The sequence below is a fragment of the Pinus tabuliformis genome, chromosome 2_2 (assembly GCF_031772625.1).
Source record: "Pinus tabuliformis cultivar Carrire ecotype Pingquan chromosome 2_2, CPIR1, whole genome shotgun sequence".
Classification (NCBI taxonomy): Eukaryota; Viridiplantae; Streptophyta; class Pinopsida; order Pinales; family Pinaceae; genus Pinus; species Pinus tabuliformis.
In genome coordinates this window covers 598691720-598763808 of record NC_142300.1, presented here as the reverse complement: position 1 = coordinate 598763808, position 72089 = coordinate 598691720, and the positions used below count along the sequence as shown (strand labels likewise).

At 40.5% G+C, this 72089-nt stretch overlaps 1 pseudogene; it reads left to right on the top strand.

The window, feature by feature from the left end:
* The first annotated feature begins 14793 nt into the window (after positions 1-14793).
* Positions 14794-67998, top strand: LOC149194074 (beta-1,6-galactosyltransferase GALT29A-like; annotated as a pseudogene).
* The last annotated feature ends 4091 nt before the right edge of the window (positions 67999-72089 follow it).

The following is a 72089-nucleotide window of genomic DNA, read 5'->3' as shown; positions in this document are numbered from 1 at the left end:
CGTCAAGTCCTTGGTCAATTTATTGGCTAAGGTGTATATTGCATTTCACGGTTACTTGGTACTCATTTTACCTAGATTGACCTGAGCAGTCATTTAATCTTTTCTTACTCTTTAAATTTGAAGAGACCATCGAGCAAATTGTCCTTTCACGCTCCCAAAACTATTGAAAGCGACTAGAGTCACCTTTTTGCCGTTTTCTCGACTCTTAAAAAATGAAAAGGTAGTTTTTTTGTTTCTAAAAATTAACTGCCCACAGTAAACATGTCAATCCCAAGCAGTTGCTTCTTAGACCAAATTGAGTAATTCCCTGTTAATTTCAAGATTTTTAAAGCCTTAATCAAATTGTTTCCTTTCCTTTTTGCTATTGAGGGGAAGCCATTGTGGTTGAACCATTGAGTCCATCTCATAGTTCTCCTTCGTTGTCTAATACTAAAGGGTCCTCCTAAGGAGTTCATTCGGAATTTCCTCAATCACTTGAGGATCAAGGTGTTGAACTTGGAATTGTTCTGAGTATCCAACCCTTGTCTTCTCGCCCGCCTCCTTCAGATTCTTGGTCACCACAAGAATCCGATCCAGATTCCTCTGAGAATCCTATTCAGACACTTGAGAGTCTGCAGACTCCAGAAAGTCCACAAAGACTAGTTGTTAACCCCCAAACCAATTATTTGATCCTATTGTGATATCTCTGTTATCATTCAGACATTTCTCTAGAAGTTATTAGAAGAAAGAAAATGACCAAGGTAACCACAAACTGACTTTCAGGCATAGGCTCTAGCCAACCTAGGCTCAGAGAGGGTTCTCTCTATATGATTTAGCTTTGTTTGTTGGGATTTTCAAGCTAGTTATGAATGTTCATGGGAATTTGGATTGGATTTCAAGATTGGATGGTGGAATCCTTAAAACAGATGGATAGAATGATGTCTTTAGACCATTGGGCTATGGGGTCAACAGAAGGGCAACAGAACTGGATCAACTCACTAAAGGGAATGTTCAAAGGGCAAGCTAGCAGAGTAAAGCACAGGTCTTTGGAACAAGGGGGTGAAATGGTTTTAATCAGGGTGAGAGAGAAATTAAGGGTTCTTAAACTGGGATATAAACGAGGAATAGAGGGTAATCAAAAGCAAAGGTAACTTAAGAATCCTTTGGTCTAGATTAGCAAGAAAACAACCTAAACCAACCAAGGAGCAATTAAGAATTCCTTAACTTAGATATTAGTTGAAAACACTTATATGCCTAACTGTTAAAACAAAGTGTAATTAAACAAATTCTAAGATATTGTTCCAGTTATAGCATTCAGATTCATAAATACATTAAAGATTGTGGAAAAACTTTAAGAAAGATAACAATAACATGAGAAAATACTTGTCTGCACTTTGCTTAACACATGAATCCTGTGAAATATCTTGTCTTTATTCATCAATCCAGCTTGCTGGCTTAGTCAATGATACAATAGCTTTACTGTATTTTGATCAAGAAGTCTATAGAAATGTCTAAGAATCCACCCTATATACTTCGAATTGTGAAGTATTTATATAGAAATTATTACAAAATATCTCAAACTAACTTGAGATTTAATCTAGGAAATACAATATCTTCTTGCTAGAAGATAGAGACAGCTACTGAACTGCTTTCATGTTGTCCCATTTATTGTGGTACTGCTAGCGTTTATAGTTTGGTTTTAGCCCTTTATGTTGCTTTGTTGTTTGATCATTTACACTGGAAGCTTCATTTACTTTTGGCTTTCATCTGATACTCTTCGACACTTATACTCTTTGACCCTGATGGCCTATCCTTATCTTTTCACCTGGGTGTTTTGCTTTTACTTTTTTACTGCAATTTTCTTACAGTAAATCAGTCAATTTTTTCCACCATTCAGTATTAGGTAGTGTTATTTTCAACATCCTTTTATATATTTCATCTACCTCGGTGTACTTAGCAAAAGTAATCTTAGTGATGAATAAGTGTTTTACCTCATGCCAAAGGAAAAACAAGTTTTCAAACATTTGGTAAAGAACCTTGCTTATTGGCAATGCCTTTATTGATGATGTATTGGCAATTTTCTTTACCTAGCTCCCTGATTTTGCTGTCATAATCCTGTTGTGTCATGAGCTTGTCATTTATGACCAAGAGACTAGGTAACCCTTTCTCTCTCAAAATTTGAAACTTGGGCATAAATCTATCAACTATTACCTGGATATTTTGACACTTGTCCTCCAAGTTTAACATTAAGTTTCTCTTGGAAAGGACCTTTCTCACCTCCAAAATGGTTTCTGTCCTGTCTTCTATTTCCAATTCCTGAAGTTCATACTTGTTTTTACTATTGAGGAAGTTGATAAGTCTGGTTGCATCTTCAGGCATGTCTCCTAATTCTTCCTTGACTCTTTGGATAACTTCTGTAACTATCTTTATTAGATCTATCTGTTCAAAAATTACTTGAATGGATGGCCAAATATCATTAACAGAGTCAATGATATTGGCCCATAATAGTTCCTTGGCTTTCCCAAGAGGTTCCTTTAGTGTCAGGTCCTTCTCCATGGCTTTTAAGCTTTCATTCATTCTAGTAGCTTTCTGCACTTCTTCCTTGTGCATGATCTTGGCAAGCATGTAATCTGTTTCCAAGCTTGTCATCTTTTCCTTCATCGTATTCATCTCTGTAGCCTGTATGGACATTTCCTCCATGGCTCTGACCAATTTTGCTACCTCTTCCCTTGATGTACCTGCTGCTGATGTAGACTGTGATGAAACCTGTTCTGTTCTGGCCATAGGAGCTGTTGGAGTCAATGAGGTTGCTAATGTAGAAGGAACGACTGTTGAGACTGTTGTGATGGCATCCACTGATGATCCAGGTGGATATTGGTGGCCACCTGCCAAGTCCACCTGGACCCCCACCATTGTCTTTCTCAGCATTTTCAGTTTCCTTAATTGTAGCACAACTTACTATTTTTAGCAGTTTTTCGGGTCCTGAACTTCCGGAGCCGTTTTGAGGCCCTAAACGACGTTTTTGGGGAATTCGGGGGCAACATGGGTCCATGGAATGGACTGATGTTGCCCGTTCCAACAATGATAGTGCTCGGATAGATCTTTCTAATGAGCTATTGTAAGCGTCAAACGGAGATCATATGCCAAAGTTATGACCCCGGGAAGTTGATGTACCAATTTACCCCAAACGGGGCCCACAGTTTGGTGTTTCATCTCCTAGGGTTAGGTTTTGGAATGTTAAGGGTTTTCCATTGTTTCTCAACAATAAATAGGCCTTCGAGCCTCATTGTAACACAGTTCAGAGGCATGTAGCCATCACATCTCTTCTCAGAGATAAGCTACCATCGCCCTAGTTGGTTTATTTCCATTTCTGGTTGTAAGCATATTTCAGTATTTTCCATTAATGAAATGAAGTATTATTTCCGCTGCATCTTTGTGTATATGGTTATCTCTGTAATTTTTTGCGTTCCTATTTAAATCCGGATTAGTGGTATCAGAGCAGTCTGCTTTTTCTCTGTTTTTCTTTGCATGTCCCCAACAAGGTCGGGATATAAGGAGTTAGGGCTTGAACTGGTTGAACCTTTGCAAGACCAGCCTCGCAAATCCCGACGGCCTCCCATGGCGGACGAGAAGAAAGACGAGGGGGCAGGAGATCCCATCAAAATCTTGCTCAAAGAAGCCCTCGAGCGACAACGGAATGCGATGATGGACAGCTTTGCCCAGATCCTTCAGCGGCTACCCAGAAGCAATGCATCGGCTTCCAGCAACTACTCTGGAAACGCCACACCCTTTAAGGTACAAGTTAATTTTGAAATCCCCATATTCGAGGGTCAGATAGACACAGATGCCGTAGATAAATGGTTAAATCTGCTAGAGGGTTATTTTTTTGTTCATGAATTTTCGAGTCGGGAAAAGATTGTTTTTTCTCTTCTCAAAGCAGCCCCCCACGTCAAGGACTGGTGGGAAACCTACTGCGAGCAGAAGGATGAAAGTACTGGCTCACTATTTTCAGCCGCACCCACCTGGGATTCGTTCTGGGATGCCATCAAGGAGCAGTACTACCCTGTCAGAAGCTATGAGGATGAATACATAAAGTGGACCACGCTGTGGCAGGGAAGGGACAAAGACGTGCCGGAGTTCACCAATATTTTCCATACCTTTCGCACAAAGTTGGGTATCAAGGATTCGGAGCAACATTTGATACTCAAATACCGTGGTTGCCTGCACAAACATCCAGGAAGAAATAAAATTCCTAAACATCCCCTCGCTCGGCACAGCATACCGATATGCCGTCAAGGTCGAGCAGAAGTTTAAACAAAAGAAGCGAGACTTTGGATCTGCGAATCCAAAGCAGGGGAAAGGTGCCCCTAAACCACAGAACAAAGGACAAAGCCAAGGCGAGACAGCCCAAGACAACTAGCCGAAGCTGCAAGCAAAGAACAACGCCGCGAAGCCGAGAAAGGACACTGGAAAATGGTGCGAGTTCCATAAGAGCTCCACTCACAACACAAGTGAGTGTCGGGCCAAGCAGTCACTGGTGGCTGAGCTAAAGGTTTCAGAATCAAATGCATGTTCCGACTCTGAGTCAGAACCCGATAAGGGGTATGAAAAAGGGAAGCAGATCATTGATGCAGATCCCAGCGCCATTGTTGCTACCGCAAAGATCCAGAAAAATGAACCCGAAGATCCAGAGGAGGAAGAGCGTCTCTTCCACTCCCAGATGTGGGTAAAGGGCTCCCCGATACAGTTCATTGTTGATAGCGGGAGTCAAAAGAACCTCATTTTGGCAGAGGTCGTGAAGCGGTTGGGCTTACCGACCACAGCACATCCACAACCATACACCATTGGGTGGCTTCACCAAGGACGAGATCTTCGCGTGAGCCAGCAGTGTCGCCTTCCATACAACATCAAGCCCTTCACGGATGAGGTATTGTGTGACATTTCTCCCCTTGAAGTTTGTGATGTATTACTAGGACAACCATACTTGTGGAAGCGAGATGTTGTGTATGAATCAAGGCCCCGTGCTATTATTATTACATTGGGAAATAAGTTGTTCAGGATACCAGAGGTAGCACCACCTACCGCCATCTCTTTGATTACTGCAAAACAATGCAGTAAGATCATTTCCAAAACCAAGAAATTTGTTTTCCTGATGATACGCCCTCAAGGAAAGAAGAAGACAGTGGCTGTGGCCTCCAAACGAGGACCCTCTGCACGACAACTACAGATGGACAAGGTTGTGGAGGAGTACGAGGACATCTTCACCTCCCCGGCAGGGGTTCCTCTGCACTGTCAAGTCAAGCACTCCATCGATCTGACCCCAGGTGCGCCGCTACCCAATGGACCAATTTATCGGCGCTCCGTTCTGGAGAACAATGAAATCAAGAGGCAGATTCAGGAGCTCCTGCAGAAAGGTCACATCCGTCCGATTTCATCGCCCTGTGGGAGCCCGATCGTGTTGGTACAGAAGAAGGATGGGACGTGGAGACTCTGTATTGACTATCGGGCGCTGAACAAGATCACTGTCTGTAATAGGTACCCAATCCCGCGGATTGATGACCTCCTAGACCAACTAAAGGGGGCGAAATATTTCAGCAAGATTGATCTGAAGTCAGGATATCACCAGGTACCAATCGAACCCTCCGATGTGTGGAAGACTGCCTTCAAATCCAAGGAGGGCCTCTTCGAATGGTTGGTCATGCCTTTCGGATTGACGAATGCTCCTGCAACCTTTATGAGGCTAATGGATGACATCTTGCGGCCATTCACCAACTCCTTTGTAGTAGTATACTTGGATGACATTCTGATCTTCAGCTAGAGTTGGGAAGAGCACCTCCACCACATCCGACAGGTTCTCCAAACACTGCGGCAACACAAGCTATGTGCCAACTTGGAGAAATGCACTTTTGGCATGACCCAGGTTCAGTATTTGGGATACATCATTGATGAACAGGGGGTGCATGTTGATCCAGCCATGATCCAAGTAATTCGGGATTGGCCCTCTCCAACCACTCTAACAGAGCTCCACAACTTTCTAGGTCTTACCAACTTCTACCGCAGGTTTGTGTTGGGGTTTTCTCATATTTCTTGGCCCTTGAGTCAAGTCACCAAGGGCGGGGCGAAAGCAAAATTCTTTTGGTCTGAATCTCAACAGAAGGCATTCAGGGAGTTGAAGGATCGCCTCTGCACGGCACCAATGCTCGCGTTACCAGATTTACAACAACCATTTGAGGTCGAGACAGATGCCTCTGACTATGCTATTGGGGCAGTCCTTACTCAACATGGACATCCAGTGGCATATCACAGTGAAACACTTTCAGACACAGTACGGAAGTACCCCACTTATGATAAAGAGATGTATTCCATTGTACAGGCCTGCCGACAATGGAAGCATTACATTTTAGGGAAGGAAACGGTCATCCACACAGACCACTGACCTTTGCAGTTCATACAAACCCAAGGGAAATTGCAGAATGATCGCCATCAGAAGTGGTCTACATGCCTGCAACAGTTTCACTTGAATATCAAGTATAAAAAGGGCAGCACTAATAATGTTGCAGATTGCCTCAGTCGGCCACCGATCATGGCGCTAACCACCGTGCTCAACTCTTGTGGGCACGAGAGTTCTGATTGGCCACTTCTCTACAAAAACGACCCAGAATTCGGCCACACATACCAGGCACTCTTGGAGGGTTGGCATGTTGCAGATTTTCACCTCCAGGATGCCTTATTATGCCACCTCGGTCACCTTTGTGTTCCTTCAAGCGAGCGTGCCAAGATGATTTGGGAAGCACACTACAGTCGGGCTGCTGGGCATTTCGGGGTCGAGAAAACAGTGGCAGTACTGCAAAATTATTTCTATTGGCCGAATCTTCGACAGGATGTTGGGAAGTACATCCGATCATGTACTGCCTGTGCCATTGCCAAACCGACCATTAAGAAGCACGGCCTCTATACCCCGTTGCCTACCCCTAGTCGACCTTGGGAATCCATCTCCATGGATTACATGTCAGGCCTTCCTTCCACTAAGCATGGAAATGACTGTGTTTTTGTGGTCGTCGACAGGTTCTCGAAGATGGCCATTATGGTGGCCTGCAAGAAGAATATCACAGCAGAAGCCACTGCTAAACTCTTCTTTGAACGAGTGTGGGTGCACTTTGGGATCCCACAGTCTATCATCTCAGATTGGGACAGTCGGTTTCTCAGCACATTTTGGTCCAGTCTCTAGTCAATGCTGGACACCAAACTCACGAAGTCCACAGCCTTCCATCCTCAAACTGATGGCCAGACAGAGGTTGTCAACAGGATGATTGTGCACATTCTGCGCATGTATAACTCAAAGAATCCACGCACATGGGATGAGAGCCTCCCCTATGTTCAGCACAACTACAACCGAGCTCTTCACAGCTCCACTGGCCATAGCCCTTTTCAGGTGGGTTTGGGATTCCAGCCACTATGCCCCATTGATGTGGCCATGCCACTTGCAGCTACTCACATGAATTCAGCTCATGTCCAGTCCGAAACAGATAAGGCCACCAGCTTCATTGAGCGCATCCAACATATTCGCCAGCAGGTCCATGACATTCTTGAGAAATCAAATGCCAAGTACAAGCAGCGACATGATCAACACCGGGTGCCACAGAAGTTTCAGGTGGGCGACAAAGTCTGGTTGCATTTGCAAAAGGAACGCCTTACTGGAGCCTATCGGAAATTGAGACCACTCCGATATGGTCCTTACACCATTACTAAGGCTATGGGAGACAATGCATTTGAGCTCAGCATTCCCCCATTCCTTGGCCTGCACCCAGTGTTCAATGTGGAACGCCTTCGGCCATACTTTCCACCATTGCTAGACACATCCGACATTGTAGAACAGCTCAAACCCACATAATTAAATCCAGATTGCATGGAACAAGCTGCAACTGATCGGATCATGGACACACAGATCAAGAACACTCGCCAACAGAATATCCAACTGTATCGAGTTGTCAAAGCAGGCCAACTCCTTCAGCAGGGCAAGTGGCTCACTAGGGAACAAGTTCAGCAGAAGTTTCCTCATCTCATGGAGGATCTCAACGCAATGGGGACCATTGCTTCCTAAGGGGGGAGGAATGATCCAGGTGGATATTGGTGGCCACCTGCCAAGTCCACCTGGACCCCCACCATTGTCTTTCTTAGCATTTTCAGTTTCCTTAATTGTAGCACAACTTACTATTTTTAGTAGTTTTTCGGGTCCTGAACTTCCGGAGCCGTTTTGAGGCCCTAAACGACGTTTTTTGGGGAATCCGAGGACAACATGGGTCCATGGAATGGACCGATGTTGCCCGTTCCAACAATGATAGTGCTCGGATAGATCTTTCTAATGAGCTATTGTACGCGTCAAATGGAGATCATATGCCAAAGATACGACCCCGGGAAGTTGATGTACCAATTTACACCAAACGGGGCCCACAGTTTGGCGTTTCATCTCCTAGGGTTAGGTTTTGGAATGTTAAGGATTTTCCATTGTTTCTCAACAATAAATAGGCCTTTGAGCCTCATTGTAACACAGTTCAGAGGCATGTATCCATCACATCTTTTCTCAGAGATAAGCTACCATCGCCCTAGCTGGTTTATTTCCATTTCTGGTTGTAAGCATATTTCAGTATTTTCCATTAATGAAATGAAGTATTATTTCCGCTGCATCTTTTTGTATATGGTTATCTCTGTAATTTGTTGCGTTCCTGTTTAAATCCGGATCAACTGAGGTAGTGGCAATATCAGTCTGCTTCAATTGGATGGAAGTGTGCAATTCCTTCTCTATTTCTCTTAAATGATCATTTAATTGTAGGACTAAGTCCATCAACTCTTCATGCCTGGCTTGGGTCTCCAAGATTCCTTGTGTCTGGGGACGTTGTAGTTGGGGTATTTTCAACTGTTTTTTAAGAGCAGCAATGTCATCATTTTTATTTTTAATTAATTTCTCTATTGCCTTGATGTCTTTGGGATCATGTCCCAACTCAATTTCCAAGTCTTCCAACGACTTGATTATGGTGTCCTTGGCTTGTGAGGAGGCCTTCTCCAACTGATACTGGGCTGTTATGTTTTTTAGTGAACTCTGCAATTGATGTGCAGCCATAGCCTTCCTAGTGAGGGTGGAGTAAATCATCTATCCAGCCTGCTTGTGTAGCTAAATTTGGTCAATGTGATGAATATCCCTTGCCAATACTTCAAAATCAATCTTCTTAAAGTCAATGGTTGTCCTCGGTTTTTGTGCAGTCGACTGTATGAAGGACATCTGCAACTTTCCTTCCTTTATGTCAAAATCTTACATCAACCTATTTTGATTAGGTGGTGTGAGCCTGAGGTATTGAGCATAAGATTCTTCTTTTAGTTGCTCATTTCTCTGCTTAATCTCCTTAAACCTGTCTTTGATGCCCCTTTCCCTATCAGTAGGTTTGGAAAATGAGGAGACTTCCACACTGAACTGTCTTTCCAAAATCTGAGTTTCAGAAGTAAATGGCCCCTGTGTTTCCCCAGATGGAGTTGTGCCTTTGCTCTAATCTGGCTCAGCATAAATTATTTCTACTGAGCCTTCTATGTTTTCCTGTTCTGAAATAGGATTGGGCCTAGGTTTCTTACTCTTGCTGGCTTAACATTGCACATTGGAGGTGTCCCTACCTGAGTTGGAGGCTTCTTTTCTATTTCTTTTAGGGTTCTTCTACTCATTCTGTGGAGTATACAAGATATGAGATGTACTCATAGTTCCTTCTAGTTCTGGTACATGCAGGAATGGGCTTTCATCAAGCTGCTTTTCTAGATCAAATAAGGTGTTTTCTACATCAACCTTTGCATTATCATTGTCTATGAGAGTGTTTTCCAACCACTCAGATTGGTTGGAATACATCTCAATTTGTGGTATAGGGTGATGGATGAAAGGTCCCAATTTGACCTTTTGTCTCTTTTTGGTTATAATTTCTTGGGGGTCATACCTCCACATGAAACTTTTCCCAAACTTCATTTGTTGCAAAATTTCATCTGCTTCCTTTCCTGCCTCCCTAGAATTACAATTGAAAGGGCCTAACTGGTCTTTGATTTTGAACTGAGCCTTTTTCTTTGCTGAAACAAAGTTGACCTCATCTGAATTTAATATATGTTTGTAATATTCTAGGGAAAATAACCTCATGGCAAGGTATTTGGGCAGTTTGTATGGGGCAAGATGGCACCCATAGATCCTTATTTCAGTGTGATTTTGGTAGAGATACCAATCCCCCACTTTGCTTTGCTTGGATAGTTAGAGTACTCTTTTCATCTCTGGGCTTATTCTTGGGGGAGGGCTCCCTGTCAACATGGTTACAACTGGATGGACAAAAGAGTCAGTGAACTCTATGTAAGGGTATGGGGAACAATATTTATGGAATAATGGGGTCCAGAAAATGACTGATCTAGGCTAGCCTTTGGTATCTAGCTTCTTGATAGTGAAGGGGAATTTCTCTAAATGATAATACAAAAATAAGTGGTAAAGTACTGAGGAGTATTTAAACACCCTTTCATTTTTCATCCTAGTGAATTGTTCATGCTTTCTTTTAGCAATGAACTGGGCATAATTCTACATAATGGCAGGAGGTTGTCCTTGGGTGAAAATGGAAAAAAAGGCAAGTATAATCTCATCAATGAATTCATTTGTAGTGTAGCCAAGGACACAGGATATCATAGCTATAACTTGTCTGCCCCTCTCAGAGAAAATGGCAGCAACATATGGAGGGGTATCTATAGGAATGTACTTCTCCTCTCTAATGAAGGTTTGGAAAACTTGGGCTAACGTAGCAGAGTTCAGTTTAGAATACTGGTCTAGAAAATCCCCAATGGAGAGTGGGGTGAGGTTAGGACCTAGTTGAACTTGGATCATTTCGTTAATTGACTTAGTTGTAATGTAAAATAGGATTTGTCGATCTGGGGACCTTACAAATTTTTCACTAGGACTGTAATGGGCATGGTACAGGTGCACAATTTCAGGGAAAACATGCACTTCTGGGAACTGGTATTTAGGTAAATTGGACTCCCAGAGACCAATATCGTTAGTGTGGTTGAGGTATTTGTCCTTTCTTAAGCAATGGATTTTGAGCAAGGGTTGGAATGTCACTGTATCTTTGATTTGGAAATCTAGGTCTGCCAGGGTGGTCAAGGTCTAAATGGGTAGTTGATACTGGCCTGACATCCATGGAGACTGGGGCAGCCATAATTCAGTTCTTGTGGATTTATATTAGGCTTTGGGGGTTTATACCAAAACGTCTATGGTAAATCTAGAAGTTTTCACGAGGGTTCCAGGGATTTTTAGCCTGGTGAAGTGATTCTAATTAAACTTACTTACTTATAATGCTTTAAAGACAAAATATTTTGAACTGGAAGGGGTGTTTGGTGGTCTATCTCTAAATACCTGGAGTTTAGGTGAAAGCGTGGAATTGGTGTTCAGGGAGACTTTGGCAGGTTAAAGGGGATCTGATATCCTTGAATGTGGTCTTTGTAGCTTCTTTGAGGGCAAAATTGAGGTTAATTGGTGGTCTTCATGGTGGCAGGTATAACTCTGGTTTGCACAGGTTTTCAAAGAGCTCAAGTGAAAAAAGACGGAAAAGGGATTCTCAACCTTTTTTATTGCCAACAGTCACTTTTTGGCGGGTGATTTCAAATGAACAGTGAGCAGTTATCGAGTTGGCAGGGAGGTGGTTTTCCCAAGCCATCGCACCACTTTTCTGAGGAGGCGGTATTTGGGTGAGGTCGCCCGATCTGCTTCTACGCTTGACACGTAGCAAAGGAGGGGTCGCGAAAAACTGCTTTATCAAGCAGGTAATGATCAGTCATCGGGTGAAGCCGATATGGCTGTGGACTGTCGGATGAGGGCGCGGTTGATCAAATGGTAGTTGGGTGGCAAACTCGCACAGAGGAAATGAACAAGAGTTTAGGGGGGGCCTAGGGGCCTTAATCACAGTGGTTTGTGATTAACATGGGGTTAAACATGAGGTTAGGGGATCGGGTGGAACTTAATGACGGGATTAACATAGGTTTACCGAGATTTGGTAAATTAAGTGAGTTTTGTCAGGATTGGGGTATATTATATAGTTTATATTAAAACTAATGGTGGGAATATTTATATAGGGGATTTTATTAATATACAGGAAAAATTATTTTGGGATTTATATAATTAAGTTAAAAATTAATATGAAATTGGTAGAGTGAATATACCCTTAAGCATAAAATTAAATGCAATTTTTGCACATTTTATTTACATACACTTAATACTCAGGATAAATTGTTTTTTATGGGTTTTTTGAGTGAAAGGGAATTTAACATGGGGTTATTTACTTTTTCCTAGGTAAATGAAGTTTAACCTTAGGAAAAGGGGTTTTGTTAGGATAATGAGGGGAAATGAAGGGAGATGAATTTTATGAAGGGGATTATAACACTTGAGGTCCATAAGTCATTAAGCTGAGGGTCTGGTCCCTCCAAAAGCCAGATAAATGCTCTGAGCCTTTATGACTTGAAGGATTTAAGTACTAGAACTTACTTCTGAATGGGGAAATCAGTAAGTAAAGGGGTGAAATGATTGAGGGGGAGTTAATTAAATCAAGCTATAAACCATTGTTCCTACTTTCTTTACTGCTCATGCACATTGAAGCATATAGTCAAGCATGATAAATGTGCTTTTATCCAATCAACTTTATATTTCAGCAACCTTTCTTCTACTTAACCATTACTTACCGTAACATTTTTTCTTCATTTATATAGGTGCATTTAGGCTAGCAAACCCTTATTCTACCTTTTCTTTTATAAAACAAGCTATCTACTTCTAACCTTATGTCTTCCAAGGGCTCAGATTAAACTGATGAGCTCCTTTTATTTCTCTACCTATCTACTGATCTACCAAGATTAAGTTGTTTGGTCAGATTTTATTCTCTAACTATAAACATAAAATTCAAAGCATGATATAATCAAGATTAAACAGTTTGATTACCATGGATTGTGGCATGAATAACAAGCTGCACAAAATCATTATTATTCATAAAAGTAAATAGTAGTGGCATTTAGACTTTCACACTTTCATGGTCTCTTTTTGTTTTTTGGGGTTCATATATTTTCATTTTTTGACCTTCTCTTTTTCTTTTTGTCCTTTGATTTTCTTTTAGGACATACCCTCTTTACATTTTTAATTTTTAAATAATATGGAAAACATTTGTAGAAAGCAAAGGTATGTACAATATTACAAGGCTTAACCTTAGTCATTCAAAATTATGACTCCTATTGGTATAGGAACCTAACATTCTCCACAACGTCCGAACAATCCATACGATCGGTGTGGTGTTCCTTTGGAGTTATCTCCTCATACATCTTTGGTTCCTCGTCGCCAGTTGTTTCCATCTAGGAGTCAGAAGGCGAGATCCCAGTGTCCTCTCCAAGTCATTTGGAAGTTTCCACTACCCACACTCCTCACGTAGATGATGAGCAGGGATATGAGTTCCCTCGAGAAGGCTTCCCTTTTATGGGAAGAGTCTCGTCTCTCTCCTATCCTGAGTTTAGTGAGCCCATATTTCTGCATGGTTATACCTCTCTAGCTCAGTTGGTTTCAAGCACTCCTAGTGCCTCATCATTGTATCAGAGTGCCATCTAGTCTTCTGACGCCATGCCTACGTCAGGTCTGTTCATTCAAAACAGGACCTCTCAGCCGATTGTGCAAACTGCGTCACTTCAACTTTGATTCAACCTACCATTTCGTCTCAACCTGTTTCGTCGTTTTGACCGCTCTTCTAGTTCAACTAATAGTCTCAGGTCAGGTCTCGGAAAGTTCTTCTATCCCTCTAGCAAGTGGACAAACTGTGCCACGCATGGGGGGCAAGATCCAAATATCCCCGTTATGACTGGCAAAACCAGTGTGAGTGGATTACAAACTCACATGGTTGGAATGAATCAACCCTTTTATGGCGTTATTCCTAACCCTGCTAGTCCATCTGGGTCATTTAACATCCAATACCAGCAGCAATATATGGCTCAGGTCCCATTCCAATCGGCTTATGTCCCATATAGTTTGCAAGTTATGGTAAATCTACCTTACATTCCTCGAGTTGGGCCTTATGTTCAACCTAGCCAATCCGTTGTGCCTGGTGGATATGGTCAGATCTTATTCAGGAACTATCAATACCCTTAGGGTATAACCCCAGGAACTGTCTAGATACCCTTGCAGCAACAAGGAAAACCTTTGCAACAGTAAGGGAAGCCTTCCTTGCAGCAAGGAAAATCTTTGTAGCAGCAAGGGTAGGCATTTTAGCAGCAAGTACAACTGCTACAATCACAAGGGAAAACTTTGCAATAGTCGCAGCAAACTTTGCAGATGCAGATGCAGTTTGTTCAGCAGTCCTCCCAAACTTTGTCCTTGCAAGGTCAACCTCTGCAGCCACAGGGACAACCTTTACAGCAGCAAAGCCAACCTTTTTGGCAAAAAGGTTAGCCTTCGTAGCAGCAAGCCTTATATGTGTATCATCAAGTTCAACCTTTGCAAGGTCAAGGTCAACCCCTGTAGCAGCAAGTTCAAAATCCTTATGTCCAGGGTCAGTAGGTTCAACAACCTTATAACCTGTATGTTGTGTACAATGCTCATCAGCAGCCTATGGCAGGGTAGTATGAAACCTACCCAGGACGGAATCCTCCTTATGGGTAAGGTAACACTCAGTGGGGACAAAATCAGATCCATATGGACAAAATCCGCCACTATGGGGGCAAAACCCTTACCAACAAGGATGGGCTTCGTAGTTTGGGTCTCCTCAAAGGCCTTATATGCCATTTAACATGAAATTTCCTTTCTTGGCTACATTGGAGTTGCCTGATGTTTTGAGGCTTACAAATGATACCATTCTTCATTCGTCATATTGGCCTCCAGATCCATCAAAGATTCCAAGCGATTGCCCCAAATTCGAGGGAGAAGCGAAGGAGGATCCACAAGCCCAAAGAAATCTCACAGTTGTTGCTACCAAAGTGGTACATCGAATTTCCTCGAGGTACCTACGATGACTTCAACTCTATCGATATGGCTTTCCTCACTCATTTCAAGTTGTCAGTTCACTATCAAACTAGAACCCATTTTCTTACGTCACTTAAGCAAGACACTGCGACCCGCATTTCTGATCATATCCATGAATGGAGATGTCGGCATCGCCTCATCAAGTTTGAGATTGTTGATTACTTGCTAACAGAATGGTTCACAAAATCCTTCGTCCGCAAAATTGCTAAGGACATAGCCATGGGTACAGAAGAGAAAGCTATCGCCTGTGCCCAGTATTTAGACTTGGTCTATTCGCAATCTGGCACATTGTATGAGATTTTACCTGATGCTCTGAGACCATCATTGGATCTGACAACATCGAAGTCTCCAGATACACCACTTGTTGACGGTGTGATTGGTTCCATGTCTCAAACTCCTGCAAAAGCTTCTTCGAAGCGGAAATCGGTCTCGAACGTTGGTCCCAATAATCCCTCTAAGAATTCATCCAATCCTGGTAAAACCTCTAAGGTTCATGTTGTCCAATCTACTGTAGTAGATAAGTCCTCTAAAGGTAAGAATAAGGGCAAAGGTAAGGCCAAATCCGATGCCCAAAATAGGACCCTCTTAAGTCTTATGTTGATGACGCTTCTCGAAGAAAGCCCAAGTATCCTTGCCTCATATGTGAGGAGGATCATTACACTAAGGATTGTCCTTGAAGATCTGAAGTTAGTCACATACTAAAAGGGACTCCAGAAGTCTTAAACGAACCCTTTTCGTCACAACATACCCAATTGGTAGACCAACCTCACTCTTCTGCTTCATCAGGTTCCCAAGTGTTCATGATGCAATGTTCATCACCTATCTCGATCGCTACTCAAACCAAGGACTATCAAGCTACATCTAAGCAGACCATGGAGAAAGAAGTTGTTGATACTCCTTCTACTTCTAATCCATCCTCTTCTGGTCTTCTCCATATCAAGTGCCCTAACAGTGAATCCGTCATCTGGCCACCCCCTAAAAGTGTTCTTTGGAAGTCATCTTTCAATCTAAATGCTAGAGTTGTGCAACATTAAAATATTGTTGAGGATTTATCTCAAGCACCTTCGGTGATGTCTTCCTTGGAGGTTCTTCAATCCTGTCCAATGTAGCAGAAGTCACTGATGTATGCTATAGGTGCTATCGATCCTTCTGATTTGATTCTGATTACTTTCGATCTAGAGGATCATGTACCTCGTCTTCCTCATCAGATCACATTTTTAATCCAGGTCCTTATCAAAGGAAAGATGATTCATCGAATGTTTATTGATGAAAGTGCCTCTACCTACATCATGTTAGTTTCGTGTTGGGAAGCCATTTGCTCTCCTCCTCTTAACCAATCATTGAACACCTTGGAAGCCTTTGATGGTAGAGGTTCGCGACTATATGGTATTCTCATGGACTTACCGATTACATTAGAAGGAAAGACTGTTGAATTAGAAGTAGAAGTTGTAGATGTCAATCTCAACTACAACCTTCTTCTCGGGCGAAGCTAGACTCACGCCATTTTTTGTGTGGTGTCTTATTTGTTATGCATACTTCGTTTTCCTCATGAAGGAAAAATAGTCACGGTTGATCAATTGTCTTTCTTTTCTTCTGGTTCGTCCAACGGTAACGTTCCTTATGTGGGTAATATTGAGATTCCTTATGAGAGCGTGGGATAAGGTCTCTTCAAAGACTCTGCTTTAATGGGTACTTTTACTCTCCCACCTCCAAATGTTCATTCAACCAATATGATCTCGAGTTCTTCGAATCCTTGGATTATCCCTACCGAAGATCAAATTGACTCATTTGGTGATGTTATGCCTTTAAGTCCATTGGAGATAAATTATCAAGAAATTGTTTTAGCTTCGATGGCCACTTCAGAAAGTCATATTATCTTCAATATGAACTTGGACACTTATGCCACATCCCCTTGGCTTGGTTCTTGGGATTCTCCTGATCCCTTGAACGAGACGTTCCCCACTAACAAGAGTATCATGGAGGTCATGTCTCTAGATGAAGTTCCATGGAACAGTCTGCATCATCGTTCTTCCTTCCTCTCTAGCCTCGATGGGATGCCTTCCTGTATTAAAGTGTCTATTTCTCATTCTCATATACCTCCAATTTAGACACTCATCTGAGTGCGTGAAGTCTTGTCGGAGGGTAATATGGGAAACATCACTGGTATGATGCCTCTTGACATTTCCATTAAACCGGGCATTGTCGAGAACATCCATATTGGGGTTTCTTGTTCTCCAGATGAGATCAATATTTATACTCAACTTTTCAAAGAATTCTGAGACGTTTTCACTTGGTCATATGAGGAGATGCCCGGTATCGATCCAACCATAGTGGTGCATGAGATTCTGACTTATCCTAGTGCTAAGCCTGTCTGACAACGGCTTCACCCTGTGCACCCTCGAAAGGCTGTTGCAATCAAAGCAGAATTAAAAAAGCTTTTGAAAGCAGGTTTCATTTATCCTATTCCATTGATGGATTGGGTATTTAATATTGTCCCTGTTTCCAAAAAGGATGGTACGATACGTGTTTGTGTTGATTACCGCGATATCAATCGCGCATGTCCTAAGGACAATTATCCTACTCCCTTTATCGATCAGATCATCGATGAGTGCACAGGGAGTGATATTTTTTCTTTCATGGATGGATTTTCTGGCTATAATAAGATTAACATTTCACTCGCCGATTAGCATAAAATGGCCTTTATCTGTGCCTAGGGTACTTTTGCTTAAAAAAATCTTCCTTTCGGTCTAAAGAATGATGGCGCTACCTTTCAGCGACCAATGTCCTATGCATTCCATGACATTTGACACATTACTCAACCATACCTCGACAACCTACCTGCTCATTCAGCTAAACGTTGTGACCATCCGGATCACTTAAGAGCTATTTTTTTACGATGTCGTCATTACAATATCCGTCTCAATCCACACAATTTTGTGTTTTGTGTCGATTCTAGCTAGCTCTTAGGTTTGGTGGTGTCTCGTGAAGGAATTAGGATTGATCCTTTAAAATTTGAGGCCATAATCACTCTACTCCCTCCTTCATCACTGTTGCAATTGCAGAGTTTGCAGGGAAAAGCCAATTTTCTGCATCGATTTGTCTTGAATTACACTGAACTTTCCAAAGGTTATACTTTCTTACTTAAAAAGGGGATCCCTTTTATTTGGGATGAAGTTTCCCAAGAATCCTTCAATGCTTTAAAGAAAGCCCTAATTAGTACTCCTTTATTGCATCCCCTCAATTACCGCTACGATTATTTCCTGTATTTAGTTGTAACTAATAACACTATTGCTATGGTGTTAATTTAGGATGACGATGATGGAAACGAGCATGTGATTTTTATCTGAGCTGAAATCTTCTTGATATTGTGTCTCGCTATGCTCATGTCGAGAAGCTTGCTTTGGCGGCGGTTCATGTCATCCAAAGGCTTCGACACTATATCCTTATACAGAAAACCACCGTAATTTTTTATTGCAACCCCATGACATATATACTAACTCGTCAGTTGTTGGGGGGAAAATACTCCAAATGGATCGTCATCCTACAGGAGTTTGATTTGGAATTCGTTGCTTCCAAACAAGGATAATTTTAGGGGCGAATGTTCGCCCTTTGGCGAAATTAAGGGGTTTTAAATTTTTAGTGGGCGAATATTTTGTATCACAGTACATTTTTACAAATCACCTCAAATAGCCCACCTTATTTTAAGGGAGAGGGTAAAAAAGGTAAATTTAGCCCTTGAAATTAGGACTTACAACCTTCCATTCGCCCATTTTCAAGAATAGGTTTTATTTAAGTGAATCCATTGGCCCATTTTCAAGAATAGGTTTTATTTAAGTGAATCCTATGGGCCAAATACCATATTTATAAAAGAGGTATGGTAAATTAATAAAAATATAAATAAATGAGAGGTATGGTAAATAAATAAAACATTTTTTATATTTACTCCATAAGTCACCTTATATACATGTAAGGGTGTAAACAAATAAAAATACAAGTAAAGTGGAGGTATGGTAAATAAATAAAACGTCTTTTTATACTTACTCAAAAGGTATGGTAAATAAATAAAAATATAAATAAACTAGACGTATCGTAAATAAATAAAACCTCTTTTTATATTTAGTCCATAATCCTCATTCTATTTATGAAGGCTCAAGAAAGAGGTTTTATTTAAGTGAATCCTATGGGCCAAATACCATATTTGTAAAAGAGGTATGGTAAATTAATAAAAATATAAATAAATGAGAGGTATGGTAAACAAATAAAATATTTTTTATATTTACTCCATAAGTCACTTTATATTTACGAACACTCAAAAAATGGGTTATATTTAGGTGAAACCTATGGCCAAAATACTATGGGACAAATACCATGGACTAGATTGTTATTAATACCATGCAAAAAAACTATTATTAACCCTAATATTAGAATTAATAAAAATAAAAATGGCACGTGGTATTGACCCATGGTATTCACCAAAATGGCACATGGTATTGACCCATGGTATTCACCTAGAATGTAGCCTATTTAAATGGGGGAATTAAACCAGCATGTAGCCTATGCTAAGATTCACTAGGACTTTACAAAGTTTTATTATTTAGTGAAAGACTCGCCAAGATCTTACAAAATTTTATAATTGAGTAAAATATTCGCCATGCCTGGTGAGAGATTCGCCAAAAAATTATATATACATATTATATTATAGATAAAATCGCCTTCCATTTTTCCTATATACCATGGAGACTCGCCCATTTATTATATTTATAAATTTAGGGGGGGTTCTTAAAATTTTCCCTGCTTCCAAATCAAAGAAATCACTCATGTTTGTCGAGTTAATATGTGCTCTTCCATCTGCAAGCACCCCAATCGATTTCACTGAGTAGATACGAATGAAACTTTGTTTCTGATCAGCACTCTTGACCCCTGGTATGGAGACATCATTTTTAATCTCCAAACCCAAACCTTCTGATCTGATTTGTCCCGATCTGATTGAGTCGTAGCCGGCATCAGTCCCAACCCTATCAGATCGTCAGTGTTACCTTGTATCGGGTCAGTGTGGACTCTATCCTTCACAGATGTCTCACCATTGAAGAGGCTAAGTGGGTCTTAAATGATTGCCACTCTAGTGCCTATGGTGTTCATATGTCTGGATATGCCACTGCTCAGAAGGTCCTTCCCGTCGGTTATTTCTAGCCTTCTATCTTCAAAGATTGCATTCTAGCTGTCCAAAAATGCCATGAATGCTAGATTTTCAATCACAAGCAGCACACCCCACACGCACCCCTACACCCAGTAATTACCATTGGTCCATTTTCCAAATGGGGCATTGATTTCATGATATGTATCCCTCACTTGGCCAGGGGGCATGATTATATCATCGTCGTCATCGACTATTTTACGAAATGGGCCAAGGCGATGCCTACATACAATGCTGACGGTATTACTGTCATGCAGTTCCTTTTTAACCACATTATAGCACATTTCGGTGTCCCTCAAGCTATCATGACTGACCATGGATCACATTTTCGTCAACACATGATGGCAGAGTTAACCGTTCAGTTGGGCCTTCGACATGATAGATCGACTCCATATTATCCACAGGCAAATGGCCAAGTTGAAGCAGTCAATAAGGTTTTGATTACTATGCTTCAGCGTACCATTGGGAAGCATAGAAATATTGGCATTTAATGCTTTTCTCAGCTCTTTGGGCTTACTAAACTTCTGCTAAGATGGCCACTAGATTCACTCTGTTCCAGCTAGTGTACGGTTTAGAGGCAACTCTTCCAATCGAATGTGAAATCCCTTCACTTAAGCTAGCTATCAAACTTCTTCCAAATACCTCGCCTAAAGAGGAGTGGCTACTGTATCTTGAGAGACTCGACGAGACTCATTGCATCGCTGCGATAGTCATCAAAGCTCAAAAAAAATGAGTCAAAGCTCATTTTGACCAAAACGTTCATCCTCGCACTTTCGCTGAGGGCGACTTGGTCCTTCTATATGATCAAGCCAACGATAATTTGGGGGTAGGAAAGTTTGAACCTATGTCACATAAGCCCTACATTGTCAAGTGTGTCTTACAGAAAGGCGCCTATGAGCTATGTGATTATGAGGGAAATGCATTGCCACAGCCTCGTAGTGGGTTGTATCTCAAAAAGTATTATGCGTGAAATTCGTATGATAACTATTGTACATTGGCATGTTAATTAATTAGTGTGCATTTTATTTTTTGGTGTGTTTGTTTGCTTTACAGACATATGTTTTTTTGCTTACCCTGTGTTCCACTCGATTTGCATATGTCATCAGGTCATTTAGTTGGTTTTGCTGATGGTGCTTGTTGTAGCACACAAAACCTCTCTTCCGTAGCATCGGTACTCTATGACCCTAATGGCAAGCTGATTAATTTACAAGGTATCTGCCTTGGTCGAACAACCAATAATATCACTGAGTATAGTGCAGTTATTGAACTCTTGTCAGAAGCAATTGCTCTTGTCATTATGGATTTAGTTGTTAAGTTGGATTCACAGCTTGTCGTGTTACAATTAAACAATCATTATTCAGTAAGAAATCCACAAATATTGTGTATGTATCTACGTGTTAGATTGCTGGAAAGAGATTTTGATTACATTACATATCAACATATTCCACGTAATTTAAATACATTAACTGATGCATTAGAAAATTTTGTTCTTAATAGACATTTGCGTCATTTGTAAAACTGAATCATGTTATGAACACATAAGTAGAAATAAAACATGCATACATATTTTATATATATGTATATATATATATATATATATATATATCACGTCTGCCGGAGTTTTTACATCAAAATGTCAAAAAATAGAGCGTTCTGAGACACTTGGCTTTCAAAGCATACAAAATGTATGAAAGATTAGAAGAACTATCAAATTGCGCGGTGCTCATGGTAGCACATGACAGCTCTGATCACTCAGCCTAGCAGCCAAGGCAGTCTCGCAAAGACTCCCACTATGTGTCTCTTCCATCGCAGTGGAACATCGTCGATAGTGGCATAATATGGAACCCCTCGAGTGATGGCCTCCAAATTCTGCTCCATCTCGACTAAGGGGTCAGCCCTTTCCTCGCAATCTGTAGCCACTATCAGATGGGCAGCTCACCGTGCTATTAGCGACATGCCTACTGGTCTCTCTAGTCCCACATATACACATTTATCATGAGTTGAGTCTTAGTTTACACTCTCATAAAAAATCATAAAACTTGAAAAAATTCAAAAAACAATTTTTTACCTACGTCGGCCCACTGTTCGCCTGGTGGTAGAGGTAGATCTGGATCCCCTCTGAAATTTGTGCCAACATAAGCATAGTCATCCACCATAAGTAATTGGTGTTCAAGCCAAGCAAAGAACTATGGTGGGTAGTGCATATGTTAGCTTGTGCCTCCTCGAGGCATGAGTTGGTTCCATCTCACAAGCCTCGGATCTCGAGGGGCAAGATGTGGTACTTCTTCCCATTGATACCAGAAGAGTGGTACTCACTCCAAGAAGAAGGTCACAAGTATGAAACCAAACCTGAACTGCTTCAGGTTTTCATGGTTACCCTTGGTCAGTTGGTGCTTCATGTTCACCAAAATACCTCCACACCAGTTGAAGATAGTGGGGGTCAAACAAGCAATAGCATAATGAAACTGAGACTTGGAAGCCTCATGAAGAGCTTGCATGCCAGATACATGCGCTATGGTGAAAAATATTGTTCTCAGAACGAGGTTATTGGTGATTGTTGCAATCTTCACCTTACCTCCGTTAGGTATCTCGGCGCCAGGAGAGTATCTATGGACTAGACTCCTGGTACTCTCACCTCCTTGGCAAGATCCAAAGAGTTGAATGGCTTCTCCTTGACGGGATAATCCCGTGATGAAATAGATGTCCATTTCCTCCAGTTCCAGTTCTTTCCCTTTGATGATGAAGATCTCTCGATCTACATCCCAAAGGTTGATCAGATAAGGTAGCAACTCCATCTGTGCCCTCAACCCTGTGGTCTGGAAGAATTTTAGTAGGCCATAATCCCTCAAAGCATTTCTACATGCCGGATCTTGAGATTCTTGGTGAGCCTCTGCCTCATGGCCTCTTTCTTTCCACTCTAGGACCATATTTCTCCTGCAAACAACATTTGAACACTTTTAGGTGCTTTTTCCATGGATAAAATTCAACATTTTTTCTTTAAAATGAGCTTTTAATCTCAAAAATTCTCTCTCGGAACCATCGCGCCTATTTTTCAAAACAATGCGATGGCAAGATGTGAGCCTTTGGGCTCGAATGTGACCATCACGGGTCCGATGACCATACCTGTGATGACCATCGACAACCTAAATTTTAAAAATCCTCTTTTCTTGCTTACAATTCACTGTTAAAATTGCATAAAAAGGTAATGAAATGTAGGAGTAGGGATGAGGTTCTTACCTATCGCATATGGATCATGAAATGGTACCCCAGATCTCCCGCAACAGCCATTGGAAAATCAAGGAAATTAGGGCACAAAATCACTTTCAGAGCTCAGTTTGGTAAAATGGTAAAAAATGAAATTACTTTTACCTATTTATAACTTTTTAAAGTCATTTTATCAAATATTTTTGTAATATTTTAATATTTTCTCAATATCAGTGATGGGTGTGTTTCTTGTGCAGTTATAGGTGCCTTCAATGTGAATAGTGATTATTATTGACCGATTCTAGGAATGATATTTTATCTCTTTTTCGGACTCTTTAAATAAACGAAAAAGGAACCCCCTTGGAGTCACCTTTCAACTCTTTTCTGACTCCCGAAAATTGAAAATATTGTCGAGTACTTATTATTTAGAACTCGTTAAAGTAAATGAATTGACGTCACCTCAATATACATTTACCCATTTTTCGGGCTAAGACTCACTATTTACGAAAAAGGTAAACCTTAGTCGAAATGGTCAAGAGGCTCCCTCAGATATTGTTTTCTACCTTTTTGGGTTCGAGGGACAAACTACGAAAAGGGACACGATGGAGTTTTATTTTTCGTTTCTTTTAAAACTCTATAAACATGAAAATATACCGATTTATTCTTACATCGGGCTCGTTAAAATTTTGTGACGAAATACTTTTCACCATGACAAGACCAAGCTTCTCCTTCCTAGGGCTCGTAAAAATTACTAGGATGGATTCATTTGAAGAATTACCTTACATAACAATAATATGCTATCCCCTTCAAGCTCATGATAAAAAAAATTGAGGTACTCACTAGAAATAGCAGGGAAAAATGAAGATGAGACATCCTTTGTATAGGCAGCATGTCACTCTTGAACATGACACTCTTCCGCTCTCATGTTGGGTTTGGGATATCCTCACTCAGTCACTTGTCCTCCCAGGTTTGGGTGATCCATCTTGACTCTCATTTGACTATTCCACTCTGTCATCATGACCTTTAGTCCCATGTTGAGTTGGATGTTGCAACACTCCAGAGTCATGTCACCAATATGTTCAAGAGAATTCCAATCTGCAGTTATTTACCTATACATTGTTCGAGTCATTTCTACAGTTCTGAATATCATTCCACTTTATTACTTGTTTCGTGTCGATGATGGGGGGTTCATCATTGCCCTCCTTCGATGGGTCACCTCCTGTCGACTTCAACTCACTATCCAGGAAGATGACTTAGGAACTCCCTTTCAGTACCTTAGAGTTGGCATGCCTTAATGGTCAGTTCTTTGTATTTGATAATAGGTCTTCATTATTGGCTTTCGATCGGGTGATTCCACGAGTGTTCAAACTCAAATTCATTATCAAATTCATGGATTGTATCGTTGTACCTTAAGGGCCATTATCATTATTGGTGGTTTCCCTTATACCTGTTAACGGTTCAAATCATTGGCCTGTAATCAAGTGGTTTTCTAGCATGTTTGACTTCAACACGTTTATTCACATGCTAGGATTTGTACATTAATCGAGTCGGGATGGAGAGCAAGACCTTGAGTCTTGTCTGATATGGCTCAGGCTGCATGGAGTTTTATGTTATTCATAATTTTACACATGTTTCTACTATACATATGGATGTGACCATACCATGAAACTTTATATTCATGGTGATCCTTGTTATCTAGATGTTTGCGCCCATACCATGGATCTTTTATTTAGTCTTCATCATCCAGATGGTTGTGTCCATGCCATGGATTCATGTCTTGATCTCAAATATGTATATGTATCCTTGGTTTGCAGGTCTCCTAATTTTGCATGTCCTCATTCTTGACAAGAGCTCGTAAAGCATTTTAGCCATCACTCCTCATTCTGCCTTCATTCTTTAGGGGGCATTTGTTACACAGTATTTTGTCACGCCTCCTCACTTCCCTGTGACATACCCTGAAGTGCCCAAAACGTGATCATTATATAGTATACTCATCAATGTATACAACTCAGATCCCTCCTTTAACTTTGCTTGGAAAATATCCAGAGCTTTCCCTAAAGAAATGAAACCCTAAAAAGAGAATCATCACCCTTATGAAGCTCAAAACCTCGATGGTCATCTGTTGCACCTTGTTAAGCCAGTGATGGCATCTTTTTGTTCTCTCTCATACATGCAATGGTCTCAAAACAGAAATTTTCCCAAAGAGGATGAGAAGCTTCGTGATCTAGAAGCTTCCAGAGCAACGAGATGGAGGTGGTTTTGCATAGATGAGGTCGAATCCTCCTAATTTGACCTCTTGGTCTCATCCCTATGAGCTACCTCCTTAAGATGTGGGCCTAATCCTATATTTGGAGGAGGCTTAACTCCTTCTCCCAGCCTATAAATGTTATGAAACCAGCGCAAGAAAAGATAGAAAAGATAGATCAATGCCTTAGAATTTAGCCTCTTCGAGGGGGCAACCTCCTTTACATTACTTAAATGAACAATTCTTGGATGATACAAATGAAAAAACCTCCTTTCTATATATAGGAGTCTAAGGAGTCACAATATAATCCAGCCGACCTAACAATAATAATATAAAGCCACAAAAATAACAATAGAGGGATTCTATGGGGCACATAAATAACAATATGGGGGTAATAGGGGCACAACAATATAAATAAGGGGTATAACTACAATAGTAATGGGGTAATCACTAGTATTATAGGGACCCAACATGCCCCTCTCCTTAAAAAAATGTTGTCCTCAACGCTTGAGTAGTTCTGGATACTTCTGCATAAAATTCTCATCCTCCCATGTGGAATCTTCAACGGATAAGTTCTTCCACTTGATAAGATACTCTGAAATTGATCAATTTCGTAGCTGTCGAGTTCTTGTTTCTATGACTGCTTCCGGTTCCAATATAATTTTTCCTTCCTTGTCAAGTTCTGGCAATATTGTTTGAATTGGGAGCTTGTCACCTATAACCTTCTTTAAACATGAAACATGGAAAACTGGGTGCAATCGAGAAGTTGCAGGAAGCTCCAGTTTGTATGCCATAGTACCAATCTTTTGCAACACCTTGTATGGACCATAATACTTTGGTGATAATTTTTTATCCTTCTTAGCTTGCTTTAGGGACATTTGCTTATATGGTTGTAGCCATAGGAATACCTAATCACCTACATCAAAACTTCTTTCACTACGATGTTGATATGCCTGTTGTTTCATTCTATTTTGTGCCAACACGAGGTTATCCTTTAAGAGTTGGAGGACTTGTTGTTGATGTTCGATGTGATGTTCCACTGCCTGAACCTTAGAATTTTCTCTTAAATATGATGTGATGGATGGTGGTTGATACCCATAAAGTGCCATAAATGGGGTCATTTTTGTTGTTGTATGGAAGGAAGTGTTATACCACCATTCAGCCAGAGGCGACCATTTGACCCATTGTGTCTGTTTATGAGATACAAAGAAACGAAGATATCCTTCCAAACATTTGTTTACAATCTCAGTTTGCCCATGAGATTGGGGATGATAAGATGAGCTATGAGCTAACTGAGTACCAAGACAAGAAAATAATTTTGTCCAAAAATTTCCAGTGAAAATGGGATCTCTGTCACTTACAATAATCTTTGGGTTTCCATGTAGATTTTGAACTGTTTCCATAAATGCAGTAGAAACTGTACTGGCTTTAAATGGATTTGATAATGCACAAAAGTGTGCATACTTGGTAAGTTTGTCAACTACCACCATGATGACACTCTTTCCCTCAGACTTGGGTAAACCTGTGATAAAATCCATTGAAACCTCCTCCCAACGTTGGCTTGGAATGGATAAAGGTTGTAATAGACCCGATGTCTTAATTGTTTCAACTTTATTTTGCTGGCAAACCAAACATTCCGCCACAAACTTTTGAATATCTGATTTAAGGCCATCCCAAAAAAATTCCTTCTTAACCCTGTGGTAAGTTTTTAAAAATCTTGAGTGCCCTCTGTTAACTCCCAAGTTGTTCCCTTTGACTCCCAAGGGAATACGGCCGGGGTAACCACTAACCAAACTTTGGATTATAGGCTCTAGCCCACCTATAATCAGAGAGGGCTCTCTCTTTAAGATTTATCTCTGTTTTGTCAAGATTTTAGGCTAGTTATGATGTTCAGTTTTGTTCAAGGTTTTGGTTGAATGATGTCTTTCAGTACCTAAGGTGGAAATCTTCATAGAGTATTAGTCCATTGGGCGATGGAGTCTGGGGCTATAGGTTGTTTGGAGTGTTGAGTGAGATTGTTGAAACAACAGGGCCATTTAAACATTTCATGAAACAAACTTGAAATTGTGATGGTGAAATATGTTTAACCAGTGAAAAGCAATTAAGAATTTTCCACTAAGCTGTGAGTGCAAGAAAGAGATATACTGGACAGGAGCAGACTTGAATTCCTGAGAAATAACCATTGTGAAAGATATAGAGTGGAGGAAGAATTACACCCTTATAACTATAGCTGAAGAAAACATTTATAACAGCATAGATTGAGGCCAGGGTATTCTATGAATAAATCCTGGAACTATTCTTTTTCTCTGCCATTAAACTATGAAACATAGAACACGAATGGGTTATGAAGAAACAATAAAAACATATAACGAAGAGTTCAAAGGAAACTTATTGTGCCATGAAATACGCAGGAATCCTGTAGCATTCAGCAAACACACTACAACGCCTCAGACAACGCAGAACTTTAGAAATTCCATCAGCTTTTGTATTAATACTCTGAAAATTTACAGCATAAGATCTCTAGGAGAGAAAATCAACAACCCCTGCATGCTTATGCGAGGGGGAATATATACAATCGGTTTCACAAAATATCTCAACCGTTGAGTCACTTTGAAAAGTAAATATGTTTACCAACTTTACAGAATAGTAGATAAGGAAGTTATTGCTGCTCTAAATACAAAATGACTGCTCTTTAATGTTGTCAGAAGTATTTTTGACCTTTGGAGGCCACTGAGTCGGTTGAGCGTTCTGAATAAATGTTGAATGATGTGTCTTTATGCTATGTCATCCTGTAGCTTTCTCAGCCCTGTCATTTGCAGCTGTCAGTGTTGCCTTAGTGGCCGAATCTTCCTGCTGAGTTGGCTCAGTCCACTCTTCTTCATTCATATTGCATGCATCAAATTTTCCTGTATATGATAACTTATGTTTTTTGATGAAAAAACTTAATGAGAGCCTCTTGTTCACAGTATCATCTGTATCATTTTGGTCCACCATTCCTGTGTGGGCAGTTGATGTCTCAGAATTGCATCTAAGGTCTCATCTGCCTCTGTATATTTATAGAAGTTTGGAGGCACTTCAAACAAATGTTTGATCTCATTCATAATAAAAAATAAATTTTCTACTCTATCATAGAGACTTTGCCCAGATGCCGGCCCTGTTTCTTCTGAGGTACTTGGTCTTATAGTGATCTGATTGGTAGAAAATGTGTTGACCCTCTTTGCATAGTTATCATGTGAAAGAAGTTTCCCTGCGTTGTTCAGTAAGCTAGGAAGACCTCTGCTTTGTAATGCTACAAACTTGTCCATAAATCTGTTTACTTCTGTCTGCATGTCCTGGCTTCTTCTTTCCAGTGTTTGTACCAGGCTTCTTAATGTAAGGACCCTCTTTATCAGCAGGATAGTTTCAGTTCTGTTGGGAATTCCCATTGCTGCTAGCTGAGGACCTGTACGGTTATTGAGCACATTAATCATTCTATTGGCTACCTCAGGCATGTTGCCTAGAGATGCCCTTGATCTCTGGACTTCTCTGTGTGCTTTTCCTATGAGCTCTATTTGCTCATGAATAGTTTCAATGTACTGCCACTGATCCGTAATTGATTGGCCAATGTTGGCCCATAAAACTGTCTTAAGCTCAGCCACCACTTTGTCAAGGGTGAGCTCCTTCTCCAGCTCCTTTATCTTCTCCTTAAGGGCCTTTATTTCCCTCCCTTTTTCTGCTACATTCTGCTTGGATTTGTCATATTTTTCATTGAGCTTGGCCAAATTCTCCCTGGCTTCATTTAGCTCTGCCATTTGGGCTTCTAAGGCCTGAATTTCGTTCTTCAGCTTCTGCATGTCAAGGCTTGGAGCCTGGTTTGTTGTTGGTGCTGGTGCTGATGTAGATGGCGTTGTCTGAGCTGTCTGTTCTATAGGAGGAGCAGTAGTTTGAGGGGGTTCCTCAAGGTTGATTATTTGTGGAGGGGGCTGTGATGTTTGGCCTACTCCCTCTATTGTAGGGCTGCCTGCAGTGCTGCCTCTGATTCTCCCAATTTCTCCTATGTCTGGATCAGCTGTTTGTATAACGATACCAGCATAGCTGCTGCATCTTGGTCATGTCTCAGCTGAGCAACCTCTTCCGTTTGTGGGTGAATAGTTGTTGGGACCTTAACCATTTTTCTTAGTTCTGCCATATCTACATCTCTTAGCTTCAGCAGCGCTTGTACAGCCTTGATGTCCTTGGGATCATGCCCAAGTTCTATGATTATATCCTCTAAAGCTTTGATTCGGTTGTCCTTTGCTTGAGAGGATGCTTTCTCCAACTCAAGTTGGGCAGCTGTATTGTTTAGGCTATTTTCCAGCCTAAGATTTACCAATGTTTTGTCTGCAAGAGTGGCATACACCATCTCACCCATTTGCTTATGCAATTCAATCTGATCCATATGGTGGATGTCTTTTGCAAGGACCTCAAGGTTGGTCCTTATGTAGTCTGCAGCTGACTGTGGCTGCAACATGGTTGGCATAAAATGACTCATTACCATTTTGCCCTCATGTACATCATATGCAGACATCAACCTCTGTTGGTTTGTAGGGGCCATTTTCAACAAGTGATTATAGAGCTGTATCTTGAGTAGCTAATTCCTCTTTTTGATATCTATAAATTGTTGTTTGATGCCTGCTTCAGCTCCCCTTTGGTGGCTTGAGGAGCTGACTTCTCCTCCAACTGTCCTTTCATGTTCTTGCTGAAAGGAACTTGCAGATGCTTCCATGCTTGGTGGGCCCATGCCCAAAGATTGCCCAATAGGCATTTCTTCCTCAGAGAGGGGATTCATTCTGTGCCTTTTCTCCCCGTGACTTATAGATGTGGTGAGGGGAGTCTCCTGCTCTCTATCCCTCTTTTTTCCCTTTTCTTCTTGTTGTGGAGTTTGTAGCACTGAGGCCTCCACTGTCTTTTCTTGCCTAGGAGGCAGAGTTTCTTGTGCCTGCTGCCCAGTGGATATTGGAGCTTCAGATGTTTGCTCTTGCTGCCCTGGTTGCTCTTGTTCTGGTTGTTTTTTCTGTTGTACCTCTTGTTGTTGTACTTCCTGCTGCTGTTCTGTAGGAGCTAGCTGTTCTGGCTCCATCTGTTTCTCTTTGCCTTTGCTGGAAGTTTGATGAGTAGTTCTGGCTGCTTGCTGATGTGCTGTGGAAGATGAGGTAGCTGCTCCTAGTTGCCTTTGATATGAAGAGGAAACCTGTCCACAAGTTTCCAAGTCAGCCTCTTTTTCAATATTCTTTGCATTTCTTTGTATCATTTTCTCTCTAGTAGTTGCCTCTTCTAAGGTGCCCTCTTTCCAACTCAACAAGTTGGCATACTTCTCAATGTGAGGCAATCTGACATGAGAATAAACACCCAATTTATGTTTTACCCTCCTGAGAGAAATGAAATGATTAGGGTCATAAGGTACCCAGTGAAAACTGGTTTCCAATCGGAGGGCCTCTAACATGCCATCTGCTTCCTTCCATCCCTCCTCCCTTATGTTGTAAAGAAAAAGGCCTAGCTGGTTTCTGACCTTTAGTTGCACTTTCTTGTTCTTACTATGGAAATGGATCTGGTCTGCATTTCCAAACTGCCTGAAGTATTACAGGGCAAATAGTCTCATAGGGACATATCTTGGCAGCCTATAAGGGTCCAACTCACAGCCATATATTCTTATCACTGTATGGTGCTGGTAAAAGTACCAATCACCAATGCTGTAAGTCTTAGAGAGATGGAGAATTCTTTGCATTTCATCAGTCAATCTTGGAGGAGGAACACCATATAACAAGGTCAAAGCTGGATGAATGAAAAGGTCTATGAATTCACAGTATGTGTATGGTGAGCAAGAGGTGTGATGAAAAACTGAAGTCCAAAACACAACTGACCTTGGATTTCCCTGGGCATCAAGTTTCTTGAGAGGAATAGGGAAACTGTCAGGCTGATAAAATAAGAACAGATGATATATGTATCTGGTGTATCTAAACACCTTCTCCCTTTCTAGGTTCATCAATTGCTCATGAATCTTGTTTGCAATATATGTAGCATAATCATAATGCACAACAGGAGGCTTTCCAGGAGAAAATATGGACAGCATAGCCAGAATGGTGTCATCAACATCCTCAGTTCCCTTGTAGCCCAAGACATAGCTGATCAAATCTACAAGCATTTTGCCCAAGTCATTGAGGTATGGATTTCCAATAAGAGGCGTTCTCACAGTTTCAGAGCTTGGCTGTATGAATAACTGATTGATTCTGATGATCTGGGCACTGGACAGGTTGCCCCCCTTCTTTAATAAGTCTAACATGGAGAGAGGATTCAAGGGTCTTGCAGTGTGAAAGTGCAGCATCTCATTTATGGCCTCAGGGGTAATATGAAACAAGACTGAGCCTGTGGGACTGAGAACAGCTCTCTGACATGGATCATAGCATTCACAGCATCTATGGATCAAGTCTGGTAGGGAATTGACTTGAGGAAGGTTAAAAATGGGCAAATTGGAGTCCCAAATCCCTAATATATCAGCTCCACTGAGGTGTTGGGCCTTTAACTCATTCAGCAGATGAATGTTAAATTTGGAATTCATTGAAAATGAGTCTATCATCTGATAATCCTTATCCCCCAGGGCCTTCCATTCTAATTCTCTTTGTGGGGCATTCAGAGGTTGAATATTCAGGGCTACTGGTGTTTCCATGGCTAATAAGGCCTCTGATTTGTATGTGAACTGGTTTGAGTGAGCAAAACAACACAGGGGGGGTACTTTTGCAATAGAGACGTAAAATGCAAAGGAACAGAGGGTAAATGGCAGTAGCAGCAATTGAAATACTGCGCAGAGGACTGATAAAGCCAATACCAGGACTGATAAGAGTGTCTCCATGGTGAATTAGTGCAGCTCGGGTTCTTAGTTCACGAATGCGCGAACTAACTGTGAATTTAGGTAAATTTTGCTAAATTCAGGCTCTGCAGAGGAATTGCGACCCACCAGTTGGAAATAGATACAGGTTACTAGAGGTTTGCTGGTAAATTCAGTGTTTTTCACTCTTTTAAGGTAGCATCTGGACAAATATGGATAAAACCAGGCGCGGGGGAAGTGATTTTGATAAATACCTCTTTAATTGCAGCCAATGGCTGCGAATGCAGGTGGAATGGAAGCGCCCACGGTCTCTGTGTTGATTTCAGCAGGTTGGCGGATGAGGTCGTGATATGCATGCAGAGCAGAACAGTTCTTTGTTTTTTGCAAAAAGTGAGAAAAACCGCGTTTTTCGACAAAAATATGGACTTTTGGGTCATTGGCGCCTTTTTTGGATGATGTCAGCATGACGTCATCAGGTGGGGTCAGGGTCGGATGACGTCAGCATGACGTCATCGAGTGACGTGGCGGCCTGTGGGTGGTCCACGGGGATGGTGAGGTGGCGGACAGGTCGGAGCAGTGGCGGACAGGGGCACTGACGCGGCGGCGATGTGGCATGACGTAGGCATGACTAGTGGTGACGAGGACGTGACGTGAGCAGCGGAAAACCATAAGCGGTAAGCGGATTTTCTCGGACCGCCTTAGATACGGTCGCGGTTTTGTCAGAGGGCGACCCGAGAGGATATGGGGGTGACGCATGGCAGAGGCCTGACGTCACCCTCTGACAGTTTCTCGGGCGATAAATTACGGTCATCGGGGCTGACCCGATATGGATGTGGGCCGTCGGATGGGAAAACCCAGATCCGACGGTCGACGGGTCATCAAGTTGTCCGGACGATACGGTCAGCGGGCGGGAATAATTTAATATTTCCTTTGAAAAGCGTGCCCAGCGGGGACTTAGGACTTTGGTGAATTATATGGGTTTTTCAATGTATTTTTTAATGAAAATGCGCATTGCGCCAAACTTTGGATAAAGCGGAATAATGGGTTTTTGGTGCATTTTTGCAAATAAAGCGGGTTAGGAGTAATAGTGGGTTTTTTACAAGGTCTTTTTGCAAGTGAAGTGGGTAAATGGTTTCAATGATTTCTGAAGGGAAAAAGGGGGGTAGGGCTTTAGGTTATTAAACTGACCAGAGGTCAATTTAATCCCTGACTTTGGACATATGGCTATAATGCCAGGGGGAAGGGAATATTTATACATTGCTTGGGGTTTATACACCATAGTGTTTATAATAGTAGGGAAAAAGGGGAACATAGGGGATTTAGATAATAAGAAGTTTAGGAGTTAGTATGAGTGGAGGAAGGGGGTGAGGGGGTAAAACATTAAGTTTTATATGAAATCAACTTAGTTTAGGAAGTAGATCAAAATGAAAAGAATTTTAGACAAGAAATGTGGCTTTTAAAGAAATAAGAACCAACATAAAACCTTGAATTCTTTCATGAACACAACTGGTGAAGGGATGTTAGTAATGAATGTGAGGGGGGGGAAAACAGGAAGTTAGACATGCTCCTTTGTTTTGCTGCACAATGATAGGGAAGAGGAGCTTCTCTTATCCATTGATTCTTCCTTTATGTTAGACCAGCAAAATTCAGTTGAAAGGAATGACATTTCTGCAACCCCATCTACCTACCCATCTACTTGCCTAGCATTTTTTTGTTTCTTCATGGAGGGTGCACTTAGACTTGCAGACCCTCATGTGCCTTTTCTTTTCCTTTGGCTTTTTCTTTTGATTTTCTATCTAGAACTACCCTTATTGCTTCCAAGGCCCCAGATTAAGCAGTTGGGAACCTTAATTCTCTACCTAACTAGTGGTCTGCCAAGATTAGACAGTTTGGACAGACTTCTTTCTCTATTCTATAACAGAAAATTGAAGCATGGCATGATCCAGATTAGGCTGTTGGACCATCCATCAAAATTGAGTCAACATCAAGCTTATGTACACATATTGTCTTCTCTTGGAAATATGGGATCTTTGCATCACCAAAGCAGAGCATATTTGGAACTTTTATTTGCCCATCATGAAATATGAAACCTATTGGTATAGGTATCTAACAGTGGCTCCACATGGGGATGGTTTTTCTTCTTGAAAGACCAAGAACAACAGGTCAGAATGCCTTGGCCCTTTGACTTCTCTTTACCCAAACTTGGAGTTTTTCTTCCTTGAAATCTCAAAATTGGAATCTGTCATACTTGTGGACCTTGCTGACCTAAAGGCTTGTCCTGATTCTACAAGACCTTTCAAACTGAGCTATTCACATGCTGAAAGAAAACACTATATACAGCAAATTATGTACAAGGGAAAAGTCATGCTATATACATGGAAAGTGGTCAAAATAGTGCTTCAACATCCTGCCATTCACAGGACCTTCATCCAAATCAGTTTCATCAAGACTTTTAAGAAAGTAAGTATTATTTCCTTGCACTGCTTGAACAGCAAATGGTCCTCTCCAAAGGGAATCAAATTTTCCATGTTTTCCTTTATCTTCCCTTCTTGAATCCCACTTGAGGACTTTGTCACCAATGTTGAAATCTTCAGCCTTAGTCCTTCTATCAAAAGCTTTCTTTAAATTTTCTTGTAAAACTTGAACTCTGCTATAAACTTGGTCTCTAGTTTGCTGCAAACATATTATTTGATTGATCCTTATTTGCATGTCATTGGGCTCAGCTTGAATTTCTTGCAGTAGTTTCATAACGGGAACCCCTAGTCATGAAGGAAATTTGGCTTCTAATCCATAGACTAACTCATATGGGCTGACCCCAATAGATCTCTTGGTTGTTAGTCTATCTGCCCATAAGGCATTGACCAGCTTCTTGTGCCAATTCTTCTTATTTTCTTCCAACACCTTCTTTATGATGTTTACAAGGCTTTTATTTGATGATTCAGCAAGGCCATTTCCTTAGGGATAGTATGCAGTAGAATGGCCCAAGGTAATGTGGAATTTGTGGCAGAAATTCACCATCTTCTTAAATCTGAAAGCAGCAGCATTGTCTGTTATTATCTTATCAGGACAACCAAATCTAAAAAGGATATTGGTCTCAAGGAACTGAATGATAGTAGTATCATTTGCTTGTCTACATGGAACAGCTTCAATCCATTTAGTAAAGTAGTCTGTAGCTGTTAGAATCCATCTATGTTGGCCTGAAGATGAGGGATGAATTTCCCCAATGAAATCCAAGCCCCATTGTTGAAAAGGTCTTTCTGTTGCAATAGGCCTCAAAGGGAGTGGCAGTAACTTTCTCTTTCCCTCAAATATTTGACACTTATGGCATGAGTTAGTGAAATTTTTAACATCAGAGAACAAGGTGGGCCAATAGTAACCAGCCCTCAGTATTTTATCCACAGTGGACTTCCAATACAAGTGTCCACCACAATTACCTGCATGAAATTCTTCCATGATTTTGTTAGTCTCATTCTCAATTAAGCAGTTTAACAATATACCCTCATGGTTTTTCCAAAGCAAATTGCCATCCATGACACAAAACCTTGAAGCTTTCATTTTTAGGAACCTACATTTAGTTCTGGACAATCTTGGGGGAGCACACAGGTTTTGCAATACATAACAGATATCGGAGTACCAAGAGGATTGTTCAAAGGCTAAATTGATCTTTGGAATCGCCAGCTCCGGTTCATTGTCCAGGTGGTTTATGTCTAAGGCTTGGAAGTTTGCCTCTGTCATTAATTTGGCCAAACCTTGCCCTTTTATCAATTTTGTGGGTTTTATTTCAATGTCAAATTCTAAAATGTTGGCAATCCATTTTCCTCTTCTGCCCTCTAAGTTCTCTTGAGTAAGTATGTCTTTTACAATGGGACTTGGCACATAAGCTATAACATGGGAGTATAGGATGTAAATCCTAAAGTCTTTAATAGCCTTGATCAAAGCATAAGCTTGCTTCTCCATGATCTGATATTTCAGGGGTGCATCTCTAAGAGCTCTACTAAAGAAAGCAATGGGTTTTTAATTTCCTTGGTCATCTTTCTGTAATAAGACAGCAGCAATGGTATGCTGGGAGGCAAAGGAGAAAATGATAAATTCTCTATCAAATTGAGGATTTGTTAGGACTGGTGTTTGGGTAAGGGCCAACTTTATGCCTTCAAAAGCTTGATTTGCTTCTACTGTCCATTTTACTTTTGAATCCTTTTTAAGCATGTTGTTGAGTAATCTGCTCAATTCTGCTAGGTTTGGGATAAACCTCCTTAAGAAGTTAATTTTTCCCAAGAAATCTTGTAATTCTGTGATGTTTCTTGGGTGGGGCATTTGTAAGATAGCTTGTATCCTGTCTGGGTCAATTCTAATGCCATCCTTTGAAATGATATGACCTAACAACTTACCTTCTTCTGAATCAAAAAGAGACTTCTTAGGATTCAAGGAAATGCCATATTTCCTACATGTTAAGAATATTTGTCTCAAATGTTTCAAGTGTTCTTGGTCAGATTTTGAGAAAGGTGTGAGGTCATCTAAATAAATGACAAGGAAGTCATGAATCTCTTTGGCAAAAGCAATATCCATTGCTCTTTGAAAGGTAGCTCCTGCATTTTTCAACCCAAAAGGAATCTTGACATATTTGAAGGTTCCCCATGGGGTTGTGAATGTTGTTTTGTCCTGATCATCAGGGTGAACTAAGATCTGATTAAGGCCTGAGAATCCATCGAGTAATGAGATCATTGAGGCCCCTACCACTCTTTGGAGAATGTGATCCATCTTAGGTAAGGGATAGTTATCCTTGAGGGATACTTGGTTTAAATTCCTTAGATCAACACAAAGTCTGATTTCACCAGTTTTCTTTCTTGTGGGCACTAGGTTTGAAATCCAGTCTGAGAACCTGATTGGGGCTATGATACCAGCTTTAAACATTTTTTGTAGCTCTTTTTCAATTGAAGGGAGAAGCATAGGATTGATTCTCCTCAATTTCTGTTAAAAGGGTTTTTGATTGGGCTTGAGAGGGATTGTGTGTTGGATAACAGAGGTGTCATAGGATTTTAAATCCTCATAACTCCATGCAAAGACATCTTGAAACTCTTTGAAGAGGTCAATATATTTAGGCTTCTGATCAGGCGGTAAAGATGCAGACAATTTTATTATCTTGGGCTTTTCAACAGTTCCAATGTTGCATTCTTCAATGGCAGCATTCAGGGGCTGCATTTTTGGTTTTCTAGGGAGATCATTTGAGTCAAAAATGTCCTCCAATGGAGTTAGGCCTGTTGGTAAAAAGTTATCCTTCAGCTCTATGATTTCAACCTCTGTACCAGCTACTTCTTCACAACTGATTTGTTGAATTTCTTGTATGTTATCTATGTTAAAAATTGTTGGATGTAGCATTTGGTTAGCTGTTTTGGGTGATATTGTCTTGTGGTTTTGTTCATTCAGTGCTTGTAACTCACTTGCAGCCTCAGTATCAATGTTTAGTCCTGAAAATTCTTGCTGCAAAGTTAAGAAATTATTTATTTGTGTATCATCCTCAAACACTTGCCAATCTTTAACATTATTTGGGACAGAAGGTCTGTGTTTTATCTCGGCTGTAAAGCAATGCTTAGGTTCGAAAGGTAATTTGCAGGTACTTGCAAATGTGGCCAAACTGTGAGCATGGAGATTATGGGTTCTAGAAATTTTGGTAATTTGAAATTCAGTGAAGGAACTTAGTAATTCAACAGCAGCAGACCTATAAGATCTTAGTCTTTTGTCATTAGTAACAAAATTTCCCTTCACTTGTTGGATAATTAGGTCTGAATCCCCCATGACTGAAAGTTTTGTGGCTTGTAAGGATTTTACTAGTTTGAGGCCTAGTAAAAGAGCTTCATATTCTGCCATATTGTTGGTGCACCTGAAGTTTAGCCTATAAGCTCGGCCTTCCGCATGACTGTTTTGTTTGTTATGTATCCAAACTCCTGCTCCTGCCCCTAATTTGTTGACTGACCCATCAAATTCAATGAACCATAGGATTTCTTGGTCAAGGGAAGAATTGTCAACCACCATGGGGCTAGGCATCAACAACTTGAGATCTTGGCTTATACTTGGTTTTTCCTCTTGAACACTTTCATTTGTTGACCTTTCAACCATTATTTCCTGAATAGCAGCTTGTTCATTTATATCCTGATCTTGTTTGAATGTCTTAGTTTCATCATCATTTGTAGAACCTGTATTATCATTGAAGAGAATATAGGAGTCAATGTCAGAATGGACAGCATACATGGGGAAGTTTTGACGTTTTTCTTCACTGCTTACCATGTATTTCATCAGTGTTTCTCTGTATAGTCTTTTTGGTTGCCCAAAGACAGATATGGTGGCATAGGACATGTCTAATTGAAGAGAACCTTGAAGTTTAGCCCCCCATGATCTTGACAACAACATTCCATACTTGGGTGGGATATCATCCACTACAACATCCATCAAGATTGTCTTATTGGGGTATTGGACAAGTGACACACAGAGATGTTTTATCAAGCCTAAACACTTAACTTGGCTGGAGTCAAATGAGAATAGGTCCTTATACGGTCTTGTAATGTCTAAGTTGAGTCTCTCCATCACTGATTTAGGCATAAGGTTATGAGATGCACCTGAGTCAAACATGGCATTGTGTAATATTTTATCATGAACATGCAAGCTGACATAAAAAGGTAAGATCCTTGTAACTGTTGTCTTTCCATCAACTTCTGGGCCGAAAAGTAGTTCAGGAGTATCATCCAACACATTAACATCATCTTTGTTATTAGTAAGTTGAAGGGATCTCTTGATTTGTTGTTTGTAGATGTTATGTTTGGCCAACTCTGAGAGAGGAATGGCTATTTTCAGTTTTCCAATTTCAGCTTCCAAGTCAAAAGGTTTTTCAGATTGGGTTTTGGTGTTTTGGTTAATAGCCTTTTCCTTTTCAATGGAATCCTTAATGCCTTGCTCCTGATTCTCTTTTTGATCTTGAGGCTTGTCCTTTTTATTTGTCTTTTGAGAAATGTCGCTTGTCTTATGTTGGAAGGGTGTTGTATCCACTGGTTGTTGTTTTGAGGGAGATGTTTCAGTTATTTCTTCAACTGTTACCTCATTTGTAATTGGGCCAGATTTGTCACTTGGCTCTGTGACAATATTTTTCTTAGGCTATGGGCTTTCCTTTGTATTCTCAGGCTGTGTCACATTTATTGTCCTACTCCTCAATCTGTATTGCTTATGACCTTCAAAAACAGCTGTATCATAGCCTTGTTTAAAATCATATGACTCACCTGATTTGGTTTGGAATTGTTTGATGTCATCATCCTCATGATCTTCATGTGTTAAAAAGACTTGATTTTCACCATCCAAACCCATTAGATTAATGTGAGGGTCTTCATTGGGTTCACTAGATGCAGAAGCCTCAGCATAATTCTCTTGGAAATGGGGTCTGACATGTTGGTCAGGATCAGTTCTTCCAACATTGGGATTTTGATTCTTTCTAAAGTTTTGGTTTCTTACATTGCTTGTTTGCCCTTCCCATGATGACTTTCTTTCTATGGTTTCCACTCTGTCCCCAAGTCTATCCATACCTTTGATGATTGCATCTAACTTCTGCTCAAATGCTGAGGGTTCTTCCTTAAAGGTAGTTCTTCTTTCAGTTCTTGCCCTATTTCTCTTGGCAATCAAGTTTGCCTCCACACTTACTGCTATGTCTTGCATGTCTATCAAAGTTGCAGGGGCTCTTTCTCTTAATTGATATGCCATATCAGCATCAAATCCATCAGGGAACTTGATTAATGCTAAATCAGGTGGTGGTCTGAGGTTTTGAGGAATGGCACTATAGACAGAATTGAATCTAGTGCAATAGTCCGAGACAGTCTCTTGCGGACCTCTCTTTATGGTGTCATATTCAGATAAAATGTGTAGAGGGTCCTTTTTCTTTTCCCATCTGTTTAGGAAGGACTGATAAAGGGCACCCGAATTAGCTATAGAATTTGCAGCCAGTGCCCTGAACCATGTTCTTACCTCACCTGTCAGACTTTGTACAAAAATTTTCATTCTCACATCATCATCATCTATCTCATAATTTTCGAAGTAGTCTTGCATTTTCTTAGTATGCTGTAAGGCAGTGTATGTACTGGTTCCATCAAAATAAGTTATTTTTCCTTGGTAATCCTGAGGCATGGCCCCAGGATTGTTAGGCAGCTGGAGGGGAGCATAACGATTTGCCATGTTTGGTGGGACAACTGGAACAACAGGAACAACAATAGCAGTTTGTGTGTTAGGTGTTGACAATATGTTATGTGAAGTGGATGATGAAGAGGGGGAGGAATGAGTTGTATGGAGGTGAATAGTAAGTTTAGAAGGGGTGGGGATAAAACTATGTTGAACTACCTCAGGGCTAGATTCAGGAGATTGTTCCCATTCCTCTTGGCTTTTATGAGTTTTATGGATCAAATTGGGGTTATTGAAAACAGGAGGAGAATTTGGGTCAGGATTTGACCTGGTGTGCCTAGTTTTCCTTTTAGGAGCCAGCTTCTGAACTACTTTTTATGAGAATTTATGAGGAGGTAGTGATCTTTTGAAAAGGACTGGTCAGTTATAGCACAACTATATGAAAATTAATACTGAATAAAGATTGACTGAGGCAGCTTTTATATACTCCTGCAAATGCAAAGCAGAGGCAGTTTCTAAGGCTATCTGGCTGTCACTCAGGCTTTATCTACAACATTAAGAATCCGATAGGAGGTTGAAAAGTTTATCCAGATCCCCAGTGGAGTCACCATTTATGTTAACTCCCAGGTTGTTCCCTTTGACTCCCAAGGGAATACGGCCGGGGTAACCACTAACCAAACTTTGGATTATAGGCTCTAGCCCACCTATAATTAGAGAGGGCTCTCTCTTTAAGATTTATCTCTGTTTTGTCAAGATTTTAGGCTAGTTATGATGTTCAGTTTTGTTCAAGGTTTTGGTTGAATGATGTCTTTCAGTACCTAAGGTGGAAATCTTCATAGAGTATTAGTCCATTGGGCGATGGAGTCTGGGGCTATAGGTTGTTTGGAGTGTTGAGTGAGATTGTTGAAACAACAGGGCCATTTAAACATTTCATGAAACAAACTTGAAATTGTGATGGTGAAATATGTTTAACCAGTGAAAAGCAATTAAGAATTTTCCACTAAGCTGTGAGTGCAAGAAAGAGATATACTGGACAGGAGCAGACTTGAATTCCTGAGCAATAACCACTGTGAAAGATATAGTGTGGAGGTGCAGCAATTAAGAATTACACCCTTATAACTATAGCTGAAGAAAACATTTATAACAGCATAGATTGAGGCCAGGGTATTCTATGAATAAATCCTGGAACTATTCTTTTTCTCTGCTATTAAACTATGAAACATAGAACACGAATGGGTTATGAAGAAATAATAAAAACATATAACGAAGAGTTCAAAGGAAACTTATTGTGCCATGAAATACGCAGGAATCCTGTAGCATTCAGCAAACACACTACAACGCCTCAGACAATGCAGAACTTTAGAAATTCCATCAGCTTTTGTATTAATACTCTGAAAATTTACAGCATAAGATCTCTAGGAGAGAAAATCAACAACCCCTACATGCTTATGCGAGGGGGAATATATACAATCGGTTTCACAAAATATCTCAACCGCTGAGTCACTTTGAAAAGTAAATATGTTTACCAACTTTACATAATAGTAGATAAGGAAGTTATTGCTGCTCTAAATACAAAATGAATGCTCTTTAATGTTGTCAGAAGTCTTTTTGACCTTTGGAGGCCACTAAGTCGGTTGAGCGTTCTGAATAAATGCTGAATGATGTGTCTTTATGCTCTGTCATCCTGTAGCTTTCTCGGCCCTGTCATTTGCAGCTGTCAGTGTTGCCTAAGTGGCCGAATCTTCCTACTAAGTTGGCTCAGTCCACTCTTCTTCATTCATATTGCATGCATCAAATTTTCCTGTATATGATAACTTATGCTTTTTGATGAAAAAACTTAATGAGAGCCTCTTGTTCACAGTATCATCTGTATCATTTTGGTCCACCATTCCTGTATGGGCAGTTGATGTCTCAGAATTGCATCTAAGGTCTCATATGCCTCTGTACATTTATAGAAGTTTGGAGGCACTTCAAACAAATGTTTGATCTCATTCATAATAAAAAATAAATTTTCTACTCTATCATAGAGACTTTGCCCGGATGCCGGCCCTGTTTCTTCTGAGGTACTTGGTCTTACACTGATCTGATTGGTAGCAAATGTGTTGACCCTCTTTGCATAGTTCTCATGTGAAAGAAGTTTCCCTGCGCTATTCAGTAAGCTAGGAAGACCTCTGCTTCGTAATGCTGCAAACTTGTCCATAAATCTGTTTACTTCTGTCTGCGTGTCCTGGCTTCTTCTTTCCAGTGTTTGTACCAAGCTTCTTAATGTAAGGGCCCTCTTTATCAACAGGATAGTTTCAGTTCTGTTGGGAATTCCCATTGCTGCTAGCTGAGGACCTGTACAGTTATTGAGCACATTAATTATTCTATTGGCTACCTCAGGCATGTTGCCTAGAGATGCCCTTGATCTCTGGACTTCTCTGTGTGCTTTTCCTATGAGCTCTATTTGCTCATGAATAGTTTCAATGTACTGCCACTGATCCATAATTGATTGGCCAATTTTGGCCCATAAAACTGTCTTAAGCTCAGCCACCAATTTGTCAAGGGTGAGCTCCTTCTCCAGCTCCTTTATCTTCTCCTTAAGGGCCTTTGTTTCCCTCCCTTTTTCTGCTACATTCTTCTTGGATTTGTCATATTTTTCATTGAGCTTGGCCAAATTCTCCCTGGCTTCATTTAGCTCTGCCATTTGGGCTTCTAAGGCCTGAATTTCGTTCTTCAGCTTCTGCATGTCAAGGCTTGGAGCCTGGTCTGTTGTTGGTGCTGGTGCTGATGTAGATGGTGCTGTCTGAGCTGTCTGTTCTGTAGGAGGAGCAGTAGTTTGAGGGGGTTCCTCAAGGTTGATTATTTGTGGAGGGGGCTGTGATGTTTGGCCTACTTCCCTCTGTTGTAGGGCTGCCTGCAATGCTGCCTCTGATTCTCCCAATTTCTCCTGTGTCTGGATCAGCTGTTTGTATAACGATACCAGCATAGCTGCTGCATCTTGGTCATGTCTCAGCTGAGCAACCTCTTCCGTTTGTGGGTGAATAGTTGCTGGGACCTTAACCATTTTTCTTAGTGCTGCCATATTTGCATCTCTTAGCTTCAGCAACGCTTGTACAACATTGATGTCCTTGGGATCATGCCCAAGTTCTATGATTATATCCTCTAAAGCTTTGATTCGGTTGTCCTTTGCTTGAGAGGATGCTTTCTCCAACTCAAGTTGGGCAGCTGTATTGTTTAGGCTATTTTCCAGCCTAAGATTTACCAATGTTTTGTCTGCAAGAGTGGCATACACCATCTCACCTGTTTGCTTATGCAATTCAATCTGATCCATAGGGTGGATGTCTTTTGCAAGGACCTCAAGGTTGGTCCTTATGTAGTCTGCAGCTGACTGTGGCTGCAACATGGTTGGCATAAAATGACTCATTACCATTTTGCCCTCATGTACATCATATGCAGACATCAATCTCTGTTGGTTTGTAGGGGCCATTTTCAACAAGTGATTATAGAGTTGTATCTTGAGTGGCTCATTCCTCTTTTTGATATCTATAAACTGTTGTTTGATGCCTGCTTCAACTCCCCTTTGGTGGCTTGAGGAGCTGACTTTTCCTCCAACTGTCCTTTCATGTTCCTGCTGAAAGGAACTTGGAGATGCTTCCATGCTTGGTGGGCCCATGCCCAAAGATTGCCCAATAGGAATTTCTTCCTCAGAGAGGGGATTCATTCTGTGCCTTTTCTCCCCATGACTTATAGATGTGGTGAGGGGAGTTTCCTGCTCTCTATCTCACTTTTTTCCCTTTTCTTCTTGTTGTGGAGTTTGTAGCACTGAGGTCTCCACTGTCTTTTCTTGCCTAGGAGGCAGATTTTCTTGTGCCTGCTGCCCAGTGGATATTGGAGCTTCAGATGTTTGCTCTTGCTGCCCTGGTTGCTCTTGTTCTTGCTGTTTTTTCTACTGTACCTCTTGTTGTTGTACTTCCTGTTGTTGTTCTGTAGGAGCTAACTGTTCTGGCTCCATCTGTTTCTCTTTGCCTTTGCTGGAAGTTTGATGAGTAGTTATGGCTGCTTGCTGATGTGCTGTGGAAGATGAGGAAGCTGCTCCTAGTTGCCTTTGATATGAAGAGGAAACCTGTCCACAAGTTTCCAAGTCAGCCTCTTTTTCAATATTCTTTGCATTTCTTTGTATCATTTTCTCTCTAGTAGTTGCCTCTTCTAAGGTGCCCTCTTTCCAACTCAACAAGTTGGCATACTTCTCAATGTGAGGCAATCTGACATGAGCATAAACACCCAATTTATGTTTTACCCTCCTGAGAGAAATGAAATGATTAGGGTCATAAGGTACCCAGCGAAAACTGGTTTCCAATCGGAGGGCCTCTAACATGCCATCTGCTTCCTTCCATCCCTCCTCCCTTATGTTGTAAAGAAAAGGGCCTAGCTGGTTTCTGACCTTTAGTTGCACTTTCTTGTTCTTACTATGGAAATGGATCTGGTCTGCATTTCCAAACTGCCTGAAGTATTCCAGGGCAAATAGTCTCATAGAGACATATCTTGGCAGCCTATAAGTGTCCAACTCACAGCCATATATTCTTATCACTGTATGGTGCTGGTAAAAGTACCAATCACCAATGTTGTAAGTCTTAGAGAGATGGAGAATTCTTTGCATTTCATCAGTCAATATTGGAGGTGGAACACCATATAACAAGGTCAAAGCTGGATGAATGAAAAGGTCTATGAATTCACAGTATGTGTATGGTGAGCAAGAGGTATGATGAAAAACTGAAGTCCAAAACACAACTGACCTTGGATTTCCCTGGGCATCAAGTTTCTTGAGAGGAATAGGTAAACTGTCAGGCTGATAAAATAAGAACAGATGATATATGTATCTGGTGTATCTAAACACCTTCTCCCTTTCTAGGTTCATCAGTTGCTCATGAATCTTGTTTGCAATATATGTAGCATAATCATAATGCACAGCAGGAGGCTTTCCAGGAGAAAATATGGACAGCATAGCCATAATGGTGTCATCAACATCCTCAGTTCCCTTGTAGCCCAAGACATAGCTGATCAAATCTACAAGCATTTTGCCCAAGTCATTGAGGTATGGATTTCCAATAGGAGGCGTTCTCACAGTTTCAGAGCTTGGCTGTATGAATAACTAATTGATTTTGATGATCTGGGCACTGTACAGGTTGCCCCCCTTCTTTAATAAGTCTAACATGGAGAGAGGAGTCAAGGGTCTTGCATTGTGAAAGTGCAGCATCTCATTTATGGCCTCAGGGGTAATATGAAACAAGACTGAGCCTGTGGGACTGAGAACAACTCTCTGACATGGATCATAGCATTCACAGCATCTATGGATCAAGTCTGGTAGGGAATTGACTTGAGGAAGGTTAAAAATGGGCAAATTGGAGTCCCAAATCCCTAATATATCAGCTCCACTGAGGTGTTGGGCCTTTAACTCATTCAACAGATGAATGTTAAATCTGGAATTCATTGAAAATGAGTCTATCATCTGATAATCCTTATCCCCCAGGGCCTTCCATTCTAATTCTCTTTGTGGGGCATTTAGAGGTTGAATATTCAGGGCTACTGGTGTTTCCATGGCTAATAAGGCCTCTGATTTGTATGTGAACTTGCTTGAGTGAGAAGAACAACGCAGGGGGGGTACTTTTGCAACAGAGAGGTAAAATGCAAAGGAACAGAGGGTAAATGGCAGTAGCAGCAATTGAAATACTGCGCAGAGGACTGATAAAGCCAATACCAGGACTGATAAGAGTGTCTCCACGGTGAATTAGTGCAGCTCGGGTTCTTAGTTCACGAATGCGCGAACTAACTGTGAATTTAGGTAAATTTTGCTAAATGTAGGCTCTGCAGAGGAATTGCGACCCACCAATTGGAAATAGATATAGGTTACTGGAGGTTTGCTGGTAAATTCAGTGTTTTTCACTCTTTTAAGCTAGCATCTGGACAAATATGGATAAAACCAGGTGCGGGGGAAGTGATTTTGATAAATACCTCTTTAATTGCAGGCAATTGCTGCGAATGCAGGTGGAATGGAAGCGCCCACGGTCTCTGTGTTGATTTCAGCAAGTTGGCGAATGAGGTCGTGATATGCATGCAGAGCAGAACAGTTCTTTGGTTTTTGCAAAAAGTGAGAAAAACCGCGTTTTTCGACAAAAATATGGACTTTTGGGTCATTGGCGACTTTTTTGGATGACGTCAACATGACGTCATCAGGTGGGGTCAGGGTCAGATGACGTCATCGAGTGATGTGGTGGCCTGTGGGTGGTCCACGGGGATGGTGAGGTGGCGGACAGGTCGGAGCAGTGGCGGACAGGGGCGCCGACGCGGCGGCGATGTGGCATGACGTAGGCATGACTAGTGGTGACGAGGACATGACGTGAGCAGCGGAAAACCATAAGCGGTAAGCGGATTTTCTCGGACCGCCTTAGATACGGTCGCGGTTTTGTCAGAGGGCAACTCGAGAGGATATGGGGGTGACGCGTGGCAGAGGCCTGACGTCACTCTCTGACAATTTCTCGAGCGATAAATTACGGTCATCGAGGCCGACACGATATGGATGTGGGCCGTCGGATGGGAAAACCCAGATCCGACGGTCGACGGGTCATCAAGTTGTCCGGACGATACGCTCAGCGGGCGAGAATAATTTAATATTTCCTTTGAAAAGCATGCCCAGCGGGGACTTAGGACTTTGGTGAATTTTATGGGTTTTTCAATGTATTTTTTAATGAAAATGCGCATTGTGCCAAACTTTGGATAAAGCGGAATAATGGGTTTTTGGTGCATTTTTGCAAATAAAGCGGGTTAGGAGTAATAGTGGGTTTTTTACAAGGTCTTTTTGCAAGTGAAGTGGGTAAATGGTTTCAATGATTTCTGAAGGGAAAAAGGGGGGTAGGGCTTTAGGTTATTAAACTGACCAGAGTTCAATTTAATCCCTGACTTTGGACATATGGCTATAATGCCAGGCGGAAGGGAATATTTATACATTGCTTGGGGTTTATACACCATAGTGTTTATAATAGTAGGGAAAAAGGGGAACATAGGGGATTTAGATAATAAGAAGTTTAGGAGTTAGTATGAGTGGAGGAAGGGGGTGAGGGGGTAAAACATTAAGTTTTATATGAAATCAACTTAGTTTAGGAAGTAGATCAAAATGAAAAGAATTTTAGACAAGAAATGTGGCTTTTAAAGAAATAAGAACCAACATAAAACCTTGAATTCTTTCATGAACACAACTGGTGAAGGGATGTTAGTAATGAATGTGAGGGGGGGAAAAAACAGGAAGTTAGACATGCTCCTTTGTTTTGCTGCACAATGATAGGGAAGAGGAGCTTCTCTTATCCATTGATGCTTCCTTTATGTTAGACCAGCAAAATTCAGTTGAAAGGAATGACATTTCTGCAACCCCATCTACCTACCCATCTACTTGCCTAGAATTTTTTTTGTTTCTTCATGGAGGGTGCACTTAGACTTGCAGACCCTCATGTGCCTTTTCTTTTCCTTTGGCTTTTTCTTTTGATTTTATATCTAGAACTACCCTTATTGCTTCCAAGGCCCCAGATTAAGTAGTTGGGAACCTTAATTCTCTACCTAACTAGTGGTCTGCCAAGATTAGACAGTTTGGACAGACTTCTTTCTCTATTCTATAACAGAAAATTGAAGCATGGCATGATCCAGATTAGGCTGTTGGACCATCCATCAAAATTGAGTCAACATCAAGCTTATGTACACATATTGTCTTCTCTTGGAAATATGGGATCTTTGCATCACCAAAGCAGAGCATATTTGGAACTTTTATTTGCCCATCATGAAATATGAAACCTATTGGTATAGGTATCTAACACCCTCCTAAGGGATAAGTGTGCAATTCCATAAGAATCTTTTGTTTTAGCTGGGAATTCTTACAGAGGTATAAGCGATCTTTGTACCATAACGAATCATTTTTCCAGCTAAATGTATCAGAAGTACTAGAATCTTGTTGTAGCTTTCGAATAAGTGCCCACACTTCTTCGTCATTCTTCCATTCCTCCCTTGCTTCGTTTATCCAATCTGGTTGGATAATAGAAATGGCACACAACAATGCTTCCACATCCTCATCCTTTCTTGAGAGTGCATCTGCCACCACATTTTGCTTCCCTTTTTTGTAGATGATTTCAAAGTCATAACCCAACATCTTTGTGACCCACTTTTGTTGCTCTTCAGAGGATAATCTTTGTTCTAAAAAGTATTTAAGGCTATCATGATCCATTTTTACCTTGAAGTGCCTTCCCATTAGGTAGGGTCGTTGTTTCTTAAGTGCATGGAGTATTGCCAACATTTCCTTCTCATAAATAGCTTTGCTTAAAACTTTCCCTTGATTGGACGACTTTCAAAAGCAATGGGTCTTTCATCTTGCATTAGAACAGCACCAATTCCATTTCCTGAAGCATCACATTCCACAATAAAGGTTTTTGTGAAGTCTGGTGTAGCTAAGACCGGTGCTTGGCACATTGCCTCTTTAAGATGTTCAAAGGCCTTTGTTGCTTCCGGAGTCCATGAAAATGAATCTTTCTTCAATAATGTTGTTAGAGGTGCTACTATTCTCCCATAATTCTTAACAAACTTGCGATAATACCTTGTCAACCCAAGAAATCCTCGCAGATGCTTTATGGATGTGGGAATTTTCCATTCCTTAATGGCTTTAATTTTGCTAGGGTCTACCTTAACTCCATGAGATACAATATGACCCAAATATTCCACCTCCTGGACTCCAAAGAAACATTTGGATCTTTTTGCATATAATTGTTTCTCCTCCAATAGTTGAAGCACCCTATCAACATGTTCAACACGATCCTTCCAAGACTTGTTGTAGATTAGTATATCATCAAAAATTACTAACACAAATTTTCTAAGGAATGGTTTGAAAATTGAATTCATCAAACCTTGAAATGTTGAAGGTGCATTGGTAAGGCCAAAAGGCATGACCAAAAATTCATAATGACCCTCATGAGTTCTAAATGTCGTTTTCGGAATGTCTTCAATCTTCATTCTGATTTGATGATATGCTGAATGAAGATCCAACTTGGTGAAGTAAATTGATCCATGCAATTCATCTAGTAATTCATCAATAACAGGAATGGGGAACTTATCTTTAATAGTGAGCTTGTTGAGCTCCCTATAATCTGGACACATGCGCCATGATCCATCCTTCTTGTGCACCAATACTACTGGAGCTGAGAAAGAACTTTGACTCGGTTGAATTATACCAGCCTCTAGCATTTCTGCAACCATACGTTCAATTTCACTTTTTTGGACATAGGGATATCTGTACGACCTGATGTTTGGAGGAACACTTCCTGGAATCAGATGAATAGCATGATCATGATCACGCATAGGTGGGAGACTCTTTGGAGTCTCAAATACCTTGGAATGATTGTCCAGGACTTTTTGGAGATCTGGAGAAATAGATGATTCCAATGTGGAAACATCTAGCGAACATAATTGTGCAATTACACCTCTTTGCTCCTTTTTTAGAAGCTTTGTCATGCCATTATAGCTGATTATCTTTCCTGGTTTCCCTGCAATACCCCTTAATTCAACTTCCTTTCCTTCCGTAGAAATTTGATGAAAAGTTCTTGAAAATTAAAAGCTATTGTACCCAAGGATTGTAGCCATTGGACTCCTAGTACAACATCAGCACCTCCCATTGGAATGGAAAGCATTGGGCTAGTCAATACATATTCTCCCATGGATAGCTTGATATTATGGCACTTTCCAGAGCAATTTATTGTTCCTCCATTTTCAATCATCACTTGACACTCTGGTGCTGGATATAGGAAGCAATTCATTTCTTTTGCTACCCTATAATGAATAAAATTGTGGGTGCTTCCTGAATCAATCAACACTATTACCTTTTTCTTCTTGATTTTTCCTTCTATCTTGATGGTTTGAGGAGTGGTAATTCCCGCCAATGCATTACAAGATATGGTCGGATTTATTTGTTCTTCATCTAGGCTTTGTTCCTGGAGTATATCTTCTTCTTTTGACCTTTCTTGCTCCTTTTTTTCTTCCTCTTCACAATCTATGTAGAATAATTTCTTCTCAGCACACTTATGACCTTTAGTGTATTTGCTATCACAACTGTAACAAAGCCCTTTTTCTCTTTTTTCTTCCAATTGTTGTGGTGTCAACCTTATAGGTTGTTGAAGACTAGGGGCAACAACACTTCCCTTTATAGTTGTGAGTGGTATGCTTCCTGGTTGCCATAATTTTGCTTTCCATTTTTCTTGCTAACCTGAATGCCTTCTCTAATGAATCAGGTTCCCAAAGGCGAACATCATGTTGGATATTATCCTTTAAAGACCCTATGAACACATCAATCCTATGCTCCTCTGGAATATCTTTTACCCTTATGTTCAATTTTTGGAACTCCTCAATGTGCTCCATTACTTAACCCTTTTGTTTGAGACTTATCAATTGGCTAAAAAAAGTGTTGTTTTTTGTATCTTCATAATGTGCTATCAATTCTTCCGTAAAAATTGCCCAAGTGATAAATTGTTTATGAGAGAAAAGCCATTGATACCATACAAACTGATTTGGTTCCAAATATACAGTTGCCATACGTACCTTTTGTGCGTTTTGCACATTATTGAGATCGAAGAATTGCTCCATCTGTAATATCCATGTGGCGGGATCCTTGCCATCAAACTTCCTCATATCAATTTTTGGAATATGGTGATTCTTCGATCCAACATTATCGTCTATGGAATCATGATTAACATTTCCTTTTTTCTCATCATGAGTTTCCTTTACTACCTTTTCACCATTAGTGACCCTTTCTTGTAGCAACTTCTTCAATTCTTCCATGTCTGTCTTCAAATCTATCTTCAAATTTTCCATGTCTCTCTTCAAATCTGTCTTCGAATCATCCATCTTAGCTTCCATTCCCTTTATCTTAGATTCCACGCCATTTATATTAGATTCCACGCCACTTATCTTAGCTTCTGTTAGCTTTTGTGAGCGTGACATTTGTTGCACTTATTCTTGTAATTTTGATATATCATGTAGCATTTCTTCCTCTTCTTCATAAGTCATGCTAGAGCTTTCAGGTTCCTTACTAGGTGTTTGCATTTTCTTTCCTCGGGGCATCAGTTACCGATAACAATGCTTTACTATGCCCTTTTAATTCCGTTAAACCAAGCTTACACAAAAATTAAAAAAAAAAAACTACACACCTTTTTTCACTTTATAGAAGCCTGATATTGAATCTGATGTATCTATGTAATTTTGTATCATCCAGTTCTGAAATTGCTATCTGTAGTAGCCTTCTGCGTCCTCTTTCCAATGCCACAAGTCTAAGCCAAATTGGAGTCTCCAAGGAAGAGTTATGTGAAATATCCCACAATGACTTTCTTTTAGACTGGTTCAGTAGAGCAAACTTGTACGATGTACCACGAGTCACTGTATCAACCTTTGAATCTGAAACACAGACAAAAGAAACTACAGTCCGTCCTCTTTGTATACCTTCTTATGAAATTTCAATCCGATCCCCAGAGAGAAAGTTATGACGATTTTCCCCAGGTCACCTGTTTTGAATGTAATTCAGGAGTCTACAAAAAGACCAACTTCCTCAGATCATATCTCCGCAAATATTGCGTGAAAAGCTCTGAAATTTGGACCCAAGGTTCAGCGCGATTTCTTCTCAAATGGGTTTTGTTTGCGACTTCTGAAACGTCACAGAAAAAAAAGGTTATAGCGAAAATGCCACGATGACCTGTTTGGAGCAGCGAAACCCTAGAATCCAAAGCTCTGATACCAAATGTTATGAAACCAGCTCAAGAAAAGATAGAAAAGATAGATCAACGCCTTAGAATTCAGCCTCTTCGAGGGGGATACCTCCTTTACATTACTTAAATGAACAATTCTTGGATGATACAAATGACAAAACCTCCTTTCTACATATAGGAGTCTAAGGAGTCACAATATAATCCAGCCGACCTAACAATAATAATATAAAGCCACAAAAATAACAATAGAGGGATTCTATGGGGCACAGAAATAACAATATGGGGGTAATAGGGGCACAACAATATAAATAAGGGGTATAACTACAATAGTAATGGGGTAATCACTAGTATTATAGGGACCCAACAATAAATTTCCCCTCTACCATTCCCAAATGGTTGATCTATGTCGATTTTCACCCCTATGTTGAGCTTGTTCTTAGAGGTTATTCATTAGACTTGGAGAAGGAGTGTTGGAGAGTTTCTTGGCTTGGACTTGGATTACCACTCAAGGAGAGCCTTTCAACATCAAGGCTATGGTTGTAAGCTTCACTTTTATTATTTAAATAATAATACAACTGTTGGTTCATCTTCCCAATATATATGTTCATGTATGTATTTTTTGCATTCCTTGATCAGCTAAATAGATTATTATTGGATTGGTTTTGGCATTCTTTTTTGTGTCTTGATCATTTTTGCAGGTACATAAGCACTGAAAGAAGCAGGAACAAGACCTTGCCACAAGCAATTCGAGGATCTCAATAAAGGAAATCAGATTAGCATCATAGCAAGGTAGGCCTTCTCTCTTATTCTATTTTTCAATCATACTCTAGAAATATGACTAGTTGATTGTCCCTTCAGTTGCTATACCCACTCATTGGGCTAGAGGGATCATCTATGTCCTCAGAGAGGATTAAGCTTGACAACAAGAGGTCAACCGGGAAGTCTCCCTTTGAATTGATATATGGAATGGCTGCAATTTTCCCTATCTAGTTATCCACGCTTGTGGCTAAAATCCTACAGGATGTTGAGGAGAGGCCCAACTCTCTTACCAGGAGAATAAATCAGTTGGTGAAGCTGAAAGAAACTAGAGGGGAGGTAAGTCAGAATCTATTTGAGTATCAAGAAAAGTTGAAGGCTCTTTTTGACAAAAAGACAAGGGAAAAATCCTTAAAGCTAGGAGATTTGGTACCCAGATGGGATGTTAGGAGGGAGGAAAAATAAAAACATGGAAATTTTGATCCCTTGTGGTTTGGACCCTTCAAAATATCTGAAGCAAAATGAAATAACATATATTTACTATAAAACTTATATGGTGAGGTGCTTGAACTGCCTATGAATGGGCAGTTTCTCAATCTATATTTCCAACACTAAAATGCTCTATTTCCACCCACTGTATATACTAGTGAGCCAATGTACATATCAGTAATATTTTAAGTTCTTAATACTTTTGTTTTTTCTTTTTATGTGCTTGAATAAAATGAATCTATGCCCAATGGTGAAGGCTACTAGTCTACAAGTTCTTAGCACCATGCCAGTAAGGCATTGTCCCCAATTGGAGCCAATGTTCTCACTTGAAATACCATCTTATATTTGTTTCAAACAGTCTTATTTTTCATACCTGATGCAAAGAATCTTATGTGCTTTCTTGGTCAACTAAAGGAAAATCAAAAAGGGGAATTTTAAATCCAAAAGCTAAAAAGGAGGGTTGACCATCGAGATCCTGATTTCAAAGAAGGCTCAGCATATCGAGGGCCAAAATCAAAGGGAGAACTGAAATTTCGAGAGTCGAAATTCAGAAGGGAGCCGAAAAGGGAATGGTCGTAATTTAGAGCCGATTATTAGAATCTGATATCGGGACTTTGAGATATCAGATCATAGAGAAATAGGGACCTCGACGGTCTATTTAAAATTGGACCCGAAATGGAATATCGTAGCAGGAAGTCGGAAGGAGAAGCAAAGAACACATCAGATCTTGAATTTTGGAGGGTCTACCATTTTGGAACTTCAGAGATCGGAGTTTCACAACCCCTTAAAAATTGTAATTCCTTTGTAAGCGTTGAAATTGCGGAGAAGGGGAAATATAAAGGAAATCATCACAAAACCAAAGGACCTAGTGACCCTTTCTCTCTCCTCTAAGAAGACACATGGAAGCAGGTGATTGGACCTGAGGAGCAGATGTGGCAGATGATGTCATCATGGAGTGGTCATATAGTGGATGAGTGGCAGTCAATTTCGGCATTTTTGGGGGCCTAATAGGGAAAATCTGGGTGACACGTATCACCACTCAGTTGGCGCCATTTGGAAATTATGACGTCAATGTGACATCATTATTGCATGTGTGAAAAAAAATTGGACCCTATATTAGGAGGGCGGACCTACGTTTTTTGCATGGGTTTTGGGCATGATGGTTTTCTTCCCATGGAATTTTTTAGTTCCGGTCAAGGGAACTGTAGTTATATTCTAATCCAGGGTTAATGGATTGGGGTTTATTAATGCTTCGGCATGTATATATATGTAACATTGAAAGGAACATAATGAAAAATCAATCTGGTAGTCGATGTTTTGGTATCCAAGGCAAAGTCTTTTGTATATATGTTTTATGTTCTTTCCATTGTTTAATTTTTGTTTTTAGAATTCGTATGTAGGTAATTTTTGTACGGGATTAAAACCTACAGTCATTTTGAAGATCGATTTTTCGGAGGTTGGATTTTTTGTAACTCTTGTTAAATTGTTTTATGTAAAAGTTTTGATCTGATAAAGGGGCTCTGATGTTAAGTGGAATTTGGTCATGAGGACTCAGAGGACCAAGGGTGTAGAGAGGGCAGAACATTGGAGTATTATAAAGAATATTGGAGGGAGGAGGCATCGTAAATCTGTTTCAATTCAAATTTGAAGAACTTTTGATGAAAGGAGTTGCGATATGTGATGGTGTGTGGTTGTAGAAGCCTAAAGAACTAAGGGGCGAGATAAAATACACCAAGAGATAGGGCCCAACAGGATTTTAAATGCCTTAGCACCTGAGTGCTAAGCCTTTGGTCATAGCACCCAATCCCATGGAGGAGAAATAGGAGGAGGGGCAAAGCAGGAAGGAGTTGGGGGCATCAAAATGTTGTGATTTCATAACTATTTTAATAAGAGTTACGATATGATAAGGCTCTGATATTGTGATACAAAGGAGTAAGGAATTTCAATGGGTTGGTGTTGCAGGAGTAATTGTGGCTACATGAAATGCTGGGTCAAGTTGAGAAAGTACCACGATGTGCAGGGATAAATTTGGTCCTGTCTTGTGCTAAGAAGTAAGTCATCCCCAACATAGCATGTGCATTACAGGGGATTAAATGAAGAGTAGTGCCATCAATTCAGAGAATCCATGTTGTTGTACAGGCTATCTTTGTGTAGTGTGATTGAGAATTAATTCTTAGTATGGATATCACTCAAAGACCCATTCTCATCGATTAATGATGCATAAATGGGATCATTTCGTCAATCCCGCATAGTTCCAGATCATCAATCCACCACGAGTCCCAATAAGGGAGCCTGAGTCCATCCGAAGAAATCAGAGGAATTGGAAATGGAGATATTTTGCTATGTCAATCATGACACGTCATGTTTTGTAAATATTTCATTTCAAAGAGGAATCAAAATCTGTCAGGACATCTAGGCCACTCACATGCTCAGAAAACTAGGTAGTTCAGACATATGGAGGATTCAATATATTGTGTAATTGTTTGTTTGAATTCTCTCCCTATTAGTGGGAGGAGGAACTTAATATGAAGTGTTTGATTTTCCTAGTTCCAAGAGGTTGTTATTGTCTCACAAATCCCACAAGTATGGGTTGTGATATGTATTTCATTTCGGAATATTAATGAATAAGTCATGGTGATTCCAAGAATTTGGAATATGTAGTATGTGTTCTTCCATTGTTGGATTCACTCTTAATTCACATATTTACTTAGGTTATGCGATAGCGGATTGAACCTGTGAAATTGTAGATTATCTATGTTATGTATTAGCAGATGATACCAATGAAATTGCAGAACTACATGTGTTATGAAATAGTTGATAATACCTATGAGAGATAGAGTTGAAAGCCTTAAAGTGTGCTCCATATCTTTTTCACCCTAGTCCTTTTATCTTTTCATGGTCCTGTCGGGATTTTTTTCCAAGGATTCTATGTTTATCTAGCCCTCTGCACTAGGTTCCTCACTTCTATTTCTTTTTTCCATCTTTACTAAAATGATAAATTAAGTTGCATTCTTTGTGTGTCAACCACCAGACCTGAGTATTTATTCTTGGGAATGATACATTTTTCATGTGTATATTGAATTTTCCTCTGAGAAAGGAAATTGAACCAAAACCTAAATAATTTTACATCCATCTCTTGATTTGAACTGATTTATCTTCAAGAGAGTCTAATATGTCCTAGGCACTAACCTCTCTTCAACCCAGGCGTTGTCTCTAGGAGCTACAACATCTTACATCACCATTTTTTTTTGTAAGCTTAGGTGGGACCTTCTATTTTTTGAGTTTTTACATGTCCTTTATTCACCCCATTTCAAGGGAGGGTAGCACAAGAATCGAACCCAAGATCTCCGGTTCGGTGAGACTTCATTTTTACGGCCATTGCCACTTGAGCTACCCCATGCGGACAACATCTTACATCACCATTGCCGGAGAGTGAATAAGAATATTTTTCCCTGGGTATGAAATTAGTACATTCCTTTTGTCAGGTGAGAAAAGGAAGTGTGGGTTTAAGATCTCTCACCTTATAAATTCCATTGTTTAAAATAATTGCTTCATCTCCTTGCTTTTGAAAGGCCTCATACTTGTTATGATACTTCTCACTCCTCCCGTATTCGACCCTAAAAAAATCATATCTAGGAGGACTCAAAAAGAGAGGGGCCCTATTACTCCAGATCTTGTGATCTCATTCCCTGAAGTGACAACTTCTATCTCTTAGAAGGTTGAGATAAATTCCTTTGAACCCTCTTCTAAAGCTTTGGAACATTCAAGAGAATGTTATCAATTGTTCAGCCCATTTCCCTCAAGAACCAACTCTGAAGAGAATTCTGTCAATACACCTCTTTTCACATTCCGGACCCTCCCAGAAGCTGAGGAAATTAAAGATATCCTCATTAATAGTTTGACTTAGAGCACTACTCAACCTCAAATTTTCGTTATCCATATAGCCCCCCAACTAGACCCTGCGATAAATCTTCTAGCACCTCCATTGTAAAACATGGTTGTCCCTGGTTTTCTACTTAATAGATATGATCCACTCAACCTGCCACAGCCTCTGAATGGGATGCCACAAGATTACCTTAAAATCCTACCCATATTCACGGGAGAGGATGATATCTCAGCCCAAAAGCATATAGAAACCTTCTGTGCATTTGTTGAGAATATGAATGTAGAACATCTAGATGTAGTACTAAGACTCTTTGTTCAGTATTTGGATGGAGAGGCCAGGAAATGGTTCAAGAATCTACTAGATGCTTCAATTAATACCTGGGAGGAGATGGAGAACTCTTTCATGGAGAAATGGGGGGAAATAAAGGACCATAGGTATATCCTTACACAATTCAATGCAATGTAGAACAAACACAACAAAGATGTCTCAAAGTTTATAAGGAGGTTTAATAAACTATCTAAGAGTCTTCATGTCGAAATTAAACCGCCGCAAGTTGCTGCCAAAGTGGTTTTTCTCGGGGCATTTGAACCATAGTTTGGGTTCACCCTTAGAGAAAGATGGTCGCATACTCTAGATCAAATCCAATTAGATGCCCTAGAAGTTGAAAAAAATTTCACCTCCAGTGGAAAGTGGAAAGGGAAGGTTGAATATGGTGATAGGAGGCAGGGAAAGGAAGAAGACAGGTCTTCGTGGCATGCAAAGGAAACCCAAGAACAAAATTTAGACGAGATGAACAAGCTAATAAGGAATTTGTCTAATAAACTTGTAAAATTTGAGTTGGAAAACAAGAACCCCACTCGAACAAGTTAGCCAACTCCCAACAGAAATTTTAATCTCCAATACAGGAGACCACCTTTGCAGCTCTTACAAAGGGAAAGAAGGATCAACCATACCGTATTCAGTCTCCTCTGTGTTTAGAGGATGATCCCGAGGAGATTATGGAAGAAATTATCAAACTTCAAGAAAACCAGTTCTCTTCTCTTGCAGAGAAAGAAAATGAAATAGAAGCACAGGTAGGAGAAGGGGTTGATTTGGACACCCCATTGGATGATGAGGAGATGGATAGTTACTGAAAATAGTTTTCTAATTTCATGCAAGCCCAGTTTCATAAGAAATATGATCTCAGGTCATCTAGAAAAAGGTTAGGGGGAAATATCAGACTGAATAAACTCTTCATCTGAGTTTGCCAAAGCCAGCAGAGAAAGGTAAGAAACCACTCAACCCTATCCAACCAACCATAAAGAATCCTTTAGTTTTGTTCCAAATCTTTCTATAGCCTCCAAAACAAATAAATTTGCCCCACTGATAAATCCAATCTGCAATGAAAACAAAGAACTTTTTGAGTCTGCTAAAATTGATAACAATCCCTCTACCTTCAATCTTCAAAAAAAGTTGGGGAAAGTCAAGATATTCATCCCTTTGATTGAATTTTTGAAACAACCTAGTTATAAAGCTCAAGTGTCTCAATTTATGATTTCACCCATCATTACCCTCTTGCAGGATAGCCTTAACCTGCAGGAAGAGAGGCACATGGTTATGTTTGGACCCCATGTGGAGAAGGACTCATGCACTGCCCCATTCTATGTCACCTTGGTGATTCATGACCTATTGCTACATAATTGTATGCTTGACTCAAGAGCGTCTCATAACTTAATGCCATTATCTATGATGGAGCAGTTGAGACTATAGATAACAAAACCCTACAAAGATCTATACGCATTTGATTCCAAAAGAGTAAAGTTCCTGGGTATGATCAAAGATTTAGTGGTCAATTTGGCCCAAATCCCAGTGAAAAGTGTAGTTATGGACATTGTAATTGTTGACATCCCTACAAGATTTGGTATTCTTTTGTCCACGTCATGGGGATTGAAAATTGGGGGTCGATTAAAATAGATCTAACATATGCTACTATTCCCATGTTTGGTGGGGAAGAGCATCGATTGTACATGGAATCTATATTTGTGAAGATAGATACAAACGCAAACTGCTCAAATAATTCCCCTGTGTATGGTAAGGAGAAGGAATTTTCTTGTCTGTTATTAGAAGAAGATGATCAAATCATGGGAGACACCCAAGTGGAATATACAACTCAGTTGAGCAAAAAATCATTGGAGCATGACAAGGTATGGAAATTGTATTTTGATGGTGCTTATTTTAGGGAAGAAATGGGGCAAGTGCGTTATTGGTATCGCCAGAAGGCATCTTGATCCCTCTCTCTTTCAATATATAGTTTGACACCAAAAATAATGTTGTTGAATACGAAGCTTTGATTTTGGGGCTACAAGCTGCTAAAGACCTTAACATCGGGTACTTGAATGTGTTTGGAGATTCACAACTGGTGGTGAAGGAAATAAAAAATCAGTGTCAAACCAAGCATCCAAGATTGAAGGCCTAAAGGAACAAAATATGGGATTTTGTTGAAAACTTTTTCTTAGCCTTCAATATTCAGTTCCTACACAGAGAACTAAATCGCATGGCGGACTCCTTAGCCATCATTGTTAGAAATTTTAAGCCTCCCCAAAATACATTGCTCAGGTATGAAGTTCAGGCCAGGTACAGGCCGTCGATACTAGACAATGTGAAGAATTTGCAGGTGTTTAAAGATGAAGAACAGATTAAGCACTTCATGGAGGTCGTTGGGGAATTCTCGAACTTGGTGATTGGTAAGGAGGATGAGGAGATGACATGTGAACAACATGCTAGTTGGGAGGGAACCATTGTTGGTCACAAGATATTGCAATTAAAGGGGAATACCATCCCCAGAGGGTTGGTCCCATTGGAAAATATTTTCAACTCAAATGATGTGGATGCTAAGACAACTAAATAAGAGCTTGAGGAGTAGTTGGAGGATTGTAATATTGGCACCCAGGAAGATTCAAGAATCATCAAGTTAGCTAAAGGAGTTCCAAGGGAATACAAACAAAGATCTCTTGACCTTTTCAAGGAGTACATGGATGTGTTCCCTTAGTCATATGATGATTCGAAGACTTTTGATCCAGGTGTCATGCAACACAAAATTCTTCTAACAACTGTGGTGAATCCATATAAGCAGAAGCTCGGGCAGATTAATCCTCTATTTCTCCCATAAATTGAAAAGGATGTGAATTAATTATACATACTAAGATAATTATGCCTTTAAGGTACTCCAATTGGGTAGAATATTTGGTTCTTGTCAGGGAGAGGAATTGACAAATAAGGTTGTGCATAGATTTTGAAAATTTGAATAAGGCCTCGCTGAAAGGTAACTATCATCTGCATAAAATGGATTATATTCTACAGAAAGTGGTAGGGCCTACCCGGATGTCCATTATGGATGGTTTCTCTAGATACAACCACATCGTTGTACACCATGAGGATCAGAATAAAACAACTTTTACTACACCATGGGGAACGTTTATGTATGCTAGAATGCCTTTCGGCCTCATAAACATTGGAGCTACTTTCCAAAGAGTGATGGATATAGAATTTGTTGGTGGATATGGTGAGGTGCTTGAACTACCTATGAATGGGTAGTTTCTCAAGCTATATTTCCAACACTAAAAAGGTCAATTTTCACCCACTGTATATATCGGTAAGCCATTGTACATATTAGTAATCTTTTAAGATAGTATTTCTTCTATTTTTCATTTTTATGTACTTGAATAGAATGACTCCATGCCCAATGGTAAAGGCTACTAGTCTACAGGTTCTCAGGACCTTGCTAGCTAGGCACTATCCTCAATTGGAGTCGATGTCATCACTTGTCATAAAAATCTTATATTTTTGTCAAACGGTCTTATTTTTCATCCCTGGTGTAGAGAAGGAAACGTGCTTTCTTGGTCGACTAAAGGGTAAGCCAAAAGGGAGATCCTAAGTCCAAAAGCTAAAAGGAGGCCTGACCATCGGGATCTTGATTTCATAAAAGGCTCAGCTCATTAGGGGCCAAAATCAAAGGGAGAACCAAAATTTCGGGAGCCAAAATTAAGAAGGGAGCCACAAAGGGAAGATCCAAAATTCGAAGTCGATTATGAGAACCCGATATCAAGACTTTGGGATATTAGAGGATAGAGCATAAGGGACCTCACTGATCTATTTAAAAGCATACCCGAAATGGAATATCGGAGCAGGCAGTAAGAAGGAGAGGCAGGGAACACATCAGAGCTCGAATTTCATAGGGTCGATCATTTTGGAACTTCAGAGATCAGAGTTTCATAACCCCTTAAATATTGTAATTCGTTTGTAAGCGTTGAAATTGCGGAGAAAGCGAAATACAAAGGAAATCATATCAAAACCAAAGAACCCATAGACCCTTTCTTTCTCATCCGAGAAGACACATGGTTGTAGGTGATTGGCCCCAAGGAGTAGATGTGGAAGATCATGTCAGCATAGCGTGGTTGTACGATGGGCGCTTGGCAATCACTTTCAGCATTTTCGGGGGCCTAATGGGGCAAATTTGGGTGACACATGTCACCACTTAGGTGGAACTGTGTGGAAATGATGACGTCAATGTGACGTCATTTCAGATGTCGGTTTTTCGGAGGTTGGAGTTTTCGTACCTCCTATTAAATTATTTTCTATAAAAGTTTTGATCTGATAAAAGGGCTTTTAATGTTAAGTGGCATCTGGTCATGAGTACTTAGAAGACTAAGGGCATAGAGAGGGCATAACACCTAATTGTTATAAAGAATATCAGAGGGAGGAGGCATCATAAATCTATTTCAATTCGAATTTGAAGAACTTCCAATGAAAGGAGTTGCGATGTGTGGTGGCGCGAGATTGTAGAAGCCCAAAGAACCAAGGGGTGAGAGAAAATACACCAAGAGATAGGCCCCTATATGATTTTAAAGACCTTAGCACCTAAGTGTTAAGACTCTGGTCATAGCACCTGGTCCCATGGAGGAGAAATAGGAATAAGGGTTAAGCAGGAAGGAGATGGGGGCATCAGAATGTTGTGATTTAGTAACATTATTTAATCAGAGTTACGATATGATAAGGGTCTAATATTGTGGTACAAAGTTGTATGGAAGACAAGTGGGTCGGCATCTTAGTAAATATATGTAGAAGGTTGATGTCACAGTAGTAATTGCGACTGCATGGATCACTGGGTCAAGATAAGAAAGGACCAAAATGTGTCGAGAGAAGTTTGGTCTTGTCTTGTGATAAGAAGTAAGCCATCCCCGACATAGTATGCACATTACAAGGGATTAAATGAAGAGTAGTGCCATCGTTTCATATAATCCATGCTACTGTAAAGTTGATATTTGTGCAGCATGACTGAAAATTAATTCTCGGCATGGACATCACTCAAAGACCCATTCTGAGCAATTAATGATACATAAATGCAAGCAATTTGTCAACACCCCATAACTCCAGATCATCAGCCCACCACGGGTCCCAATAAGGGAGCCCGAGTCCACCCCAGGAAAATAGAGGAATCGACAACGGAGATATTTTTCTATGTCAATCATGACACATCATGTTTTGTTTATGTTTGTAAAGATTTCATTTCAAAGAGGAATCAAAATATGTTACGACAGCTAGGACACTTGCATGCTTAGACAACTGGTCAGTTCAGATAGTTGGAGCATTCAAGATATTTTGTAACTATTTGTTTAAACTCTCTCCCTATAAAAGGGAGGAGGAGCTTAATAGGAAGGGTTCGATTTTCCTAGTTCCAAGAGGTTGTTATATTCTCCCAAATCCCACAAGTCTAGGTTGTGACATGTATTTCATTACGCAAGATTAATGAAGAAATCCTGATGATTCCAAGAATTTGGGATATGTACTATGTGTTCTTCCTCTATATTCCACTTCATGTGTGTTTTCTTTTTCAAAAATTGCGTAATTGTAGTTGTTGGATTCACTCTTAATTCACATATTTACTTAGTTTATGCGATAGCATATTCAACCTGTGAAATTGTAGATTTATCTATGTTATGTATTAGCATATGATACCTATGAAATTTCAGAACTACCTGTGTTACGAAATAGCTTATAGTACCTGTGATAGATAGAGTTGAAATCCTTAAAGTGTGCTCCATAATTTCTATGCACCCCACTCCTTTTATCTTTTCATTGTCCCACATGGATTTGTTGCCTAGGGTTTTATGTTTATCCAGCCCTCTGCACCAGGTTCCTCTCTTCTATTTCTCCTTTCCATATTTACTGTAGCAAAAAATTAAGTTGCATTCTTTGTGTATCGTCCATCAGACCTGAGTATTTATTCTTAGGAATGACACATTGTTCATGTGTCATTTGAATTTTCCTCTGAAAAAGGTAATTGAACCAAAACTTAAATCATTTTACATCCATCTCTTGAGTTGCATTGATTTATCTTCAAGAGATACTAAGATGTCCTACGCATTGACCTCTCCTCATCCCACGGGTTGTCTCTAGGAGCTACAACGCGCCCAATGCATTTTCTTATCTTCAATCACGTACACATACACATAGTGTACATCACATGCATACACCCACATACGACATACAACACCACGCAATACATGCACCTACACTTGACATACAACACATACACCTACATCTGGTGTACAACACAACACATACACCTGCACCCGGTGTATGACATAACACATACACCTACACCCAGTGTAAATTAAAATACATATACGTAAACAAAATACAACACAATGAATACACTTGTTACGATGCCACAACTACATAATGCACATACGTAGTACCAAACGTAAACCAAAAAACATGCACAAAATACCACATGTGCACAACACAGCATGCACGACATGCACACACAACCACATGTATAACATGTACATAATACCACATGTACACAGTACCACCTGTACACAACACCACGTGTAGACAAAACCACTTGTACAAAGCACCGCATGCACGACATGTACACAACACCCCATGTACAACATGTACACAACACCACATGCACATAGCAACGTATGTACAAGCATACACACAACACCACCTATACATATCACCATATGTACAACATGCACACCATGCCATATATACATAGCACCGCATGTGCAACATACACAAGCACCATATGTACACAACACCGCATATCCACCATGTGCACAACACCATATGTACACAACGCCACATATCGGCATGAACACAACACCATCTGTACATAACAATGCATAAACAACATGTACACAATATCATATATACACAACACCGCATGCACAAAACATCGCAGGTGCAATATGTACAACATATATACAATAGTCATACCATACATCCAGGGATCACACATTGATTCTACCAAGCAACCTTGCTTCTAGTGTCTTTCCACTATCCATGCTTTTCCCAGCATGTCGCAGATTACATTGCTTTCATTTTGTTGATGTACCCCTTAGCATTACCTTTCCATAACATAAACATAGGCATAGTGCAAGCATATAATATCAATTCATATCTACATGATACTGACCTGATAGATATGTCAGGGCTATTCTTCCCACATGATTCCTCATAAACCAGGAACCTCTTCATGTCATTCCTCCACATAAGCAATCAGTCCTCCACAAGAATGATTCTTGATGACCTCGTCAGACAATGACATACATACATACATATATACATATAAACATCAACATAAAACCATCATGATCCTTGACAACCCTATCAGACAACTGCATATATATATATATATGAACACTAGCACAAAACAATCCTATTAACCCTGTCAGCCAACGACATACATACATACATATATGCATATATAAACATAAACATAATTGATCTGAATGGAAATTTACCCATGGTAATGTAACTAAAGGTCATAAATAACTCACCCATGGTATTATCCACCCATGTTATTTACCCATGGTGATGTAACTAAAAACAAAGGCTATAAATAACGAGACTCACTCTATAAGAGGACAAATTGTCCATCACAATATAGTTGCAATCAATATCCTAATCTATTAAAAATTAGTTTTCTGATTTTTTTTGGGTTGTTTTACTGTGTGGGTTTCTTCTTTCCCTTCCTGGTGCGGAAATTACTCAAATCTTGGCCCCTCCCCATAATCTGGATCAATGATATCAGAGCAAGTTAACGACATTGTGGGAACCAAGGTTTTATTAGGCTTTCCAAGGTGACTTCATCGACTTCTTGCCATGAATTGTTTCAATCTACAAGGTTTTGGAAACCCCTCACCTTCCTCATCGTGTTGATCTATGTATGCTACACTTGGGAGTTCTCACAGTTGCTTATTTGTGTCTCCTTTGTCATAACGAGTTTGAATGAGTGAGCAAGGAAGCGTGAAGGTTCCAGTTTGGGGTTTGCGTTACGGCATAAGTGTTAAATTTTATAAATATGATGGTCATTGATTTGTATTATACAATGGTTGAAACCCTTGATTCTGCGCGTCTAGAGTCCTTGCTTCGAGACAGCTAAAATAAAATATGATGCAGAATCTCAACCGCGGGTCGATGACTAAAGCAACGCATTCTCTTCTCCTCCATGCAAACTGTGTTTTAATGGAGCATGCAAAGGGCGTCCTGGAACTATATGCATCGACTTTTTGTTGTCTTCTGGGCTACAAATTGACTAATAACATAATGGAATACAAGGTCCTCACTGTTGGATTTCAGCATGCTCTCGACCATGGTATCACTAACATTAAAGAACATGGAGATAGTGAGTTACTTTGCAGACATGTGAACGAGAAGTACAAGAGTACGAGCTTGAGACTCACCAGGTATTACAACACCATGCGACAGCTCCAAACCGAGGACGTTGAAAGTCCACTTGTGTAAGTTTGTCCTGTCAAGAATATTACCATCATCGCTTTCATGGACGACCACATCCTGTGTGTGGGTTACAACAATCTTGTCTTGAAAAAATCCATGCCTCGCATAGAGAAGCTTGGCGTCGATTAAATAGTCGTCACCATCAGCAAGAAGGGAAACTCTTGTGTCAACCATTGATGGTCATCCCCATCAACAAATTCTTTGAAACCAATGTCGATAACAAAATAAACTTAGGCCAACGCCGAAAACATCTACAACCTTTTCAAAAGCCATGAAGTTGTCAAGGCCAAGCACTAGATAAAATTTGACCTGACGTTTAAGTCTTGGGTTAAGAACAAGCGGTTCCACCCATAGGACATGGCAGAGCTCTGCAATTTGGTAAAAACCCCTTTGGATAACCACTACAACAACATTGTGACTCTGGAGACCTGGCCCAGGCAACGCCATTGGAGTTGTGTTGTGGTGGGTAACAACGACATCCTTCTGCACAATACCCATGGCTCATTGATCGATTCCCATGAGATGACAATCTGACTCAACAATGCTCGCACCAAGGATTTCCAAGAAAGATTGGGTTCCAAGACCACTCTGGAATTCATCAACCACCATATTTTGTATTCATGCGCCTTGAGCTGCAGGTGCTTTTTCCATCCATATGGGAACAATGTCCCAATTTTGTTTTACATATGCCACCTCATGCATTTCATGGACTTCACCCTATGCAACGAGTCCCACAAAGTCCCTTCGTTTGTCACCAACCCCGATTCGACAACTTGTGTAGCAGAGTGGCAAAGTAGTATTCTCTTAGGAATTTTGTGAAGACCACTGGGAAGCATCTGGATGAATGGAGCATGGCGCACGAGGGCCCCATGTTCCATTACTTTTCTAGAACGTGGGAGGTGATGCTCACATTGGACATTTGCAAAAAGGTAAGTCTCTTTGGCTTCGAGAAGTTTCCTCAGGCTAAGTAGCATTACCATTCAAATGCAGAGGAGGACGACAGATATATCGTGGCTTTCACCCATAATGAGGCAATGGTACTTCCATTTCTAGTGATGGATGTCTATTTCCAGTTCACATATTGTCCTTCTTGGGATTTTTCAAGGAAATATTATCAACAGAACTTGTTGCGAGAAATTATTAGCTATGATTTAGATATTTGTTGTCAAGATTTCCAAAGTGATAATTTTGAAGAAATTTTTGCACCTATTAAAACTTTTTATAAGAAAAAAACCACAAAATTATATGCACGTACAACATATGTAATTGATGGGTGCGCAACCTTTTTTCATTGTGAGCACTTCTCACTAGTGAAGAAATTCAATAGAGCTGCACAACTCATGACAAAGGTCGTTTTCCATCGGTTGCTCAAAGCTACCATTAGATTGCTTGTAGTTTTGGAAGCCAAGGACATAAATCATGGTCTTGATTTTTCTTCAACACTTTTAAGTATTTCTTGCAGTTTAGAGGCACTTCCAAAGGTTTCTCGTGTCATTTATCCTACCATTGAAAGTCATCCAGTGGATCACATTGCCAAGCACATGGACTACATATTTGGAAATAATCCTCTTAGCCTTTCATATATGGTTAACATGGTTTCCCTGGAAAGGGTGTTTCATTTAAGCATGGTAGAAGAACTTGGATTTATTGATTGATTTATTACAACTAGTCCTGTGAGAATCTACAAAGACAAGCCACTAGATAAGCCACCATATTTGTACCAAGCAAACTAGCAAGCAATTATTTTCATCCTAGTTATGGGTCAACCACACAAAACCCTTTGCCAACGAATTCCAGTGTCTTAGCCACACATTGTCCACATCACAGTTGGCCCACTAGCATTATAGGGTATCTCTATCCTTGGCTCTTCGTTCATCGTGGTTATGGGTTAACTGCATAAAACCCTTTTCCTCAAAATCCATTTGCTTGGCCACACGCTTTCAATATCACAGTTGGATCGCAAGCAATACATGGTATCTCTATCCTCGGATCTTCATGCATCATGGTTATGGGTCATCCAATAACCCTCGGTGATGGGTCACCCACAAACCCTTGCTTATGGGTCAACCGAGCAAAACCCTTGTCTTCACTAGCACTTGGTCATCCACATCTCACCTTCAACAAAGGATTCTCCAGAGGGAACTTCACACAATGGGGACCATTGCTTCCTAAAGGGGGAGGAATGATTCGAATGGAAATTTACCCATGGTAATATAATTAAAGGCCATAAATAACACACACATGATATTATCCACCCATGGTATTTACCCATGGTAATGTAACTAAAAAAAAGATTATAAATAACCAGCCTCACTTTGTAAGAGGACAGATTGTCCAGCACAATGTAGTTGTAATCAACATCCTGATCTAAAAAAATAGTTTTCTTATTTATCTTTTTTGGGTTGTTTAATTGTGTGGTTTTCTTCTTTCGCTTCCTAATGCGACAATTATTCAAATCTTGGCCCCCATAGCCCCCAAGATCTGGATCAATAATCATAGTCACAACACACTTACCATATATGATAAGGTTTAAGGTTAAGAGAACTCCCTTTATTCGTGCACAACATGCATAACATTGAGAACAACAATTCCCAACTTAGACAAGGCATATGTTATCTCAAATCCATTTACTTTACATTTCTTGCCACTGTCCATTTTCCACCAATAGACCCAATCAATCTGTAATGTTCCAAACTTAATCAAACAATTATATATACAGAAAAAACGATTCTCAACATAGAAAATTTTAACAAACAACACATGCTCATAAAAACTCTAGAAGTAGAACCAACTGAGCCATTTTATTAATCAATGGAGCAATACAATAGTATGGATGAATGAACCTAGGCTTGCCTCAATGGAAACATGACATAATCCAAGTGATGAAACAATGATATCAAGTAATGGAAAATGTCTGCTCCTCTAATGCTCTGCGTTGCCTAGAAAACTACACTGCTAGCTGGAAAGGAACTGCAAGAAACTCCACTTCTGCTACTCAGAAAATTCTACAAATTCAGCCCCAAGCTCCTTGAACAAAACCCACAAAAACCCAGAAATGGTTTGGCCTAATTTTGACCTCCAAAAATCGACCCCCAAAGGCACTGTGCAATTCCCAGCAATTACGCATTGTCTATTGAAAAGATATGGCTCCAAACCCCACTTTTAGTGCTACAAAAATTCTGAAACTTTATATTTGGGATCCTTTTCGATAACCCAGAGAAACCTAGAAATGGTTTGGTTGGATTTTGACCTCCAAAATTTGACCTCTTTTATGGCCCATGCCCTCCAAACAACTCCAGAAATACGGCCTGCAAGGAATGACCACAAATTCCTCCTTCAAGCCCTGAAATGGAAGAAAACACCACTCCAAATATATCCTCTAACCTCCACGGCAAATCTCACCCTCAAGGACTGATACTCTACCCACCAAATGAGCTCCCACATACTGCTTCTACACTGGCCTAGGTAGTGTGAAAGTCACACTGCCAAGCCAAAAGCTCAATCAGATCCCAAACTCTCCCAGATGCTGAAAATCCTCCCTAGCCTCCTTTCCAGAAAATCTCACATCAAATCTCCACTACTAAGCACCACCAATGAACTCGGCCTCCTCTCCATTGTGTCCCCCAGTAATACGTACAACCTGGAAGGGAATGCTACTGCTGGGAATCACAATATGATCCTCCTCCCGAAGAAATGAAGAAAACCTTCCTAGGGTGGCACTCGAAATCTCCCGAAGAAAGGGTGAACTCTTCGCTGAAGAACTTGTGCTAAATAGCCAGTGACTCGGCTAAGTAGCTCGAGCAACCAAAGAGAAATCGATATACTCCAATAAGATGAATGAAATGAGGAGAGCTACCTTCCTTATACAGATTTCGTGGAGAAATTTTCCCTCCATTTTCCCTCCTTCGTGGGTCCCTCACTAAGCCATCGATTTTCCCTCTCATGCAATTCAAACTATTGGCTTAGGAAGTGCTTATTTTCCTTGTGTGAACAAAACCAAAATAACTTACTTCTAACTCCTAAGTCTCCTAATAAAATCGAATGGGCCCCATCTCCTCCAAAATTGGCCCCAAAATGTAGAAATAAATCTTGTTCCAAAATAATTTAGGAAGGGACATTATAGTCCTCCCTGCCAAAAATTGCTTCTCCTCAAGCAATGCCTAAACAAATGCCCTCTCTGACTGTTGATCACCACTGTAACCATGAATAATACCAGGACCCCAAATTTACCATTGAGTCATCCCTAATCTCATCATTGTCCCGACGTGAAGGAATCCCTCAATACCAGGGTCCCAAGCCATCATAATCAATGTGAAGCACACCTTGCTCCACTCATTATCGAACCAGATACAGGTACCAAGAGCCCTCTGCATTCTAGCAATAAGTAGAGAATCGTGATAATGTAGGACTCTGCCCAACTCCCCATGAAATTTCCCTACTAAGTAGTCCATCCCATGCATTACAAGAGTAAACTCTTGAAGATGTAATCCAATCCTGGTGAAATTGAACCCTCGTCTACCTGGGCCTCCCTTGATCTCTTCATGTCGATCACACTGCCACACCGGTGAAGTTCCCCACACCATCAATGGATCACTAAAACCAAATGGAAGATTTGGATGACCCTCCCTTATAGAAACTAGCTCACCTCTACGGGTAGTTGAACTGCTCAGCCCTATTATGCCAGAATCCTCTACCCATCGCAGAAGGAACCTATCATGCTGACATTGTGGCACTCTTGTCATGAATGACTGCCTAGCATGCTCGTACCAGAGCCTCCTCTCACATAACTCTCGGCCACAATCTATGTGATGACCGAGGTTAGGCCCAACTACCAAAGAGCCTCAAAAGTGCCAACGCCTATCGCCCCATGGCTGGCCCCAATCCTGAGCAAAAATATACCTCACCCTATGGTGAGGGATTTGGTGACTCCCCATGTGTTTGCTTGTGAATGAATCAGTTTTCCTTTTATTCTGACCAGGTTCACTAAGGAGTGGAGTATCCCACAAATCCACTAGAGGTCCATAACTGTCTTGTGCTGCTAGTTGTTGGGACCCTCTGTGCCCCGTCTCTGTCTCCTGTAGGTATCTAATAGGTAGACACCGAGCATCAAGAACCTGTGCCACAAATATCTAGTTGCTCTGTGCCTACCAAATCCCATAGCGAGATCTGGTATCTCAACTCCTGATGATGTGCCTGGGTACTGCCAGAAGCCTAGGCATCATCCTGACAACAAACACTACCATCCTCCGCACCTCATGCTCACCTAACGCCTCGAGCTTTCGAACTAAAAAAGCACCATGTAACTCCTTCTCGGACATCTCCCCAAGTGTGAGCCTAGGGGTGGAACATATGCTACCTTGACAATCAACAATGCCATCCCTAAGTCTGTAACCGTCAACTTGTGCACCTACCAAGTGTCTCAACTGGAGAGTCTCATCTTGGTTCATGACACAAGGTGTCTCATCCAACTGCCTAGGGTGGGCCTCCCAAACCTTCCCATGACAAGGCCTCCATGCCACTGGAGGGTTCCAATTTTCAGTCGCATGGAGGCATTGTGGGAGAGACTGGAGGGTTCCAATTTTCAGTCGCATGGAGGCATTGTGGGAGAGACTGGAGGGTTCCAGTCACGTGGAGTCCTTGTCATGGGAGCGACTAGGGGTTTAATTAATTGAAAGGCTAGGTAAACTCAAGGGTTGGGCGCTTAGAGTGGTACATTAGCTCCTGGACGTCTTGTAGCTCCTGAGGG